The 72,089-nt window shown below is 34.8% G+C and overlaps 1 protein-coding gene across 2 annotated transcripts; it reads right to left on the bottom strand.

The window, feature by feature from the left end:
* Positions 1 to 21,972: 21,972 nt before the first annotated feature.
* On the bottom strand, positions 21,973 to 49,148 carry ARRDC4 (arrestin domain containing 4). Of its 2 annotated transcripts, XM_074234175.1 has the most exons (9): positions 49,072 to 49,148; positions 47,907 to 48,032; positions 33,149 to 33,215; positions 32,464 to 32,611; positions 29,705 to 29,807; positions 28,799 to 29,055; positions 28,526 to 28,688; positions 26,640 to 26,794; positions 21,974 to 26,361 (listed from the first exon to the last, which is right to left on the bottom strand). In XM_074234175.1, the coding sequence occupies exons 2-9, from the start codon at positions 47,983 to 47,985 to the stop codon at positions 26,305 to 26,307; spliced, it is 1,029 nt and encodes a 342-aa protein (XP_074090276.1). In that variant the 5' UTR covers positions 47,986 to 48,032; positions 49,072 to 49,148; the 3' UTR covers positions 21,974 to 26,304. The 2 variants fall into 2 exon arrangements, with proteins under 2 accessions (XP_074090275.1, XP_074090276.1); XM_074234174.1 differs by lacking the exons at positions 47,907 to 48,032; positions 49,072 to 49,148 and adding an exon at positions 38,500 to 38,812 and having other exon boundaries at positions 21,973 to 26,361.
* Positions 49,149 to 72,089: the final 22,941 nt, after the last annotated feature.

Here is a 72,089-nt window from a genome sequence, read left to right as displayed (position 1 = left end):
AGTGAATAACAGGCAGTAAATATAGAGTGGGAGTTGTTCTCTCCTGAAAACAACAAAGACAAAAATAAAATTCATCCCTACTCTCAAGGAGTTTACAGTAGAAGAAGGGAAGAGAGTACAATAATTATATATACATTAAGTAAATATAGATAATATATAGTTTAAGTAATTAAGTAATATAATTTCTTGTAGGAGAGATCACTTTGACTCAGGGAATGGGGAAAGCCATTGGAGTAGGTACCTGAATTAAGCCCTGAAGGAAGTTTAGGATTTCAAGTGGCAAAGAGGAGGAGTTACAAATGCCAAACAGATGATATTCTATGTAGAGATTGTATAGTTGGGCAATGATGTAAGAACACTGGGGAACAATGAGTGGGCCAGTTGACTGGAAGATAAAGTATGCAGAGAGTGATGTGTAATGTTTAGAAGGGCAGAGCTTGGAATGAGATTGTGAAGGGTTTTAGATTTTAGCATAAGTATTTTCCATTATCCTAAAGAAAATAGAAAACCAAGGAAAATTTTTGAGTAGGGGGAATGACATAGTCAAAGCCAACTTTGGGAAGTTTATATGTGTAGCTAGTGGAAGATGGATTGGCCATGGGATATGCTAGGTGTAGGGAAACCAAATGGGTACCTATGCAAATAGTACAAGTAAGAGATGAAAAAGGTCTGAATTATGGTGGTAGTAGGAATTATTTGGAAAAAGATCTGTGAAAATAGAATCTTCTTGTTGTTGTTCTTCATCATCAAAGAAAACCATGACATAAAATAAATGATACACATTATGTTGACTTAGTGGGGGGCAATGTTACGCAAAGACATCCTTTTTCACTGCCTTTTCCAGACATGGGGTGTCATCACCCCATGGCTTGATCTAGTAGGAAACAGGACCTTTGGCAATAGCCTAGATGCTGTGGCATTTCAGCAACCCCAGGCAGAACATTTGTTTTTGCCTGGTATGGTGATTTTTTTTACTATAACTCTGTGAGAATATATAATAGCTAACCTGTCTCTCCATAATTGTCAGTTTGGTTATTTAATTGCTCTACTTAGTTCTGCAACCATACTCCCCCAAAACCCAAAATTTTAGTTTCCTGAAAGCTGCCTGGAGGGCCATGGGAATAGCATAGAAGGATCTCTCATCTAGAAGAAAAAGAACATTTGGGTGGGGAGGACAATAGATGCAGACCCAGCAAATTATGATGAGAAAGCACTGTATTCCAGGTACATTGAGAACCAGAAAAAAAATGAATCAGGCCCCAAGAATGGACAAAGTTTCTGGGATTAGAGCTAGTGGTCAAAGTCAAGAAACCTCTTAAAATCTGAGAAAAGACCTGGGGAGATAGCCTTAGTTTTACTTAGGTGAGCAAGACATATAACCTTTGGGTCCTTTTAGGAAATGAGATAAACATTTTATATGGAAAAGGATGGGGGGAGTCATGTGTAAAGGGAATAAGCTTTTATTTGGACATATAGACAAGTCTAGCATGGTTTCTTGCCTAGAGTAGGCACTTAAAATATTCATTGAATCAACAACTGGCAGTAATAGGCTTCCCTCCCATCATTTCAGCTATAATATCTATATGCCTTATAACTTTTCCCTATCATACATTTCTGTAGCATTTTACATTTATTTAGCACTTAACATACATAATTTCATTTGATTCTATACTCCTAATGATAATGAGTCTAAAATATTCAGTTATCTTTACATTCTAGTTTCTCAAGATTTTTGTCCTCTGGCTACTCCAGCAAAAACAGTTATATTAAGGAAATCTTAAGGCAATAATTTCTACATAAAGAGGGGAAGTTGGATGAGTACAATTGGGGGCTTTAATCTAGGATGTTTTTGCTCTATAGGCAATGAGACAGAACTGAGAAAGTTTTTCCTTTATCAACTAAACAGCCAGCCAGGATTTATTAAGCACTTAATTCATTGCTAAGTATTGCTTTCTCTCTCTTTTCTTCTCCCCCCTCCCCTATGAAACCTTTTTCTTGCTCCCCAAAATCAAAGAAAAACATGTTCTGTAAAGTCATGAAAAAGTTCCAAGAAAGAAATACTAGAACAATCCTTTGGGCAGGGAGGCACCTTTTGCTTTTCAGAAAGACAAAAGTGAGGTCTATCAGATTTGACCAAAATATTCTGGGAACTCCAATGAGTTCCAGAGTAGAAACTTTCATGGCTAAGACAGCTGATTCAATTCTTGGAAGCTAGATCCTTAGTTATTTCTTACAATGAGCCTGGTACATCTGCTACTCTGCTTAGGAAAAGGGAAATTGGTTCTAGAAGCTGAATAGGGACGTACATTTTCGCCTTTTCTCTTACTGATTCCTCCAAACAGCTGACCTGTGTCACCTACAAAGGTAAGGATGGGGCCCTGTCTAGCTTTTCTTGGCTTTGCAGGATTCACTGAAATGTATACAAACTATATACATAAGGAAACACAGCAAAGGAGAAAGGAGAGCCCTATTGAGAGGATACCAAGGAGAGGCTAGAGTCAAATAGTTGTTCATCTATATAGACTTGGCAAATGTATCCAATATATTTTCTAACTTAAGAAATAGGAACTGGTTTTTATTTAAATTTATACTATCAAATTTTGTATTCATTGTTTTGTGTAACTTTTCCCCCCAAATCATCAGGATTACTGGACTTCTATTTACAGTTTTCTTCTTCTTGATTTTCCAGTTTTATAAATAGTGTTAACTCAAAAAGTTTCTTCAAACTTGTTCCTCTAAGGAGAAGAGAAGTATAGTGGGAAAGAGTTTTACTTTTAGAGACAGAAGATCTACATTCAAGTCCAGGCACTATCAATTACTAGCAAGTCAGTTGAACTCTCTCTCTAGCCTTGATTTCCTCATTATTGTTCCTTCTTTATTTTTGTAGAGGACACATGTCAACAGGGGGTGATTAAAGACTTGTGCCTGAATTGGATTTAAGTGAGGCAGAGGTATACAAAGACTCCTGTCCAGAGTCATCAAAGTTCAGTGGCAGGACAACTGGCAATGGCTCAGAATGCAGAGGAAGACTTTGACATCTTTGTTGTCTGAACAAGTTCTAAGCATTCCACAGCACCTGCTTCAGCCACCTTCATGGTCGTTGGAACATATTGTTCTCATTTGCCCATTCCACCAGAATGCAGAAAGCATTCATATGTTTGGGGACAGCATCCCCTCAAACCACCAATGAATTTGAAGTCTGTGGGTTACCTTCAACCTGGTTTAGCCTATCTAGCCACAGTTTCCTGAGGTGTGGCTATTGTTTATGTTACAGCTTCTTGGAGTCACTGGGGAGAATTGGGTGATGGGTGGATACAAAAAGAGGATGAGCAGTTCTGAAAAGGGCTTAGCAAACCATCATACTCATGTTGCTAATCCTCCCTGAATACTCCATATATCCTTCAATTTGCTTATCTGTAAAGTGAAGAAGGGGGCATTGCTGGCATAGAAGATAGAGTATATAGGTCCTAGAGTCAGAAGGACTTGAGTTCAGATTTGACCTCAGATAGCTGTGTGTGATTCCAGGCAAACTTAACCCTGTTTGCCTCAGTTTCCTCACCTATAAAATGAGCTGGAGAAGGAACTGACAAACCGATCCAGTATCTTGGCCAAGAAAATCTCAAATAGGATCATGAAGAGTCAGATAGGACTGAGAGGATTCAACAAGAGGCTTCTTTTAGCTCTAAATCTGATCATTAAAGTCCTTAACTTTTTGTATTTAACCTATTTCTCCCCTCTTGGATATTCAATGTGGAGGATAGATCAAACCAACGCTGACATAGTTGTTCAACCTGATGATCTGGAAGCCAGCAAACCTAAATGTTTCATCTACCTCTGTAATTCTGGATAAATTAGAATCCTGGGATCATAAGATTGTAGATTTAGAGTTGGAAGTGACTTAAGAGGTCATATAGTCCTACTCTTTCTCCCCCCTTCCTCACCTTCCCCCCCCCATTTATTCAATTTATTCTTGTGAAACCAAAGTATAGAGAAGTTAAATGACATAACCAGGGCCATTCAACTAATAAGTATCTGAAGTAGGTCAGAAATTCCTGACTCCAACTTTAGGTTTTCTTCACTAATTACTTAACTTCCTTGAACACCAGTCTAATGAGCTTAATTTTCCCTAGTGATTTAGCAAGCTATAAATTAGTTTTTCTGTATTTCCTTGTATGTCCCTAATGTGTACCATCCCATGACCATAGAATGTTACTTCACCCAATCATCTAACTTGTAGATGTATTCAATCATTCACAAAGGGGATATGTGGGACAATTCAGTGAACCCTTAATCCCTAATGATGACAGATCCAGTGCCATTTTGTGCAAAGAACATTTATAAGATCAATATTGTCCATCCTCTCCAGGGCATTATGGAATTTGATGAGCTTGTGTTTACAGAGAGCTTGGTATTATTAGAAAATACAGTATAGTTTAGAAATTCTTTATTATAATTAAAAGTACATTTCTTTGAGCTTCTTATTTCTAGTTGAACTAGATCATGAGAATAATCCATGTTCCAGAACTGTCAGACTCCAGTCAAAAACAGAAGCACAGAGTATTGGGAGTATGAAAGATAATGAAATCAAAACATAACTCCACAGAAATCTTGGCAGAGGACTTTTGTTTTAGGAGCTATTCTGGACATAGCTAAGGATTCACCAATGTTCTTATTTGTTCCAAACTCTTTTACCCATCTGTGACCAAAGCGGGCAGAGTTTTGCCAGCCCTATAGATCACAAGACATTCACTGGAACATCACCATAGAATCTGCAGTGATACCCGTTGGTAAATAGCTTTTGGGTTTTTTTTTTCTTTAAATGAATGATATGCAAGTAAATCACTGCCATCTTTTTTCCCTCATTCCATCCAGTTATCTGCCCTCCTCCCCCCAAAGACTCACCTTATATAACTAAAGGCTCACTTTACCAAGATTGGGAAAATGACCTAAGCTTAGTTAGCTGCCCCATTTAGAATGGGGTCCTGATTTTCTTTAGTGTGCCTGGAACCAAACTTCTTATTCTTGGCAAAAAAGTGATTTCCACTGGGTGGGTCAACTGAAATGCATATCCTGGGTGAGTTCCTTTCTAAGGCTGAGAGAAAACAAAGATTGAAAGAGCAAAGTCTGGGATTCCAAAGGCCAACTAGAGGGAACAAGTTCCGAGAGTAACTTGGCAGGCTATGCAAAACTCATTTATTGTGTCTATTCCTAGAAGTTATGGGGTAACCTGATACTGGGAGTGGCTTCCTTAAATACTATTTACTTGATTTTCAGGTGGAGATCTGCATAAGCCCAAGAGACAAACTGAAACTCCAGTTTGCTAAATACAATTGAGCCTCCCTTCCTTCTTCTCCAAGGAAGTGGGGGATGACGGAAGTGCCACATAACATATACTCTCATATGTTTAATAAATATGTTGGTTGGTTTTGTAGAACCACTTCTCTCTCTCTTTCTCTCTTCTCTCTCTCTCTCTCTCTCTCTCTCTCTCTCTCTCTCTCTCTCTCTGTTTCTCTGTCTATCTCTGTCTCTCTGTCTCTCTCTGTTATAAACGATGGGGTTAGAGGCAAGGAAAACGAAGGTTATCTAAAAACAAAAGCTGTTGATAAAAACTAAACAGATAAGTGAAACATCTTTTCTCCGGAATGGCTTTGGAAGAAGTAAATTCATCTCTTTTTTTATCTAGAGTAATTTGTATGTCTCCACATCCTTATTCTCCCCCAAATCCAGATATCTTGAGTTCATGATCTTTTCTTCTATCTTTCCATCTTCAAGATTCTCAGTCTATTTTTCCATTAACATCTTTCTCTAGACAGAGTTTTCTAACAATTGGTTTAGTGAAAAAAATCTCTCCAGAGTTGGATAATTAAGCAAGGACTTATAGAAGTACAGTAGAATAAAAGACCCTTGAAGGCATGGACAAAATTTTTAATTTGTCTTTTTATTTTCACACTTAGCACTGTGCTTAATAAAAACTTGTTGAGTTAAATAAAATTGGAACCTATTATAACTTTAAAAAAAGAATATATATTCAAAGTGTTCTATTCTGAACTCACACCCCTAACTTTCCCAATATCTTTGCCTACTCTTGAAATCCATGTATTAGAAGGTATAGAGTTGGAAGAGATCTTATAGGTCATCTGGACAAATATTTTCCTTTTAGTCAGTCTATATATGTATATGTATATTAAGTAGCTCCTATGTGTCAGATACTTTGCAAGCATAGAGAATACAAAAATCAGTCTCTGTCCTCACCGAATTTATCATCATAATGGCATAAAAACAAACTATCTACAAGAAACAGGAAAAAAATTTAAAAAAAGAGGAAGGCCCAAGAATTAAGAGGGACTGGGAAAAGCTTCCTATATTGAAAATGGAATTTTAATTGGTAATTAAAGGAAATCAAGGAAGTTAGTAGGTAGAGAGGAGGAAGGAGAACATTCCAGCCTTGGGGGAGGGCCAGAGAAAATTCCAGGAGCTGAGAGATGGAGCATCTGTGTCAAAGAATAGCAAGAAAGCTGGTGTTATAGGATCCAAGATTTGGTGGGTATAAGGTTGAGAGTAAAATGTAAGAAGATTGTAAAAGAAGGCAGTTAGATTATAAAGAGTTTTGAACACTAATCAGAAGATTTTGATCTTAGAGGCAATAGGGAGCCACTGAAGTTTTATTATTTAGGGGGTCTGATCTGTGTTTTAGTAAAATCAGTTTGACTGAATGGAGGATGGATTCAAGTTGGGAGAGATTTAAACCAGGCAGACTCAGCATCAGGCTGTTGTAATTTTCCAAGTGTGAATGATGAGGACCTGCACCAGAGAAGTGGCAGTTTCAGAAGAGGGAAAAAAAAAGAATATTTACGAGATAATGCAAGGTTGAAATCCATAACCTTTGACAACAGATTGGATATGAGGGATGAGAGATAGTGAGGAGTTAAGAATGACCTCCAAAATGTGAATTGGTGTACAGGAGGCTAATCTTTGACAATTGAGAAGGTAAGAGTGGGGAATGATTTGAGGAGGAAATTAGAGTCAAGTTTTGGACATATTAAGTTTAAGAAGTCTACTGGGCATCCAGTTTAAAATGTCTGAAAGGCGATTAGAGATACATGATTGGAGGTCAGTAGAGAGGTTAGGGCAGGATAGGTAGATTCAAGAGGATCATCAGCATATAGATAGCAATTAAATCCATGGAAACTGTGAAGTAATATAGAGGGAGAAGAGAAGAAGGCTAAGAATAGAACCTTTATGGGATACCTTTCATTAAAGGGCATGATCTGCCTGAGGATCCAGGAAAGGAGATTGAAAGGAGAGGTAAAAAGGAGAATTATATGAGAGTGGTGATCTAAAAAACTAGAGTGTCAGAGATACTTGACAGAAAAATGAAAAGTGTTAAAGGCTACAGAGATGTTGAGGTGAATGAAGATTGAAAAAAGGCCTTTGGATGAAGGCCATCTGAATCAAATGAAATATCATTGATAACTTTGGAGAGAACAGTTTTGGTGGAATAATGAAATTGGAAGCTAGATTGTAAGGATTAAGTAGAGAAGTGAAAAAAAGTAGGGTCACCTATTGTAGTCATCCTTTTCCTTACAGCCATCCTTTTACAAGTTGAAGAAACTGAGGTTACCTATGGTTATCCAAAATAGAAATCGTGATAACTATGACTTGAACTGAATGCTTTGACTTCACCTAGAAATTTCTACTACAAGCATAATAAATGGAAAAGATGGACCTGGAATCTAGAGGATCTGAGTTCAAATCTAAACTGCCTCTTATATTATTTGTGTAACCATGGACAAACCATTCAACTTCTTTTGGTCTCATTTGCCTTATCTATAAAACCAAGGGGATGGGACAAGATGATTTCTACAATTCCTTCTACATCTCAATCTGTAATCTTAGAAGAAGTGCTAAACCTGTCTTGAAATTTCAGTACTTAGTAATTCAAGTAAATATTCTAGAGTGATATATTCTTAGAAATATCTCTAGGACTCTTGAGCTTCCAAAACGAATCTGTAATTTATAGAACTGAGCTCTCTAGAAAATGGAAACACTCCTTCCTAACTTCTGAAAAGATTTTTTTCCCATAATTAAAGCATTCATAGCACCAGGTTGACTAAAATATTTTACAACTTTTTTTTAAAAGCAAATTAGTTCTAGGATCCACATCAGTTAAAGAGAGGGGAGAGAGGAAGAATTTAAAAAAAATAACTAGTTTACTGATTGAATGGATGAATTTTAAAAAAACCACTTATGTTAAGAACTGCAAAAGAGGGCATCACTGCCCTTAAGAAGATAACAGGGGGGGAGACAATAAATATATGTGGATGATGGCCCAGGGAAAAGATTGTTAGAGGAATCTCAGGGATGTTAAGAAGAAGATCCAAAGGACAGTCAATTGACATGCCCTTTCTCTCTTTCCAGGAAGTTTACTGGGCCCAGAGCAAGGAGGAGAAATGGGTTGGAGGTAGTATTCACTCAAAGGTAGCCCATATGACAAAATGGCTGTGATAAAAAACTGGATATGTAGCATAGTTTTGCACCATAGTTGGTGTTTTGGGATGAGCCAACTAGGTAAGATACAATAATTGAGTTTGTACTTAATTTACCAATCAAACTTTGCCTGAAGTTCTAAAGCTGGGAACTATGTAGGCTAATGTAGAGAGAACTGGACTTGGAATCAGGACTAAGTTCACATCCTTCCTCAGATGCTTATTAGCTATATGATCCAGTGCAAGTCACTTAAGTAATCTTAGCCTCAGTTTTTCTCCTCTGTTAAATGAGGATAATAATAACCACCTCCCCACATCACAAAACACTTTATAAAAATAGCTGATGAGTGAAATAGCCCTGCCCAGGGAACATCTCATCTAATATCTATTAATTACAATAAAATCTTTTTGGGCTTGAAATGAATATTGCTTCTGATAGTCATTAAACAGATTCTATTTAGACAATAAGAATAATAAATAATAATAATAAATCTTAAATTTCAAAACTTCAAGCATCTGTGATTTCCTTGAGATGGGTCTTTCCCCTAGTCAGATCAAAAGAGCTTTAGCTAACCAACTGTGGTTGAAACCATGTGTCACCTGGAAACTAGTTTTCTATTTTTATTTTTATTTTTTTTTAGATTTTTCAAGGCAATGGGGTTAAGTGCCTTGCCCAAGGCCACATGGCTAGGTAATTATTAAATGTCTGAGGTCGGATTTGAACCCAGGTACTCCTGACTCCAACGCCGGTGCTCTATTCACTGCGCCACCTAGGCACCCCAAAACTAGTCTTCTAAAGATGACTGATTTTAGACTTCAACTTCCTCATCTGGAAAAATGAGAGGTTTGAACTAGACTTCTACCTCTATATCTATAATGCAAGATAGTATCTGCCTCTATCAAAGAAAGGGATAGAAAGAAATAAACTCTAAAATCCTTTCCAGATATATGTATAAAAATAGAAAATACATATGCACTTGCATGATACACACATACATGAGTACACATGCATATACAAGTATTGTGTTTATGTTTGAGTGTGACTGAATGGTCCTATGATCTTTCTAGTTGCTCTATAGGGAATAAATGCTATGTTATGTATCAGCCAAGTTGACCAGGTGAGTTGGCAGTTCATGTGATGAAATCCATGTTTATGAATTTACAATATAATTAAAGATTATATTTTTTTTGAAAAGGAAGCATTGTAGAAAAGGACAAGGGGAAAAATCATAGTACTAAAGGTCTGGTGTTTTGGTGAAAAGAGGGCTGGGAAAATAAAGTTGTTAATAACTGACCTGAAAGTTAATAAAATTACTCTTCCTTGTTTCTAAATGAAACATGTTCCAATTTCAGAAATGACTTAGATTTGAAATAGCTTGAAAAATGTTTGAAGTGGGTTATGCTTTTCAAGGAATAATCGAGCTAATTATATATAATTAGCTTAATTATACATGCATATGTTTTTATATATATATGTATGTATGTATGTATATATCAAGTCCTTTATCCACTGATACCTCTTTCCAAAGGTGAGGTGGAGCAGGTGAAGGAAAAAGCTTGAGATGCACGTCTGAGAAAGCAATCCAAAGGAACTGGTTGCCAAACCCTGCCTAAACTTGATGCTTTAGGATTATTAACAAAGGCATTTATAAACACCTCCCAACCAAAATGGGTGTAAGAGCTTTATGAGAAGGCCTGGGTGTGAAATGATGTCTATGTATTTCTACTGCTGCTTTGAGTGGAATCGCTGGTTTGTCATAGAGCTGACTCAGTCAATAATGGCCAACTATTTTGGCTTAGCGATTTCTCCTAAATCCTGTTTAGCCAGAAATGAGATTGGTTTAGTTTGCTTTTAGAATCTTCAGTTATGCAACATAGACTATAATGTAGGTAAGACTATGGGGTAACATGAAATTTGTCCTCAGGAGTTTCCCTTCTCATTTTTCTACACTGTCTTTTTTTAAAAAAAACTATTCCTTCCTACTATTTAGCTTCATTTCCATATTGATTGATCACTCAGGGCTTCCTTCATTCCTTACTCAGTACTTCCTTGCTGCCCTCCTTATGTGGTCTATTCATCCCTCCCTCAACAAAACTTGAAATTCTAAGACCCTTCCTCTTTTTTTTTCAAAGAAGATCTACTAATCCACATCAAGATGTTCCCAGCTGAAAATGCTTTCCATAGACTTTTTTGGGGGTTTTACCTGGGGACTCCTAGAGATCCAAAATCTTAATCCATAGGAATTTCATAGAAGAATGATTACTAAAGATATGTGCAATTTATGCTTCTCTAAATGGTCACAAGGAGGTTGGGTCATTTTGAAGAAAACACAGTCATGTCCCTGCTTCCTTTTGCTGCTGTGCTAGTAGGACATTCCCAAAAACTACAACCACATTTACAGAATCACAGAATATCCAAGTTGCACAAGATATCATTGCTCATCCAATTTACAACATACTCCCAAGAGAATCTCTTCAGTTTCATCCCAAAATAGACATTCAATCTTTGCTTGCAGACCTCCTATAAGGGGAACCTATTATATTCAATGGTAACTCATTCTCTTTTTGATAATATTAAATGAGAAGCTTTTTCCTTATATCAAGTCTAAATTTATTTTTTTGCAAATTTGTCTTTGTTGATCCTAATACGTTTTTGAGGCCCAGGTCACTATCATGTTTTTCCCCCTGAAACTTCTCTTTTCTAGGCAAAACATCTTCAGGTAGCATGGATTCGAGATACATTACCATATTGGTTGCCACCTCTTGACACTTTCCCCACTTGCCAATATTTTTTCAACTGTACCCAGGATGGAATACAGTACTCCAGATGCAGTCTGGTCAAGGCACAGATGAACAGTGACCTCCTTATTTCTGGAAGCTATGCCTTTCAATGTAGCCAAGATCAGATAAGTTAGGCTGCTGTATCATACTTCTGATTCTTGTTGAGTTCACCAAACCAGACCATTTTCAGATAAATTGCTTTTTAACTAAGTCAGCCAAAACCTTGTTCTTAGGAAACAGAATCTGAAGGTCATTTAAAGGATTTTGAGTTCTCCCTTGGTTTTCAGTTTTTTTCACCTATGTAACTAGTATAGGCTTATGATATCACATTCATACTCTTATATTCCACCTGTGATACTCATCAAAATTTTTGTAATAAAAATTGTGTGATAATGGGCAATTCACTTAACATTTCTAAGTTTTAGGTACTAACTACTGATTGTGTGATATCATTCAATCAATCATTGAGCTTTTAGTTCTTATTGTGGTTTGGTCATTATAGCTACATATAACTCTTCATGATTTTATTCAAAGTTTTCTTGACAAAGATATTGGAATTTTTATTAGACATTCACTATATATATATATATATATATATATATATATTAAGCAATGGAGATATAAATCCATTAAATTAAACAATTCTTACTGGCAATAAGTTTACATTCTAATAGGAGATAACAAGGACATATACATATACACATATACAAATACAAATATACAAATATAGAGAGGGAGAGAGAGCGAGTGAGCATAAAGTATACAAATACATATCTTTATAGATTTTCTTTATATTCAATATGTATTTGAATACTTTATGATCTCCTAGATGATGCTTGAATTATATTTTGAAGGAAAAGATAAATTTAACAAGGTGAAAGTAAGGCAGTGATTAAATTAATAATAAGATCACATTTCAGATGTTTCTAAAGTGGCAATCCTTGACACTACAGCTACTATATTTTTATCTATTTCTAATCGTTCAACCATTTCTATTAGTATAAATCTACTTTGCCATGAAAGATTTGGTCATGAAAGAAACCCAGTGGGCTTATGGGAAAAGAGATGATAGACCTAAGTTCCTTATCTCTTCTAAGTATTACAGATCATTCTTAAAGGATCTGGTTTTCCAATCTGTCTCCTTTCTTTGACTAATGATATAATTGGGAAGAAGAAATTGTGAGGAAGGCAGTGATTAAAGTAAAGAAGGTCAGGGAGAAGTATTTTGGGTTCCCAATTTTTGAAAATCATATACAAAATACAGACAAGTAGGTAATACTGAACTTAGGAAAATCGAAATTCAAATTTGACCTAAGACACTTACTAATCAGGCAAATCATTTAGCCTGTCTACCTCAGTGTCATTTGTAAACTAAGTATAACAATGGGTTTGTTGTGAGGACAAAATTAAATAAAATTTGAAAAGTACACTGCAAACTTTAAAGTGCTATATAGGTGGGGGGAAAGCTATAAAGGTGGGGTGTCATAGTGGATAGAGCACCAGCCCTGGAATCAGAAGGATCTGAGTTCAAATCCAGATGCTTAATACATTATCAATAATTAATAACTATCAAGCTGTGTGACCTTGAGCAAGTCACTTAACCCCATTGCCTAAATAAAAAAAATTTCTAAAGTGCTATATAGGTACTGTTGTTTTTTTCTCTATAATCAGTCTATATGTCACTATAATCAGTTTCTCTGCAATCAGACTATATGTCAGTCCCTGGACAGGGTAGAAAGGCAATCTCTTTTTAGTTAGGAACCTAAATGACTTGTCCACGGTTAGAACAGATCAGGGAAGTGTCTAAAAATGCAGTTCTATCTCCTAACACCGAATTCAGTATTCTCATTATCATTCTCATATCCCATTGTCTCTGGTATTCTGAAAATCAAATTAGACACTTCAAAATTGTTCCCATTACATAGGGATAGTACACAGAATAAAAAATATCATCTATAGTAACAAGAAACATCAAATTTTATTATGCATCAGTTATATATTTTAGAGCTTTGCTTTAAAGAATAGAGCATCATTTAGAAAAATGAGATGGCTTTTTCTTGGCTTGGAAGTCAATATTATTGAAACATATTCCCAGGAATGTACAATCTATTATAAAATTTCAATGAACTGCAATTCAGTTCTATTTTGCCTTTATTTATAAAAAACAAATTAATAGCAAATGAATAAAGCAGTTAAGCTATTATCTGAGCAATAATACTAAACAAAACAACTAATAAAATAACAACATTCAAACAGCTGCTTAAGAAAATTCAAATTATATTTCATTTGATGTCAAACTGGGGAGTTTGGGCAGAATAAAAAGCAAAGTAAATATTGACTCGTTCGTGTGAGAATACAGCAAATTTCTCATTTATAAGTAGAATAAGCAAATAAACCATGATTTATAAAAACCCTGGCTACCTAAATCAGTTAATGGCTCTATTTTTAAAATTCTTATCATGTAAACTGTGAACTGACAATTATAATTGAAAATTACCCGTTTCTCTATGAATTTAATATACATATAGTTAACCACCTGCTTGACTGTTAGAGGGAGCCGTTTAAACGTGCAAATGGATGTACAAATGTTTAAAGGCTTTTGAACCAAACACATTAATTGTCAGTCTGTGTTAATGGAAACACACAGAATGGAATATCTCTTTCTGTTGTAATAAATATAAAAAGTTACTGTGTTTTAGATTCTCTATCCTAAGAACATGAAAATGTTTTATGAATGCCTATATTAAGAAACTATGTCCCAAAAAGGTTGAAAAGTAGGTTGTTAAAAAAGTTAACTGCAGGGTAGATTGCAAGTCCTGCCTTCCTGGAAAAGGTCTATTAATGAACTATTATTACAACAGAAGCAATGTGAGAGATAGTGAGTAGTTAGTTCAATGGATACGTAATCAAGAACCCACATTTGAATCCCACCCTAGAAATACATTGCCTGTGCAGTAAACTAATTTCTCTTAGCTTTCTTATAGAAAGTTATTGAGGATTAAATGAAATAATTTATATAAAGCACTTTGTAAAGCCTAAAGCAAAATATAAATATCAGCTATTCTTCATTGAACACCGTTTGTGACAAGAGACATATGAATGACTCTAAGTAACAATAATAAGTGAGTAAAGTTTGTCCCCAGATCCCCATCCTCCTTGTTTTTAAAAATTTAGGGGATTAAGTGACTTGCCAATGTCACACAGCTAGGCAATTGGTAAGTGTCTGAGGCTGGATTTAAACTCAGGTCCTCCTGACTCCAGGGTGGGTGCTCTACCGCACCACCTAGCTGCCCCACCATCCTCCTTTTGATACCTGAACCATGAGCACCTAAAGTCTAAATATTAACAGTCTATATTTCCCTGGGAAACCTCTTACACTGTAGTGACCCAGCTATTCCAAATTGTTATAAATGCCATGGCTTTATTTTTTTTCCTCTTTTTACCTTCATCAAATTTATCTGTTGTGTCTCCTCCCAGGAACAAAACAGTTTGAGACAACTGGATTGCTGAAGATCATCTGTTCAGTGCCTTCATTTTAATAATGAGATAAGTGAAGGCCAAGGGAAGGAATGTGAGGTCAGGGTGCTAACTAGAAATTTTTGTGCCTGGGTTAAGTTGGGGGAGTAAGTTTACCTGGGGTATAGTGACCACAGAGTATACCTCAGACAAGACAAAGTTTCTAAAATGCTGAAAGGGGAAGAAATACTCCTTATAAAAAAACTAACATTATCAATAGATCATATCTTGGGAAGGGGAATGGGCAGGGGAAATCAACTTGAAGTCAATTATCTGAGCCACAGGCTAATAATACTCTAAAACAGGGTAGCTTTACCCCAAAGCTATAATCTGCTTTTTGCTATTCTAAAAAATCAGTTACAATGTAATTTTCAACAAACATTTGTTAAAATGCATATTATGTTCAAAGTTCCAGGTTCAGAATATTATCCTTTATAAGTAATCATCTTAAAGTAACAAGGACTTTTAAAGAAATTTTCTCAATCCAAAGACACTGAGACAAACTGGGTCAAGTGACCTATAAAATACACCATGTATTCTACACAAGTATGTAGCCTGTCTAGCTAGCCATACACTGATCATTTTACACTGTTTTCAGAAAGTTTTTGAACTTCTCACAAAAATCAGTCATTCCTCTCCATTTGTACTTTGTTGCTAAATAATTTATTATTAAGCTTGTATTCACTACATTATTGAGTTGAATTGCCTCCCCAAAGCTATAATCTGCTTTTTGCTATTCTAAAAAATCAGTTACAATGTAATTTTCAACAAACATTTGTTAAAATGTATATTATGTTCAAAGTTCCAGGTTTAGAATATTATCCTTTATAAGTAATCATCTTAAAGTAACAAGGAATTTTAAAGAAATTTTCTCAATCCAAAGACACTGAGACAAACTGGGGCAAATGATCTATAAAATACACCATGTATTCTACACAAGTATGTAGCCTGTCTAGCTAGCCATACACTGATCATTTTACACTATTTTCAGAAAGTTTTTGAACTTCTCAAAAAAATCAGTCATTCCTCTCCATTTGTACTTTGTTGCTAAATAATTTATTAAGCTTGTATTCACTATATTATTGAGTTGAATTGCCTCCAAATGACTTTTTTTTAGTAGACAAGTTTATCCTTGAAGATTGATAGACAGCAAATAGATGAGATAAAGGGTAGACAGGTATAACAATTAAGCATTTACTACAAGGAAAGCACAATGCTAAGTATTGAGAATGCAAATACAAGCAAGTAAAATAGTCCCTGACCTCAAGTAGTTTACATTCTAATGGAAAAATATAATGCATAAGAGAGAGAGCTGGAAAAGGCATAAGAGACCAATATTCTGGAGACAGAGTTCAACCCTGGTGGGGCTGAGATGGGGATGATGATGAGAGTGGAGGCAGAATGGTTATGGAGATAGCAGGAAAGTGATCAGGGATAGTTTGGGGGTTGAGGATCTGCCACCAATGATATGCAAGAATATATGCTACAAATTCTTAAAATAATTCCAAAATAGAAACTCCAAAAAGAGCAATGGCAGTACTATTGGAGGAAAAGTACAACCTTCCAAGGAGACTATTTTGAAGGAAGGAAATATTCAAATGACACATTTGATTTTTTAAATATTTGTCTTTATTTTTCTCAATTACATGTAAACAAAAAAATTTTGACATTTTTTTAAATTTCAAATTTTCTCAACCCTTCTCTATCTCCTCTCTGAGAGTTAAGCAATTTGATATAGATTATACATGTGTAGTCATGTAAAACATTTCCATATTAGCCATGTTGGGGGAAGAAAAGCCTCAAGAATAACTAAGTATACTTCAGTTGGCATTCCGACTCTATCAGTTCTTTCTCCGGTGGTGGATAACAGTTTTCATCTTAAACCTTTTAGAATTTACTTAGATGCTGACATTGCTGAGAATAACTAATGTGTTCACATTTGATCATTATAGAATCTTGCTATTACTGTGTAAAATGTTCGTCAGGTTCTGCTCACTTCACTTTAAGTTCATGTAAGCTTTCTGAAAGTATCTTCCTTGTCCTTTCTCATAGCACAATAATATCCCATCACAATTCATGTACAATTTGTTCAACTAGTTCCCAATTGATGGGTATTACCTCAATGCTCAAGTCTTTGTGACTACAAAAAGTTGCTACTAATATTGTTGTCTATTTAAGTCTTTTTCCTTTTTCTTTGATCTCTCTTTGGGACATAGACCCAGCAGTGACATTGCTGGGTCAAAGGATATGCAAAATTTTATATCCTGTTGAGCACAGTTCCAATTTGCTTTCCAGAATGATTGATTCAGTTCACATCTCCACCAACAGTGCACTGGTGTCCAAATTTTTACACATCCCCAACAATATATTGTCATTTTCCTTTCCTGTATTAGCCAATCTGACAATTGTTTTAATTTGCTTTTATCAATAGTGATTTAGAGCATTTTTTATATGACTATAGTCAGCTTTTGCTTTTTTCTAAAAAAATTCCTATTCATATGTTTTGTCCATTTATCAACTGGGAAATGACTTATTCTTATTACTTTGATTTACCTCAATAAATATATTTTATAAATGATGCTTTTTCTGAGAAACTTGCTATAATTCTTGCTCTGATTGCATTGTTCGAACAAAATATTTTATTAAATATAATTAAAATTATATTTTATATTCTGAAATGCTATCTCTTGTTTATGAATCCTTCCTTTATTCATAGATCTGACTCAGTAAAATATTCTATTTTCCCCCAATTTGTGGTATCATCTTTTATGTCTAAATCATATGCCCATTTTGACCTTATCTTGGTATGGAATATATGATCAAAAAAAAAAAGTCACCACACAATTAAAGAGATCTAAACAACTGGAGGAACATTGCTCATTTGTAAACCAAACCAATACAATAAAAATGACAATACTATCTAAAGTGATTTACTTATTCAGTGCCATGCCAATCAAAATATCAAAGAAATATTTTATAGAGCCAGAAAAATAGCAACAGAATTCTGGAGGAACAAAAATTCATGAACATCATAGGAATCAATTAAAAAGTGAAGGAAGAAAGCCTAGTAGGACGAGATCTGGAACTATATTATAAAATTGGTAATCATCTCTGGTACTGGATAAGAACAAGAGTGTTGATCAATGGAATAGGATAGAAACACAATATACAGAAGCAAATACATAATAACCTGGTGCTTATTAAACCCAAAGAGTTCAGCTATTGGGACATGAACTCCCATTTTGGCAAAAAACTACTTGGAAAACTGGAAACTAGTTTGACAGAAAGTAGGCGTAGACTAAACATCTACACCAAGATAAGCTCAAAATGAGTATATTACTTAGATAAAAAGAATGACATAATTAGGGGAGCATGAAAAAAATCACAACACCTATATCAACAGGTAAAGACTTCATGACTAAACAAAAGAAAGTTCACAAGAAGGAAAATGAATAATTTTAATCATATTAATTTTAAAAGATGTTGTACAAGCAAAACCAATAAACCCAAAGGACAGAAGCTGGAGACTGAGAAAAATTTTTACAGCAAATTTCTCAGATAAAGATCCTCAACTGATAAATGACCAAAGAATATGAACAGGTAGTTTTCAGAGGAAGAATTCAAAACCATCAATAGTTACGTGAAAATTGCTCTAAGTCACTAATATACAGAGAAATGAAAGTTAAAGCAATTTTGCCATACTACCTTACCCATCAGATTGTCTAAGAAGACAAAAAAGAAAGTGACAAATGCTAGAGGGAATATGGGAAAGAAGGTGCATTAATGCACTGTTGGTGAATCAGTGAACTAGGTTCAAGCATATGGAGAACAATTTGGAACTATGCCCAAAGAGCTATAAAACCATTAATATCCTCTGACCCAGAAATACCACTACCAGATCTATACCCCAAAGAGATAAAAGGCAGGATAAAAAATTTAATTTATTTTTCAAACTATGTGCAAAGATAGTTTTCAAAAATCATTTTTGGTAAGGTTTTGAGTTTCACTTTTTTCTCTCTCCCTCCTTTCCTTCCCCCCTCCCCCTGACAGAGAGCAATCTAATATAGACTACACATATATAACCGTTAAACATATTTTCACATTAATCATGTCATGAAAGAAGAATCAGAACCAAAAAAGGGGAAAAAAACAAGGAGAGGGAAATATATAACATAAAACAAATTTTAAAAATTGAAAATAGTTTTGGTTTGCATTCAAACTCCATAGTTCTCTGGATATGGATGGTATTTTCCATCACCAAGTCTTTGGAATTGTCTTTGATCATGGTACTGCTGAGGTAAGCAATTCCACAGTGTTGTTGTTAATGTGTACAGAGTTCTTTTGGTTCTGCTCACTTTGCTAAGCATCAATTCATGCAGGTCTTTTTAGGCTTGTGAAAAAAAATAGCAGATGTTTTTGAGGTGGCACAAGTAAATTGAGGAATGTCTCTGTTGAAGAATGGCTGAATAAGTTATGATATATGAATGTGGTGCAATACTATTGTGTTGTAATAGATGATGAAGGGAAATGATTCAGAAAAACCTGGAAAGAATCATATGAATTGATGCAAAGTGAGTAGAATAAGGAAAACAATATTCATAGTAACAAAATAGTAAAGATAATCATCTGTGAAAGACTTAGGAACTCCAATCAATATTGTGATCCACTACAATCAAAAGGATTAAGAAAAATGCTATTTATCTCCAGATAGAGAATTGATGGGCATAGAGTACATGTAGAAGCTTTTTGTTTTTCTTAACTTTTTCCAGAACAAGGCTAATGTGGAAATGTTTTATATGACTTCATATGTGTAATAAGGATTCTGTCTTTCCTGGAGAGAATTTGAAAATAAAAATAAAAAAAAAACATTTTAAATCATTTTACCAATGATATAAATGAATAGATGGCATGAGTACTAAATGTGCAGATGATATTAAGCTGGGAGGAATAGCCAACATATGATGTGACAGAGTAAAGATCCAAAATGATCTTGACAAGCTAGAGCAAAGGCTGAATAACAAAATGAAATTTATTACAATAAATAATGTAAATAAAAACAATACATAAGTATCAGTCCACTATCATGATTTATTGTAGAATTCAATTTAACAAATATTCGTGAATTACCTACTTTATACAAGGCACTATACTAGGCACTGAATGATGAATATAAAGATATTGCAACAACACATGAGTAAGCTTATGCCACAAACCCTCTTAAAAGCATCTTTTGATATAGAACCCTAAACTTTAATTCTGAAGAACAGGAAACTAAAAGAATCCTACATATAGAAGATAAAAGGCAAGAAAAATAATATGAAAACAAGACTAAGGGGGGGGGCAGCTAGGTGGTATAGTGGATAGAGCACTGGTGCTGGAGTCAGGAGGCCCTGAATTCAAATCCAGCCTCAGACACTTATTAACCTAGCTGTGTGGCCTTGGGCAGGTCACTTAGCCCTACTGCTTTGCAAAAACAAAGAAAAGAAAAGAAAGGAAAAGGAAAAGGAAAAGGAAAGGGAAAGGGAAAGGGAAAGGGAAAGGGAAAGGGAAAGGGAAGGGAAGGGAAGGGAAGGGAAGGGAAGAAAAAGGAAGGAAGAAAAAGAAAATAAGACTAAGATGGCAAACCTAGTCTGCCTTAGTATAAGAGTTACAAACTTACTATAACCAAGTCATCTTTTATTATTGTTCACCAGCTTAACCTGTGGAAAACAAGGTTAAAATAAAAGTTGGTTCATTTTCACATTATTTCTCCTGAAGCAGCTGAAGTAACATAGTGAGTAAATTTCACTAGACAGCTTTCCCTTATAAGTGGTTGGAGGGGAAGGGAAAAGAGCAAAAGTCAAATTTCTATTGAAGACCCTGGGGAATAGTTTTATGGGAGCATGACACATTGGCATATTTTTTGATCTTGGAATGTCCTGTTTCTTTTTGTTGTTGAATAAACTGTTAGCTAGTATTCTGTGTTCATTTTTCTTTTCAATACTATTAACTTGTATTCTTTGTTCATTTTCCTTTTCAGTTTTCTAGTTATCAGAGAATTTTAAGATGTCAGATGAATGCAAGAGATCGTCGGGGTTGTGAGGTCCAATGCTGTACTTGAATAATGAATCCCTTACACAATCTAACTGGCAAAAATTGTCATTTAGCCTTTATTTGAAGATTCTGGTCTTCCAAAGAGGAAATACACTGGGACTCCTTACCAGAATTTTTCTATACCAATGAAATTATAGATCAGTTCTCTCTCCCCAAATTATTATAAAACCTTCATATTTTTCCAGATAGTACTTACATACTCATGCAAATAATTCCTTCAAGTTTATTAATTCAGACAAAACATTCTGTTCAATTACCTGTTTTGTGGATTTTTTTTTTGTTTTATTATTTGACATATAGTCTTCTCTATTAACACTTACTTCAAAAATAGCCTGTATCTTTTTTGGGCGGGGGATTTTTGAAATCCAAAGTAATTGGGAAGAAAGATGGGTGCAGTAGCAGGGCAGATTTGGGATCAGAGGATCTGATTCAACTAAAGGTTTTCTGGCTCTTATATATTATGATCTCAGAAAATAGTCATTAAAATTTTCTAGGTTTTTTCATCCTTACAAATGAAAGAGTTGGACCATTTAACCTTTATGATCTGACAAGAATTTTGTAAATTCTTAATGTTTATGGAGTATTCTTTATCATAAATCCTTTCAGAGTTCTCTTGGGTCATAGCTGAGAAAATTTAGGCCAACACACAGCTGATCATCTTGCACAATTGCTGTTACTTTGTATACAATTTATCTCTCATTTCATCAGCTCATATATTTTACTAAGAGCAACCTTTTCATCATTTCCCATAAAAGAATAATGCTTATTATTTATGAGGGAGACCAGACTCAGGAACTTTTAGCTTGAACAAGGTTACCACTACCAACTAAAAATATCTCAAAATGTAGTAATGTTGGGTCAATAACATTTTCATTTGAGAAAGAGTATTGTCAGGAGTTAAAACTGTATTGATGATACATTTGAGTCATTATAGTTATAGAAAAATTTGGATCATAAATTTGAGGAAATTATTACATAGTTTTTAAACTTTTATGCACATGAGAGAGAAAAAAATAAAACAGCCTAAGCCAGTAAGAAGATAAAATAAAAACCTCATTAAATAAAACCTCATTAAATAATTTCATTTATGGAGGGAAAAAAGTAAATATCCTTAAATCAACTATCTGGTCCTTTTACGTAAATACAAAACCCTTAATTAAGGTAAACTCATAGCTAGTTGATACCTAATTTTACCAGAAAAATTTAAAATATTGATAGACCGACCCATTTACTGAGATTATTTTTAAATCATGTCATATAAATGTACTCCTGCTTTGCAAATTCACTTTTTCCAAAAGATTATTTCCTTTGCGGAAACTGTCATTGAAAGTGATCTAAAAATTATCAGCCTGAACCTCACCTTTACTGCTGCCAAGCCTCAGAAGTCTGTTCAAAAGCTTAGGTTGATGAAATAAAATAAAATCCCTATTGGTGGAAGAAATTATTTCAGAAATGATCAAAAAATTTTCTTTTCTATGGAATATATCTCAATAAAATAATGATACACTAGCATTTATGTGATTACTTAGGTTGCAAGCAAGGTGCCTTACAAAAATCTCATTATAGCCTTACATATGAGGGTAGGTTGCTATTACTGTTCCCATTCTACCCATGGGAAAATTGAAGTCAAGAGGATCACACAATAAGTGATATAGAACCTCAGTCTGGTTCCAGCAGGTCTAGAGCTTTATATTTGAATATAACTGATTTCCTGGGAACTTATTTCAAATGATATGGATCTTTTTTAAGTCTCTTAACTATGGCGATTTTGAGGCAAAATGACAAAATGTTGAAGGCACGCACAGAATATTGGAGAAGCAACAACTCTGAATTGGTGTCTCAGATCTGACTTTGAATGCCAACTCTGTTTTCTACCTTTAGAAAATGTCAGCATTTTCAGATATAGAGGAAACTAGAGGGATAAGGATAAGCATTCATGTTATTCCTAAGACACTGCCTTGGGTATTTCAGTCCCTTTAAATCTTAGGAAGAAATAAGGATGAAAAGATTCAGTTGTGGGGAGAAATGAAGTAGAACAGAATTTATCACAGAATCATGTCAATGATTATTTTTTTCTTTATCATAAATAATATCAAATGTTGGTACATTTTGGCAGTCTGTTGGAGCCCAGATCTTTTCTGAGAATATTTTTAAATGGAATATATTGAATCATAAAAGAAATCATTTTCTTATGATAAAATTTTTAAATTAAGAATACCTTATTTAAAGGGAGACTATTTGGAAAACAAACCTTGAATAATTTGTACCTAAAGCACCATTGTAAAAATATAAACTACTATATAGTGATTAACCTCTCATCATATTCCAAAAGGCAGTATTACAGGGATTTTTTTTTAGGTTTGGGTTAAGTGGCTTGCCCAAGGCCACACAGCTGGTAATTGTCTGAGGCCAATCTGAACTCAGGTCCTCCTGACTCCAGGGTCGGTACTCTATCCACTGCACCATCTAGCCGCCCTATACAGGGACATTTTAAAGGCAAAATAATGCATTGAAAGTAGAGATGAACTTTCATTTCAAAGCAAAACCAGTTTTACTCAATTGGAGATGTTAGTTCCTATTCAAAATTCGAACTCTAAAGATGAATTAACTGCTTTAAGGAATTACAGGCTAATCATGAACTAGTGAGTAACATTTCAATTTCAATAAAATACTTATGGTCACTTGTGATGTTTTTTAATATGCTAAAGTAAGATTATATGTGATTCAGAATTTACAAGTTGTATGATGTCAATTAGCAAGACTCTGGATTAGCCCTCATAGCTATGTATGCATAATCCAAGGTGTTTTAAGACTTCCAATTTTCATATTTCAGTAATCAATCATGGAGTGATTTTAGTGTGAATATTCCTTTTCCTTTTGTCTTAAATAATAAATACAACTTTGTACTGATCGATTTAAAGTTTTCTTGAGAAAATAAGTCAACAAGCAGAGTACATGAAACCATTTTTTTATTAACAAAAAGAACCCATAGGGTTCATATATATGAATACAAAATACAATCTTTTTTTTATTGTGGGTTAATATATTGTAACAGCTTTTCTTTTGGAATTGAAAAACTTTCACAGCTCACTTGTGAAAACAAACAAACAACAAAAAAACAACCCTTGCTTTTTGTGCAAAACAGGAAAGCATTAAAATTTTTGCCCTGTAAAGGTTGTGTGCCAAAATACACCGTTTTTTACTTTGTTTTTTAAGCAAGCAATTTTAAGGCCACATTTCCTCTGCAAAACAAAATAAAAGCCACAAAGAGGTGAAAACCAAGCACATTCCAGCAGCATATTTACTCTTCAATGAATATTCTTGGTACCACAGTGATATTGAGGTAAATGTCCAAAGTCAATGACAAATATTATGATTTTCTAAATTAAGACAAATATTTTTTAACCCATGTTATTTTAAACAGCCCTTTACATGACTTTTTCTTGTGCTTCAGACTGTTTACTGATGATGTGTACCTTACATTATTTTATTCTTTTAGGGTATCAAAAACAGTAAATTTAAGTGCTTAATTTTGTCAAATGAATCTAAGGACTCAAATTAACTATATTTGAGTTGATTTGGAATAGATTTCTCAAGTAAACTAATTTTTTGGCATTATAGAATATCTTTTTTTTTAACCAGCAAATTACCGATTTTCAAAACAAGGACTATTTGAAGATGTCATTTTCCTAAAATAAAACAACTAAATAAAGCTGTATAAGTTCTACCACTGACATACTTAGCTATGTGACCATGGGCAAATCATTTAACTTCTCAGTACCCATGGTAGCTTCCTAAGATTTACAAATGAGTTTCCAGTTTGCTTTGATAGAGGCATTTTTAACACCAAGATTTCCTAATATGAAAAAAAGTCAGACCTTTTAAAAAAAACTTATCATTTCTTTTCATTTGGATATACATATGTATAATGTGTGTATATACAGATATATGTGCCTAAGCAATTACATGAGTTTAATGAAGAATAGATATTTCAAGTAGGCTTGAAAACAATATCTATTCTCAGTGAACAAATACCAAACTTTTAAAGAGGGAATCATACTGATAACAAATTTTTGGCATCCTTCTAGATACACCAATTTTGTCCCAGTGGATTTTCTCAGGTGAATTTTATGAATTAAATGTGTGAAAATTTAAAAAAAAAAAGCTGTATAATTTAAAGTCAACAGTTCAAGTAAGTCTTTACAAAACTCAAAAGATTGAGAGGTATGTCTTAAGAATACAAAGAAAACATTTTTATGAGTAGAAAAATCCCTGCTGTTATGATTATGACTTTTACTCAGAAAATCCTCTAAATTTATTAAGTTTTTGTTTTAATCATAGTTAATGATTATGGAAAGCACCAAGGTCTGGAGTCAAAACCCTTATGACATAGAATAGATATCACTTGACATACTATCAGAAAAATAAATGCTAGGAATCCTACACCTTTCTAAATTTTAGTATTAGTTTATCAGTTTGCCATACAAAGTATAATTAAACAACAAAGAACAATAATAAGGGTAATGGAGGAAACTACTTTTAGCAGCAACACAATGATAATCTCAATGTCCTGAGGTTAAGTGACATAGTTAAATATTGCACCAAAACAAAAAAACAGCTTAGATAGAATTATTGAAGAATGAGAACAGTGTAATTATGTAGCCACTGCTACTCTGATATGGAGGTTTAAGCTAATTATTTTTTCAGAGAAGAATTCAAGCCATTTACTATTACTTTCTTGCTTATCTCTAATATAACTGTGTGTGTGTGTGTGTGTAGTCTTAATAGAGTTCTGATACTACTCAATTACACCTTTTGGTCTCAGGTCAATAACCTAGAAGAACTCTTAAATATTTTTGCTGGGCTTAAAGAAAAATCTTAAACTAAATTAGTTTAAGAAAACTGTTCATTTGGTCCAATTAACAATGTGTTTTTGAAAGTTTTATAAAACATGAAAGGCTTCAATTGGTGGAAAGGGTTCTTTTAAATTTTATATTATGTCATTTTTTACTTGTACAACCTTTCTACAAGACAGCTGCATCATATGTATAGAAACCCAAAATTTATAGGATGTCCCTTATGTGTGTGTGTGTGTATATATATATATATATATATATATATATAGCTAGTACTTACTTCGTGGGTCACTCAAAATGTTCTTTCCTTTCACTTACTCCACCTTCATCTGTATATCCAGTTCCCATTCAAGATACTCATAAGTTCAATTCCATTACTTAAATGGCCATCATGCAAATATGTCCATATCAAAAGCCCACACTTTGTTCCATCTTCTACATTCTTTAGCTTTTAAGTTCAAAACTGACACTGAAAGTTAAGTTCCCCTATTTCTAAAGCCCCTTCCCAACAAAGGCCGCAGGAAAGACTTCATGACCTAATCTAATCATGATTGCAGCAGTTTCTGAAACAGTCATAGCATGAACGAAACAGTTTGAGTATCTTCTCTATCACCAGGATGTGGGTCAATCTGAAGAGAAATTTAATAAGATTTTTAACATTTGATATTAGGACAAATTTGTAGTTAAATGTAGTATATGATATCTGTGGCTTGTTATCAGGAGTTTTAAATTTGGTACTAGAGTAAGACCAAAGTCCTGAATTCAATCTCCCCCCCACCCCCATGTGGAGCACTTAAATTTTTTTGTTCAATGGCTGATGTCATGATAGGGTCTGAGATATAAATATGAAGAATAATTTGTTTATTATTTGAGAATAGTGGAATTGATTGAAGCATGGATACATTACCTCTGAATATAGAGGTGGAGGCTGAAATCGGAATTCCTGTATATAAGCAAACAGAGGACAGCATATTTCTTCCTGACAATCAGTGAGCTGAGGGTAAGGAGGAATGTGCCTAGAAAATTCTTCTTCAGATACCACATCTGCATAATTTGGTGGTGCTGCAACAGAAAAAGCAATCAAATCTAAAAACTATAAAAGCAGGATACAGCTTCATTTGTTAACTGCTAAAAGAAATATCCTAAATCTACCAAGTTATTTTGAGGAAACCATTAACAAAGTTAAACCTCTAGGAAAACAAAGTTCACTGAAGTTATCCAGAATGTGATTTAAGAATTTTATGAGTCTTTTCTGGAAGCAATTTTTAGTTTCACAATACTGTACAAATAACTCTATGAACTCAATTTTTGAATAAGAAAATTTTGGGCAAAACGTTGTTCTTTAATCAGTAAGATCTTAGTACCTATTTTTTAACCCAATTAGATATATTACTTTAAACATTTCTAAACTGATACCACATATCTATTTGCTTTTGATGCTAAACAAGAATTCCTTATGTAAACAGATATCATGTCATTTCCCTGGCCCCTTCCTCAAATATGTCAATTACAATTGAATACATTAATCCAGATATGATCTGATTAGGATTCTCATGATTCAATCAATACTCTCATTATCTGAGATGTTTTCTAATTATTCCTCTCAAATCCTAAAGAACTTAAATTTTTTCAATCCAACCTATGTGACTGGCAAGGCAAAAAGAAAACTTCCCCAGGAATCAAAAACAATTTCCCATATATGGCACGTAAGCTACAACACTCCAACTGGAGACTACTGGAATGATATGGTATCTAAGATAAAAGTTGTAAGAAGTTATAGAGCTATACAATTCCCAAGTTGTGAACTCTGGTAACTAAAAAATTGGATGGAGGGAAGGGCTTTGAAGAAGACAAATTGTTAAGTTTAGGAAATGTATTTGAAATGCCTTTCAGATATAGAACACGTACTTATTGATGAAAGATGGAGATCATGAGGCAGTTTCTGACTAGTTAGAACTGGAAGTCATCTTCATTGAGATAACTGGAGGATGAGATCAAGACAGGAAATGGAAAAGAAGAGAGCCTGGGACAGAACTCTGAAGGATACCTAGAATCTTGAGTAAGATGATAATACAAAAATGGAGAAGACAGAAAGAGCCAGGAAATGGGGTTGGTTGTTAACAATATCAAATATTGCAGAAGTCAAGATGACAAGTACTATTAGGCCAAAGTAGTAGAACTTGTTTGGGCATAGTAAGGAGACTCCATTTTAATGGATTCAGCACACCATCAATTACTTCTCTTTAGTATGATCATTCAACTATCAGTATAATCCACCTATCATTTACAGACCAAATCTCTCAGACTCATAAGAGTTAAAAGCTAAAATTAAAAGAGGAACTTCCTTAGAGGTAATCAAGTTCACAGCAATCCCTTCTTCCCACTTAAAAAAAAATGAGATAGCTAATCTAAAGTTAGGTTTAAACCCAGGTCTTCCAGGCCCATCACATTATACTACAATCTTGTTCACATACTGTGGAAGATGTGCAAAGGTTTTGATGAATATACTACAACTATCTAAGACGTTTCAACAGCTTTGGAATAGGAGGATCTGGATGGATTTGAAATCTAGTTTCACCGCTTTGCACCTATATAATCATTTTGCAAGTTGAGGGGGTTGAATTGGAGGACCTCTAAGGGTCTCTGATCTATGAACCTCTGAATTCTAATAACCCTGTCAAGAAATAAGGATCATCTGTTATAATCTGTTCTTAGAGCACTTCTGATGTCCCTGCCCATCTATGAAACTTTGCTTCTAATATTTTTTTTAAGTATAGAGAATAAAATAATTACCTTCAGGATGTTCCGGCAGTGTCAGTGTCAACCAACTCATATCCACACCAAATTGGCTAACAACACTGGAGTTTCTGCTCCCAAAACCATTGTATGGAATTGTGCCAATCACCAATGGCAGCTCTAACATCAATTTTTTAGCACCAGGAATATGAATATATACCTATTCAGCAGAAATCCAAAACAAAAAATGCACGGGTCAGAAACTATTATTAATATAAAAATGATGATGATGATGATTATTAATTTTAATTCTCATTAAAAATTACTCACAGCTAAGGAATAATCTACTCTAATAATACAGCAATCAAGGATGGATGGTATAACAGGTGGAATTTTCAAAGTCTTGCCATTCCATGTATCTGTACTTCCAGAAGCAATATGGTTTCCTCGAACATTGGCAACCATTTGACGAAAAGTCTTGGTCTTCCCACTAGCCAAATAAGTCTGTGTTTGGAAAATGGCAGCTTTGGGAACAATAAGTCGAGATGAACAATTTTCAATTTCTGCATATATTGGTATGGCTTCACCTAATGAAAGGAAATAATAAAATGCAAAATATTGATTGTGGTTTCTCAGAAATGACCCAGCATAATACTGTGATGAGTACCTGACTGTCAATTTATTACCGGTGATGACTCTGAATTAAACATTGGCATTAAATATTCAGTAATAGATATTAAGAAAATAAGATGGTAAAATTGCAAATCTAGGTCAGTTGGAAGCTCACTGTTCTTATTTTACACTTTATTGTATAGTTACGTTTTCTAATTATTAACATCCTTGCTACAATTACACAATTCATAATATTTATAGATTATAAAACATCACCAATATATTCAATAATGTTTAAGAAATAAAAATGTTGTTAAAATAGAAGAATTCTTGTCCTAAGTATAATAAATAAATATGTGGTAGAAGTGGAAGTTTAGGCTTAATACTACAGAAAAAAAAATGAAGTTATCACTGGATAAAGGAAAAAGGGGTATTGTCAAAAGGTATGATTAATGAAGTTTCCACTACAGACATTAAAGGATACACAAATAGTACTGCTGCCAGCATTTATTAGACTATTTCTTAAGTTCCTTAATAGTGGAATGTTATTCTTTCTTTTTAAAAAACTATAAAAATATTCATTGGTTTTCTATATGGACATTTGACAAAAATAACCCTTCTTACCATTGCAATATCCCTTTCGCTCAATTTTGGCACTCAATGAGACTGGACCAGAAGTGAAAAACCAACAGCCAACCATTTTCTCATGACTTCTCAATACAGGTGTCTTAAAAAAAAAGGCAATACAAGAATTTTCATTAAAAATGAGTTTTCCTAAGGAATGAAAACACTAAAATTATCTCATTTTCATAATCAATGCAATAGGACTAAGGTAAGCATCAAATAAGACTTGGGATCTATTTAATAAGTGTCAATCCTGGCTTCTTAAAGATCATGGTAGCTGAGCATAAATCCTGGCAATTCCTACCAAGATGGAAAGATCAGTGACAGCAAATGTAATTGTGTTCTAGGATATCACCAGAAGAATAGCCATAGCAATCCTGGAAGAACAATTATAAATTGTGAAGAGGCTGCAATCTGCTTTGGTAAAAGGAGAACCCAAATCAATTAAATCATGTTTCTTCTGAAAAATTGAAAAGATAGTTAACTAGGTAACTAGTTAGTTTACCACAAATTCTCCTTTTGTCTTGTTTCCTTCATATTTTATGCTATAAACCTGCTTATAATAATATGAAGTAGTAATATATGATAACATGTACTCTACATCTTGTTTCGTCTTTTGAAAAATAAGATGAGATTCTAGCCTAGTTCCTCAAATTAATAAACTGGTATTTAGAATAAATTTATTCTACGGAAATATTTTTCCTGTAAGCATAGTTTTCAGTCACTTAAAATACTAGATAATCAGTATATCAAACTTAAAGACAAGTTAATTTTAAAAAATATTCAAATAACTTTAGAGAAAGATTGATAGTAAGACTTAACAATATGCAAAAAGAATCTCAGCTTAAGATATTTTGACAGAATCAATTTTCAACTGAAAATAAGCTTATCTTTTGTTATTAAAAAAAAATCCAGATAGTTTAGCTATCCTGCCTCAATGTGAATTTTTAAAAAAGTGCTTATCAATTAAATAGTATAAGCGCACCACAGTATTTTCTGCAACATAAAGAAGCTATGGCAATGGACATTGCCAACAATTTACAAAGCTCCTACAATTAAATTTTATCATTAAAGCGAGGTTTTTAAAGATGTTTTAAGTCAGTTTGACCAAGTTAAGACTGTCACCTACATTTTACAATACATCAAATGATCTTTAAAGCATCAGTTTTTAATCTTTTTTGGGGTTTTGGGATACCTCCCCCAACTGCCTTTAGTAGTCTTATGAAGTTTGCATCTCTTCTCAAGAATATTTTTAAATATATAAAATACAAAGTATTACAAAACAAAGCATAGAGAAATATATAAGATTTATATACACATATATGCTTATTTCCCTTCCCTCTCCTTCCTCAACCAATGTGCAGCCAGATTAAGATCATTCAGATTAAGAATTCTTTCTTGAAACCATTTAATTAAAATCACCACTAAGGTATTATTTAAAGTTAATAAAATATATTTCTCACATAATAAACAAATATGTTAATATATACTGAGGCTTTAAAGACTGGACTATATCCCATTTCAAGTCTACCACTTTTGATTATTTTATTACCTAAGCCTGCAGTATGATCCAGGGCAATCAGTATCTTTTTTTTTAGGTTTTTGCAAGGCAAACAGGGTTAAGTGGCTTGCCCAAGGCTACACAGCTAGGTAATTATTTAGTGTCTGAGACCGGATTTGAACCCAGGTACTCCTGACTCCAGGGCCAGTGCTTTATCCACTATGCCACCTAGCCGCCCCTGGCAATCAATATCTTTAGAGAAGCATCTTATCATAGAGATTGATTGGCTCTAATTATCTAGTTCCTCATACACAAAAGATATAGACTTACAACTATCTAAAAATTATTAAAAACAAGTTGTTTATTTACTTTTATAGGGCCTATATAATCAAAACTTAACTTCTTTTCTTCATGTTTAAAATAGTAGAACCCCCTAATATTAGTAGGAAAATAATCCCCAGATACTAAAAATATATCAGTCACACTATGATAGAAAGTTTAAATTATCCAACATTTTCTATGAAGTAAAAATCATTCATTCATATTTAAATGTAGAACCATTAGGTCCTACTAGCTATCATGAAAGTGCAAGGTATAATTTTATATTATTTTGATAATATGGGTTTAGATAAAAGAATCTAGCTCATTAGCTCTCATCTTGCCTATTCTGTTGTTACTTATAGTCTGATCTTATCATTCTACAGTATTTCTAGTGATTATTAGAAGTTCAATGCTTTAATGTGGCCAAATCTGTCATAAGAAAATGATAACTGAAAGGCTCTCTGCAGCAGCTGCATGCACTTACTTAATGTTAGAAAATGACATGCAAAATGGAAGGATACACAGCATAATGGCCAGAGCTTAAATAACAGGCTAAGCATGATTAATACTCTACTATAATTACTGTTTCTCAACCTACTATTATTGAAGAGCTTAGGACACTACAGCCCTATGAATATAGTTGCTCTGGTAAAAGTAACTACTTTATGCTTGTGCATTATTATTATTAAGCTTTATTAATGCATTTCAAGCTTGCATAACTTTTTGGCAAAAGAAATTCTGAACAGCAAGGATATAATCAATAGTATTAACACATTCACACAAATTGTAATTTGTCCAACCTAAGATCATCTATTTATGGTGAATACTTATGGGTTGCAAAATTATACTCTTTAAGTAGTCACAAAGTGACAGGTCATAGCGTCATCAAATTGGCTAAATCTTAATATTTTGTGTAATTATAATTAAAAAAACTTACTAATAAAGCTGGAGTGTTGACATCAATATGACTAACAACCTGAAGTTCTCTTTTTATACTTTGATCAGGTACCACAGGCCGTTCCAAGATTGCTCTCACAGAATACTGAATACTGCCATACTTTCCAGTGAATGATGTTACCAAAGGCCTGAAATAAACACCATATAATAATTAGAGAAAAATTTTTTAAAGTCATTGGAAAGTGACATAATTCTAAAAAACTGGCAGACTAAAGAACCAACTATAGAAATAGAAAATTTTACAAATAAAAGGACAATGAGACAATATATCGAAATTCACAGCTAAAATAGTTCTGAAGAGAAATTTATACCTCTAAACAATTTCATAAACAAAAGTTAAAACTAATAAATGAACTGGGCATATAATTAATTTACAAGTTTGTTTTACAAGGGGCAATGGGGGGGGCAAAATATGCCATTTACACATACTAGTCTTAAGACGATTGGCTGCACAAATGAGAAGTTGTTATTGGCTCCTCAGTCAGTATGTGTCAAAAGAAGAATTAAAGTTTTCCAGACTCCAAGGCCAAATCTCTGTATACTACATATTAAGGCAATTTTTGTATCTTACATTACTTCTGATAAGCAGTAAATAGAAAATGTTTATCTGATAGATATGTAAATCTAAGAAACAAAGAAAACATGCAAAATTTAGTTTCACTTACTCAGATGGAAGCTGAAAGCTGAATGGAAATTCATGTTTTCCTGGTTGTAATAAAATGATGTCTTCACCTATTAAAGACAGATTAATGTTTTAAATGAGTAGAGTGTAAAATAAAAAAAAATTATAACACAAACTAGTTTCTATTTCCTTTAAAGTTTCTTTTGCTACTATAGTTACCCATATAAAGTTTATTAACATGAGAAGCAAAATTTTTATCTTTATGTGGGGTGCAAAATGCACAGAACAAAAAGAAAAAGGCCCAAGAGAACACGTGAGCAGTTGGTACTTCCCTTTGAAATTTGACATATAAATATACTTCAAAAAACACAAACTTCACATAAAAAAATTATATTTCTAAAATAGCTTCTTTTAAAACACTAAATATTTGTTAATATTATATTCTGCATTCGAAAATTGAAGGTAGGAAATACAAAAATGTACATATGTAACAATTTTAATTTCAAATCATTAGGTTAATTACAATAATACTCTAATTTTTACTTTTATTCAGTGAATTTTTTGGAAAAGTTGGAGAGTAAAGAATCAGTCTTACATGGTAATCATTCCCAAAAACAGATTTATAGAAAATAATTTTAGAAGTAGAAATCACCTAGTCCAATTCCCCTATTTAAGGAAACTGAGACCCAGAAATGTTACTCAATATTTTCATAGTTGGTCCATGGTAGAATTCAGCTGAACTTCACTTTCAGGTATATTATATGCTTTTCAAATGGTAGCCAGGCTATTTTATTTTTTGTTTTCTTTTCTTTTGCAAGGCAATAGGGTTAAGTAATTTGGCCAAGGTCACACAGCTAAGTAATTATTAAGTATGTGAGACTGAATTTGAACTCAGGTCCTCCTGACTCCAAGGGTTGGTGCTCAATCCACTGTGCCACCTACCTGCCCCACCCCCCATTCCAGGCTATTTTAAAACCATATGTGGATGTTTTATCTTAATTGCTAAAAGAGGAGATCTGGTAGCTATAATTTCAAATTAATTTTGTAGGTAAAGAAATTTATCCAAAATTTACATACTCCCTTGTAGACTTTGCATGAACAAGAGCAAACCTTTTTTACTCAAGGCAACTGTCTCAAATATATTTTATTCTCTAAAAGGAAAACCAGACTAGATCAAAAAGTGAATGGCTTAAGTAACAATTCTACCACAAATGCAAAACATTAAATATACATTTCAATGCTTACTATGTGTCCAATACTATGATTATGTGCTGAGGGCTATAGATTTAAAAGCAACATAGTACTTTCCTAATTAAGAACTTACATAAACGTAATGAAGAAAATATGAACACAAAAAAAAGAGATAATACTAAATAAGTTTGGGGACCCCAAAAGTCCTTTTTTTAGGTTTTTTTAACCAGGCAAATGGGGTTAAATGGATTGCCCAAAGCCACATAGCTAGGTAATTATTAAGTGTCTGAGGTCACATTTGAACTCAGATACTCCTGACTCCAGGGCTGGTGCTCTATCCACTGCGCCATCTAGCAGCCCCCCAAAAGTCCTTTTGAAAAAGTTAGTACTCAGGCATAATCTCAGAAAACCAGATTCCTGGAAGTAGAAGGAGTGTGTACCATCTAGACATGGGGGGGGGGGGATAGAATATAGTTGTGAGGATTAAAAGAAGATCAATTAGCTGAATTATAGAGTACATGGAAGGGTATATAATCAGGTTTGAAATTGCATGACAAAGGATTATATTTCATCTTAAGAGAAATGATTAGAGCTCTTCTGGGTCCCACTGCCCAATGAAAAACGCTCAAGGGCTATTTACAGAATTCAATACTCATTTATGAATACAAAGCAAGGCACACCACCAAGGAGCACCAAGAGTCAGAACTAGAATAGTAAGAAAGTAGGGAGAAGGGATCATGAGAAATATTGTAGAAGAGAGTAATAATGACACTCCTATTGTGAACATGGGTACCTGGAAAGATACATGGTAACCAAACTAAGGGTTTCAAAAGAGGGCGTAGGCTTTTGGGGAAAAAGTTCCGTTCATATGGAGCTGAAGGAATCTATAAGAAATTCAGCTTAAAATTTCCAAGTAGTCAGAGATAATAGGAATAAACTTTAAAAAAGGGATGGATATAAAGATGTAGGAGTCAATTTTAAAAGATTTAAACCCATGAGAACTGATAAGGTCACCAAACAAAATTTAGAGAATAAAAGAGAAAAGGGTCCACAGCAAAGGTTTATATTTTATTATTCAATTCAACTAAACTAGCATTTCTTAAGTCCCTGTCATGTGCCAAGCATTGTGTTAAAACTAGTACACAATAAAAGCAAAATCCTTGTTCTCAGGGAGCTTAAATTCTTCTGGAAAGAAGCAATAGAAATAAAGTAAATGCAAAATCATTTCTGTGAGAGGTAGGGACAGCCTAACTAACAATTGTTGGGATCAGAAAGCCTCTTGAAGTGGCAATTGAATCGTCTCCTTGATTACGAGACAAAGTGATGCAGAAAAGGTCATGTGATGATGCAAGAGTCCATGTGAAGGCAGAAAGGTAAGAGATGGAAAGCCATGAACCAGATGTGGAATCCAAAGGGTATGGTACCTGACTTAATCGAGGGTAGGGAGAAAGAGAGAGAGAAGGAAACAGGAAATATGAAGAGTTGGTTAAGACTGAGGAATTGAGGAATGGTGGAATTCTCCTTGGAAAAATAGGTAAATTAAAATAGACTGTTGAGTTTTATGGGACGGGTTAGTATAAACTTGAGGTATGTCCAAGTACTAAACACCAATCCATGAATGAGAATGGGTATTCCAAGGAAGATGTTCAAAAAGCAGTTGGTAATATGAAACAAGCTCTGGAGATAAGAAATAAATGTATTAATAGATGATCCCTATTGTTTATCCCTATAATTATTTATAATTGGTTAAACAGGCATTCTTCACTTGGTTTCTTTAGTGTAGATAGGCTGAAAAATTTTGAGAAATTATGGTTCTCAAACAGGAGGCACTGAATATCTAGGGCCTTGAAGAAATCAAATGTTAATTTTCAAACACTATCATCTGGGAGACCTCATCCTCCATAGGAATAGCCTTAATGCATTGGGCTTTGGGATAAATTTCCATGACAAAGATGAATGCCTTCAATAAAGCACACTGAATACTTTTAACATGTCATCCCACTGTATGCCAATGTAACTGAACTGCAAGCCAGGAAGCAATTCACTTCAATGGGAATTAAAATAAACTAAAATCTGAGTAATTCAAAAGTCAAGTTAAATAATGACAGATAAGGACTCTAAGAATTAGTTGAATCTGCTACTCATACTTGTTGATAAATATTTTAGGGATTACTACCTTAAAGAGTATAGATACTCAAAAGTTGAATGGGAATATATTCAGAGAATATTCTGATTATTATACAATTAAAAAAACCATCTTTCAATGCAAAAAGTGTTTTCATATATAGAAAAGTGAATTCAACAAGGTGACAAAGTCTCACAGTATCAAAACAAAAATCCTGACTCACATCCTATTGAACTATATTGCATAATATATAGTTGATTTTAATGACACCTTTACATTGAAAACTGAAGTTATGCCCATATACATTTTGAAACAATATTCAAATATTTTAAAGTTAGGAAAAACAATGAAAAAGGAAATATAAAATGGGTGCAATAATTTTACTTAAACTACTTTCTATCTTTTAAATATCTAGTTTAACATCTTCAACAATCAATTTGTGAATTGTGTTTATTGCTTATCTAATTCAAGTCTTCTTCTACCTTGATCAAAGGCATTTACACAATAGGCTGCACACAAATGTTTGCCAAGCCTGATGCCCTAGTATAAAATGTAACAGTGAATGAAATTATATTTCTATTTCCCTGAGGTTAAATAAAACTGAAGCTCTCTTTGCAACAACTTGGTTAGTTGTTTGCTTTTATTTAACTTTTCATCTTCCCCCAGTGTTTTATCCATAATTAATTACATATTTATTGAACTGAATCATGTAACATGACTGTTAAGAGCTTTCTTACCTAGAAATTAAGTAAAAGTTGGGATATTATTTCAGCCTTCTAGTTTGCTGTACAAATTACTTGAAAATATTTTATCAAAGCAGAATAGAGGGGTGGAGCAGTGGATAAGAGCACCGGCTCTGGAGTCAGGAGTACCTGGGTTCAAATCCGGTCTCAGACACTTAATAATTACCTAGCTGTGTGGCCTTGGGCAAGCCACTTAACCCCAATGCCTTAAAAAAACCAAAAACAGACAAGTTTCTTTTCAATAAGGAAAATGTTCTAACAATTGTAATAATCTTAAAATGGAATAAACATATCCCTTGGGAAGAGGCTTTCTCCATCTTGAGATAACTTGAAGAAGCAGAGTAATCATTTGCAGAGTAAATATATTTGGGTAGAGCTTTAACTAGATGATCTCTGAGCTCTCATTCCAGCTCTTAAATCATATGGTACCCAGGCAATGAGATCATGAATCCAAAGTAATAGTCATTACCCACATTTCTATGGCTTTCAAGTTCAGTTGAATTTTCAGATAAACCAATGCCCATGTATTATGTGAGCACTGATTATAAATTACATTCTAAAAACTCAATAAAATTCAGTAAAGATAATTTCAAGACATTTATGTGCAGTAAACAAACACTCATGATTTGAGCCCACAGACCCGTCTTTTTTTTTATTTTTGCAAGGCCATTAATGGGGTTAAGTGGCTTGCCCAAGGCCACACAGCTAGGTAATTATTAAGTGTCTGAGGGCAGATTTGAACCCAGGTATTCCTGACTCCAGGGCCGGTGCTCTATCTATCCACTGTGCCTATGATGAACATCAAATGACTGCTTTAGAATCAAAGGTCCTCAATTTAATTGCTAACTTCATCCGATACCATATAAATGTGATGTTGGAGAAAAACCCTTTATTGCTTTCCTGGTCTATTTTTTTTTTTCACGTAAAAGACAGAAGTCTCAATGACCAATGGGCTCCAAATAGGGTTCTCGGTCTTTTTAGTTCAAAGTTAGAGAAAACCAGGCTCGCAGGACCCAGGCTTTTCCGTTTCATGCCCATCACGAATACCTGGGTGGGTATTTTCTCTCTGCCCGCACGAGGATTAAGCTGGCACCTGGCTGCCCCTCGTGGGTGGCTCTCCTCCTCGGGCAGCCCCCCGGCCGGGCAGCCCCCCCCCCGCCGGGCAGCCCCCCCCCCCCGCCGGGCAGCCCCCCCCCCCGCCGGGCAGCCCCGCCCCATGCAGGGTTTCCGGCGTGGCTGGCCCCCAGCCCCCCCAGCCGCCTCCCAGCTCGGGCGCAGCCGCCCGCCGCCCCCTCTCAGGCGCCCCCGCGCCGCCCCCGGCCCGCGGCCTCCTACCCGCGGCGGGCTCCCGCAGGCTCTGGCGGATGTTGAGGTACTCCACCTCGGCCGTCGGGGCCTGGGCGGCGCGCGGCCCGGGGGCGCGGGCGCCGCGGCTCCAGCCCGCCCGGGCGCGGCCCCGGGCCTCCAGGCGCAGGGCGCGCAGCGCCAGCCGCTCGCCCGCCTCCAGCAGCACGTGGCCGGCCACGGTCTCGCCGCTCGAGTAGCTGCTCTTCCGCTCGTCCCGGAACACGAGCCCCAGGCTCTTGACGCGGCCCGAGGGCCCGGGGCCCCCCGCGCCGCCGGCCCCCGCGGGCGCTTCGCCCCCCATCCCCGCCCCCCGCCCCCCGCCCTCCGGCCGCCGTCGCGCGGGGACTCGCAGACGCGGCTGCTTCGGCCGGGCTCGGGGTCCGGGTGCCCGCTCCCACCCCGCGTCGCGGCGGCCGCACGAGTCCCGGCGGCCGGAGGCGCCTGTCGCTTTAACAAACCTTCTGGAAGCCCGGCGGGGCCTGGAAGGTGTGGAGAGCGCCGGCCCACGCGCCTTCCTACTGGCCGGCCCGGAGGCCTGCTCCGCGCTGATTGGCTCCCGGCTTCTCCTGAGTCACGGCTTCGTGACGGCCCCTCCCTGCGTGGCGAGCCGAGGGCAGAGCGTGATCGGAAAGGCCGGGCCAATGGAGAGTCGCGAGGGGACGCCTGGGCGCACGTGCTTACGCATCTGATTGGACGAACGAAAGCACCGGCGCGGTAAAGGACCAATGGCAGGATGGTGCGCCCATGTGGACAGGCTTTGGGGAAACAACATCGTAAGGCTGTGGAGCAAGTGACAGCCCTTATGGCTGAGTCACGAGTCTCCATGGCAACTCCTGGGGGGGGGGGCTGGGCTTCAAGAAGTACCATGAAGAGGAGCTACCCTGAGACATGACCGAGACCTTGGGGGTCTGCCCAAGCCTCTCCTGTTTAATTTTTACAAAAGTGTTTAAAATTGTCCTTACCAACATGACTTGATTACAGAATCTAATGAACCGGGGCCAGACAGGCTAGCCAGGTTTATTAGATGGATTTAGGGGCGGGGTTCATGAGAACTTAAAATCCCTAGATTAAAATCTATTGAATTCCAAAAACCCTTTTTCTTTTCTGACCTGGGTTTAAGAAAAACGTTGAGTTCAAATCCAGCTTCATACACTTAGCAGCTAGGGGAGCCTGGCAAATCATTGAACCTGGGGATGTTTGTTTCCTCATCTGTAAAATGGGAATAATAATCACACCCACCCCACAGGGTCATTGTGAGGATAAAATGAGCTCATAATTTTAAGGTACTTTGGACACTGTAAGCACTACATAAATGGTAACTATCATTATTATTATTATTATTATTATTATTATTATTACTGTTGTTGTTCCTTGCAAACATCTATGAATGATATTACTATTGCCCAAGATTACAGAAGTAACCAAGTGTTCACACGCAGGGTTTGAATACAGAACCAGTGATAATTCCACACTTCACCTATCCTATTACCTGTGTAGTCGTGGACATGTTGCTCTTCACTTTCCTGGATCACAGTTTCCTCTTCTGTAAAATGAAGGGGTAGGGAAGCAATGATCCCTTCCAGCTCTAAATCTCTGCTTTATTCATTCCTGTTCTGTCTCAGGATCGATGAGGACAATTTTCAAAACTGAAAACAAGTAGAATCTCAATAGTTTCTAAGGCTAAAGAGAATCATAGATTCTATAATGATCATAGACTATCAAAGTTGCAAGAGATGTCAGACATTATCTTCCCTATCACTACCCCACCCCCATTCCTAATCTAGGAGTCTTTTCCATGACACAGATAAGTGTTTGTTTCTCTTTTAAAGATTTTTAGATACAGGGGAACTTATTACTCCACAGGGCAGACTGTTCTAGTATCAGATAGCTATGACTAAGGAAATTCTTCTTTATCCTTAATGGGACATGTTCCTTCCTGGAATCTGTGTCTCTTCTCCTCAACATCCTAGCACAAGATCTGCCCATTACTCCTAGTTCTGTTCCCTGGAGCCAACCAAGACAAATGATGTTCTTACCATCCACTGGACATAACCCCAATTTAATAAACATTTCATTTTAAAACAAAAGTAAGGAAGTAAATAATAGAGGGCATTAACTATGTTCCATTTTATTTGAATTCATCCCTATCTAGAGTCCTAGAAACAGTTTTATGATTTTTCTTTTTTAAGGTTTTTGAAAGGCAATGGGGTTAAGTGGCTTGCCCAAGGTCACACAGCTAAATAATTATTAAATGTCTGAGGTCAGATTTGAACTCAGGTATTCCTGACTCCAGGGCCAGTGCTCTCACCACTGCATCACCTAGCTGCCCCTCTAGAAACACTTTTAAAAGAACATAACAGTTATTTGAAGATTGTAACTTAAAGTACTACAGAAATTTGAGGAATTATTCCACCATTTGCCATCCTCAACCACCATAGTCTATAATAAATTTCATTTGCCCCAATAGCATTTACTTCCCACATTCAGCTCTCACCTATAATTGTTAGCTTCAAATGACATTCTTCACACTTTTAGCCTCTTTTAACTCTCTACTGATCTGATATCCTCATGGAAATGCCTAGATTAGGAATGGGGGAGGGGTGATGGGGAAGATAATGTCTGAGATCTCTTGCAACTTTGATAATCTATGATCATTATAGAATCTATGATTCTATTTAGCCTTAGGAACTATTGAGATTCTATTTATGCTTTCAGTTTTAAAAATTGTCCTCATTTATCCTGAGACAGAATACGAATGAATAAAGCAGAGATTTAGAGCTAGAAGGGATCACTGCTTCCTACCCCTTCATTTTACACAAGAGGAAACTGGGAAATACAGGAAAGTGAAGAGCAAGATGTCCAAGACTACATAGGTAATAGGATAAGTGAAGTGTGGAATTATTTGGTTACTTCTGTGACCTTGGGCAATAGTAATAGCATTAATAGATGTTTTCAAGGAACTTTAATTTCCAGATTATATTTGTTAATTGTCGGTCTATAGTAACAACAATACCAGATGATTCTTTTACCTGGATTCCAAATTGATGATGTTATCATGGATTGACATAAACAGTTCTGGGTGAAAGTTTTCTCATCCTATTCTAATTTAAAGGAAGGTCTTCTATTATGTTTTTCAAATGAAAACACTTGTTTGATATATAAATATATACATATACATATATATATATATATATATAATACACACATGCATGCACACACACACATATATATATATGTTATCCACTTGTAACCTCCCCAATGAGGTTACCCCAAAGGCTTAATATGGACATATGTATCAACACTCAAATCTCCTATTATCCTGTAACATTCAATGTTTATGTTACATTCTACTTCCATGTAACTCTATATGATATTCTAATAGTTCCATTGTTTAAATAATTATTTATAGATATAAGTTCTATACTTACATACCTAAGAAGGGTCAGCTTTGGATTACCAGCAGCTTTAGCTGCACCAAAGAACTAAAGGAGTATCTTAAAAAAAAATATGAAATACAGGGGCAGCCAGGAGGCAAAGTGGATAGAGCGCTGATCCTGGAGTACTTGAGTTCAAATTCAGTCTTAGACACTTAATAACTGCCTACCTGTGTGACCTTGGGCAAGTCACTTAACCCCATTGCCGAGAGAGAGAGAGAGAGAGAGAGAGAGAGAGAGAGAGAGAGAGAGAGAGAAAGAAATACCCAAACTATCAAACATTCAATCAAAGTCTTAAACAGTAAATTCTCAGGAAAGAAAGAAACCACAAAAGAAATAACTTCTGGTCCTATGATTCACAAGAGAATTCTATCAAACATTTACAGAGCAATCTGTAGCATTTACACAAATTATTCAAAAAATCAGAAAGAAAACATGCTACTACACACACTTTTTTGAGATTAAATATTGTCCTAATAAGTAAAGTCAGAAAAGATAAAGTAAAGAAGAACTATAGAACAATATCATTAATTAAAAGTGATTAAAAAATTTTGAATAAAATTCTATCAAGCAGACTATGGCTGTTTATCTAAGGAATCATTCATTATGACTCAGATAAATTTATATCAAGTATGCAAGGATGCTTCAATATTAAGGAAGCATCATAATAAATCATATTAGGAACAAAAATATTCTAAACCACTTAATTGTTTTAATAAATGCAGAAAAATCCTTTGACAAAGAACAATACTCATGCTTAAAAAAAATCTACAAAATATTTATCTAGCATCAAAAGAGGAAGAGATAGGCATAAGCATTTAAAAAACTCTATGTTCGAGGCACAGTGCTAAGCCCTGTGTTGATCCTCACAACAATCCTGAAAAGTAGGTACTTTTATTATATATTTGAGGAAAGTGATGTAGAAGTTAAATGACTTGGGGTAGCTAGGTGGCACAGTGGTTGGAGCACCAGTCCTGAAGTCAGAAGGGTCTGAGTTCAAATCTTACCTCAGAAACTGAATAATTGCCTAGCTGTGTGACCTTGGGCAAGTCACTCTTAACCTCATTGCCTTAAATAAAATTACAAAAAAAATAGTGACTTGTATGTGCCTGATACCATTTTTGAACTCAAGTCTTCCCAACTGAATCCAGGTCTAGTGCTCTAAAAAAAGAGAAACATACACTAAAACCATTTTCAATAAAAACAAGAATGAATAAAGATGACAACTCTCCTTAGTGGTATTATATAACAGTTCTTTAAAAAGCAGTAAGACAAGAAAAAGGAATTCAAAGGTGAAACAATATATTAAGGAGATAAAACTATATCTGTTGATGACTTGGTTTACTTAGAAAATTCTAAGGGAATAGCAAAGAAACTAAGATAATAGACTGTAAAATTAATTCACAAAAAATCCCTAACATTTCTATAAAATCTAAAAGGCAATAATAGAAAAGGAAATCCCATTCAAAATATATTAAGTGCTCATATTTGAGTCATGCCAATATAAATGCCCTGAGAAGATAATACTACCAAGTTAATTAACGACTTTAGTTCTGTACCATTCAAATTAACAAAAAAGGTAATTTACAAAACTTGATAAAATAATGACAATCTGGACGAAAAAAAGATCTATAATATAGCAAGGTAAATAATAAAAAAGGAAAGTAATGAAGGGAGAAATAATACTTCTAGATTTCAAATTACATTATAAAATAGCAGCCATCAAAACCATTTGTTATTCTTCAAGAAATAGGGGGAGAAATGGAAGGGAATAAACTGTTATAAAGTTCCTACTATATGCTAAGTGCTGTGCTCAGTTATTTTTACAAATACATTGATCTTCACAACCCTAGAAGATAGATCCTATTATTATTTACATTTTACCAATGAGGAAACTGAGGCAAACAAGTATTTTTCCAAGTGACTTATTCAGCATCACATAGCTAGTAACTATCTGAGGACAAAATTGAACTGTTATTTTCCTGACTCCAAGCCCAGAATTTTATCTACTACACCACAGAGAAATAAAACAGTGAAAAAAAGTAACAAAGGGGATTCAAGAACAAAGAAACTCAATAATTCAATGTTCCATTAATACTCGAATATTAATTACTTACAAAGAACTCCCTATTTGACAAAAATTGTTGGAAAAAAACTGGAAAACTGGCTTGGTTAGACTTAAATTAAAAACTTATACCATAGTCTATAATAAGTTAAAAATAGTTATGTGACCTGAATATTAATTATCATACCATTACAAAGCAGAAAAGAAGCATATCACACACTTCACAGTTATGGATAGGAAATGAATTCAAAACTAAAAGAAAATAAAGCAATTAATAAAAGATAAAATAGATATTTTCATTACATGTAAATTGAGAAATTTTTACACAACCAAAATTTATGTATCTAAGGTAAGGGAAGTGGAAAAAGGGAACAAGGAAAAAAATCTTTGTATCAGATGACAATAGAGTTATGTGTGTACCTATATATTATATGTATGTATAGACAGTATATAAAGAAAGTCAATAGAAATATATGATCAAAACCTATTCCCCCAAAGAAAAGTAATCAATAGATATGAACAAATAGTTCTCAAAAGAAATTAATATCCTATGTTTGTGATACCTATGTGAAACAATGACCCACATCTTTAATAGGAATAGAGGGGTGGCTAGGTTGCACAGTGGATAGAGCACCAGCCCTGGAGTCAGGAGGACCTGAGTTGGAATCCAGCCTCAGACACTTATTAATTACCCAGCTGTGTGGCCTTGCAAAAAAATTTTTTTAAATAATAATAATAGAAAAAACACCAATAAAATCTATACTAGGTTGCACCTCACACCTTGCAAATTGGCAAAGAAGATAAAACATGGAAATAACCAATAATGAAAGGCTTGTGGAATGCCAGGTGCACTAATACTTTTTTCCATAGAGAGGTAAACTAATAACACCATTGTGGCAAACCATTTGGAATGCAAATAAAGGAGCTAAAATATCCATACCTTTATCCTGGATATTCAACTACTAAGCATAGTCCCCAAGGAGGACACTGATAACTAAGGAAGTCTCAAATGATTATTGTAGTACTTTTTTTGTAATAGCAAAGACCTGGAAACAAAGTAGATGCCCATTTATTGAACATGTCTTAATAAATGTGGCCCATGAACATGATGGAATATTATTATTTTAAGAAAGTATAAATGTGATCAATTATCATATTAAGAAGAAGTATGGGTTTATATGAACTGACACAAAGTGAAGTAAGCTGATCCAAGAAAACAATATATATAATAACTACAACAATATAAATAGAAGAGCAGCCACCAAAATGTTAAAAATGAGTGGTGCGGAATTACAAAGAATAAGATTGACCCAAAAGAGATATAAGAAGACATTTCCCACATTCCTTTGTAGAAGAGTCTCATAATTTGCCTCTCCCCCTTACTTATCTCACTATTATAGTTCATCCAACAGACTGCTAACAACATGATCTCTCATAAGGAGACCATTTGTCTTCTTTACTCAGTCAATTTCATTAGCTTCCTATTTTCTATAGGGGGAAAAAATAAATTCTGTTTTTGTTAGCTTTTAAAGTTCTGCTCAACTTGGCCCCAAACTATTTTTCCAGTTTAATTTTAACTTTCCTTTCTACACTCTTTGATCTAGTCAAATCAGACTCATTCACATTTCTGAACTATATTTTCCTGTACCTTCTAGAATCCCTTTAAGATGCAGCTCAAGCACCTTTTCTTGAAGTGTTTCCTGGTTCCCCTCCTACAAATAAGCTCCATTCCAAAATACTTTGAATATATTTATCTACTTTATAATAGGAATGAGTGGCCTTGAGAAGTGGTAAGTTCCCTCTCTTTGGAGGTCTTTTAAGTAAAGATTGGAACACCATTTGTCTCTTATGTTGTAATGAGAATACCTGTGGTAAATGGGTTGAACTATATGGTCACTAAGCTTCCTCTCAAATCATAAATGCTGTCACTCTGTGATTAATCAGGATGCCTTTATATGTATCCATTTATTTTATTTTTTATTGCTTGGTTTGTGTCTATAAAGAATGTAAATACTATTTCTATCTTTAACTTTTATTTATTATTTTTCTATGCCCTAGCCATTGGTCCATTTTTGTAAACCTACTCTCTGGTAGCTATGTGGCTTAGTGGATCGAATACTGGACATGGAAGTCAGAAAAATCCTGAGTTCAAATCTGACCTTAGACACTTATTAATTATCTGGGTGACCCTAGCTAAGTCTTTAGGTCTCTGCTTGCCTTAATCTACTGGAGAAGAAAATAACAAACTACTATAATAGCTTTGCCAAGAAAACCCCATGAAGCTAGACACAGCTAAATGACTGCAACAACTGAATTGTCACAATAGCAGCATATGAAACCATATCAGCTTATTGTAATAAACTCAAAATAGCTATATGAACTAAATATTAGAAATCACCATAAAATATTGAAAAAGATATAAATTATATATGAAGTAAATACAAGATCCTGAATTCTGTGGGGAGGAGGTGGCTGTTATCATTGCTGTGTTTTCCTTCATTCTAGAAGAAGAGCCTGCTGTCTGGGAGGTGATGCCATGACATGCAAGTGAATTGGATTTCAGTGAGGAGTGCTGTGCAAGGTTGTAAGCTTCATTTCAACTTTGGAGTTGATTCCAGTGGCCAGATGTGGATCAGGATGACTAGGGATGGCCCTTGGATGCAGTGTGAGACCTTGACTTTTTAAAGCTAGGTCTTTCCCAGGTCACAGTTGACTAAGAGAAGCCCATTCAATTTTAGAGTTAGTTAAGAGAGAGAGATATGAGGCAAAGAGGTCAAGAATGACCATTTCCAAAAAAGAAGGAAAAAAATGTTGGGAGGGTAAGATCCTCAGAGTATCTGATCAAGGCAATCCAGAGAGAAAGAAAACAACAATGCCTTTTGCATAGTAAAGGAAAAAAATCAATTTGAGAGGGGAAGTCCCTCAGGGTGTAACAGCATCAGTAGCTGGAGGGATCTGGGGAAGGACCTCAAGGAAATACTTGAGCTGAGTTTTATAGGAAGCTAAGGATTCTAAGATGCAGGGAGACCAGAAGGGAACACTTTCTAGAAATAGGGGAAAGTCTGTGCAAAGTTATCACAATGAGAAATGGAATTGTATATGTTGAAAAACAGTAAGAAAACTAATTTGGTTGAAAGGTATTCTGAGAAAAGAAGTAATATGCAATAAATGTGGAAAGGTGGATCCAGGTTTTAGAGGACTTAAAAGGTCAGAGTGGAGTTTGTATTTGATTACAGAGACAATTGGGAGCTACCAGAAATTACTCAGCAGTGACATGGTCAAACAAACCTGTGCTTTAGGAATACCACTTCAAGAATTTCCTTTCAAAAATACCCCCAAAACCCAAACAATGCCCCCCATATTATCCCTTTTGACCAAGGTAGATATAAACTAAGGAAGGAAAGGTGGTTCAATATTAGGCAAACTTTTAACATTATCAACCATATTAAAACATAAATATACAAAACCATATGATTGTGGTAACAGAGTTAGAAAAATCCTGACAAATTACAACAATCATTTATAAAAAAATTCCTAAGACACACAGGCAGGCAAGAACCTTATAAAAATATGATAGTTTTAATATCTAAAACTAAAAGTTAGCATTATTTGTGATGGGAGAACACTGGAAACTTAATAAAAGGAAGACTGTTCCTTCTATTGTTTGATAGTTTAGAAATATTAATGAATGTAATAAAAAAAACCAAAAGGACAACTGGCAACCAGGTTATGCAATTATGCCTATTTGCAGATGATATGATTATTTACTTGGAAAATCCTAGAGAATCACCAAAGAAAGTAGTTGAGGCAAAATATATGCCTTGTCAATTAGTAAAGAGTTAAATAATGAACATTTATATTTAATGATTTATTTAGTAGGGAAAGGTGGTACTTACAGAAGTGGGATTGAACTGAATCTTGAAGGAAATGAAGATATCCAATGTGTAGGCATAGAATCCAGAGTGGGAGTGTCATACATGAGGAACAACAAGGAGGCCAGTGTTGTTGGATTAAAGAGCATGCTGTAGGGAATAAGTTTAAGATGACTGGAATGGTACAAAGGGGTCAGGTCATGAGGGAATTTAAATTCCATAGAATCATCAATTAGATAAACAAACATCAAATGAGTCTAACAGTATATAGTATTCTAACACACATTTCCCCATTTCTGTAAAACAGGGAACTACAATATTCCATCATATACACATATCATAATTTGTTTAACCATTCTTCAAATGATGAGGATCTGCTTAAAATATCAAAATTGAGAATAGAAAACTGTGCCTCATTATTTAATGGTTTTTACTTCTCTATATTCCCAGGCAACAGAATTGACCTTAAAAATAGAAAGTATATGGGACAGAACCAAGATAACTGAGTAAAGGCAGGGACTCCCCGAAGCTCTCCTCCAAACCCCTCCAAAAATCTTTAGATAATGACTCTAAACAAAGGCTAGAGCAGAAGAACCCACAAGAAAATGGAATTAGACAATTTTCCAGCTCAAGGCAATTTAGAAGGATGGCAAAGGAAACTAACAGAACTGGCAGGTGGCACCAGGAGCAGACCTCTGGTGGACTGAATTAGTGGCAGCAGTGATGGTTTCCAGACCTCTCAGACCAAAGATGCCAAAGACAAAGTCAGCAAGAAAGACTTGCCATAACTACAAGGGAGTGAAGTACAATCCAGAGCTGGTCACAGATCTGATCACAGCAAACCAGGAGCCAGACTTGGGAGTCTCTTAATCAGCAGTGACAGTAGTTGTTTCTGGACCTCTCAGCCCATAGATGGCATTAAACAGTTGGTCAGAAGGAGATTACACTGAGGCAGGACTCTGTTGCTTAGTTCATACTTGGATCCCAGTCACAGTCTGAGTAGTAGGTACAGGGTGAGAAGGAGTCCTAAGACACCAGAGCTTATAGTATCAGGGAGCAGGTATACTCCTCACAGTTCCAGAGCAGAAAACAGTGTTTGTATTCACTCATAGATCAGAACACAGGCCAGGGAGAATACTAAATAAACCCTTCATTAGATCATACCATCTTGGAAAAACTGAAAACTTACAGGTTCCTAGAAGTCTCTCTGGAAACACCTGCACAAAACCCCAGAAGCATGGGACAGTAAACCCTCCACCCTGGAAGCAGAGCCCTACTTAACAAAAAGGTAAAAAGTCAAGAAATAGACTGGGAAAATGAGCAAACAATAGGGAAAAAATACTGACCATAGAAAGTTGCTATGGTGACAAGGAAGATCAAAACAAACACTCAGAAAAAAACAAAATCAAAACTTCTATGTCCAAAGTTTTCAAGAAAAATATGAACCATGAAAGAGTTCAAAAAAGATTTTGAAAATTAGGTAAGAGAGATAGAGGGAAAAATGGGAAGAGAAATGAGAGTGATACAAGAAAATCATGAAAAAAGAGTTAACAACTTGGTACAAAAAGTTTTTTGATAACACAGGTTGTTTGAGTGTTGTGAATCTAGAGCCTAAAAAAATTCTCACCTTCTACCTGATTATTGATGCTCTATAATTCTTTGCTTGGGTATAGAGCAACTCATTATACAATTAAAACTCAAAAAGCAAGTTTTTAATTGGGAGAGAAGAGAATAAAAGGAAAGTTTATACAACAGAAGGGTAGTTAGGTAGCACAGTGGATAGAGCACTGGAATCAGGAGGACCGGAGTTCAAATTTGACCTCAGACACTTATTACTTACTTAGCAGTGTGACCTTGGACAAGTCATTTAACCCCATTGCCTTGCAAAATCCAAGAGTATACTACAGAAACACAAAATGGTCACAGAAAGAGGAAGTTGGGTGTATATACTAATGATAAACTTTGTTTATTTCACAATCTTTCCTATGGCTGATACAGTTTTAGAAATTATCTTAAGCATACTAAAAAAAGGTGGAATAGAAGATTGATAAGTATTCCACTATTTATAGTCTTTATAGTCTTAAAGAATTGTTTGAAAGATTACATGGTTTGCTCAGGATCATACAGCCAGTAGCTATAAAAAGGCAGGATTTGAATCCAGATCTTTCTGATTATAAGGGTAGTTCTCTAGCTACTATGTCATTCTAACTCTCCATGCATATATGAACCCAGAACACAATATAAATGGATGCATATTTACATACAAATAAATATACACATGAATATATACATATATGGTTGCATAAATGCACTGATCAACCATTGAGGTGGCAGTGAATCTCTGTCCTTCAAAATTTTTTCATTACTCATGTATAGTGTATAATTATTTTAAGATAACAATAGAATGGGCAGATCAAGGAAAACTTTTTAAACAATGAACATGAAATTACATTGCTGTTACTACAAATGAATAATCAGACTTGAAGTAAAGATACGTCACAATTAAATCTCTTAAATATAACTAAATGTATATAGGAACCAGAATCAAGGAAAAAGACTCATCTGTGACCAAACAATATTTGGTTCTAGATGATTGTCCTTTAGTATCTTTTTTCCTCTCTAAAAAAGATCTAATTGAAATTACCACATGATAAATAGCTCTATTATAAGCTTCACAAAAATCCCAAACCAACCAAAACAAAAAACCTCAATGTTCTTCTTTCAAATATATGTTGCTCACAAAGAATTCTAATGGGGAAAAAAAAACATGCTGAGATAACAGGAGAGTTGGAAATTATAACAATTTTTTGAAAAATTGTTTACTTCAACTGAGATGATCTAAATTTCAGCTGAAATGACCTATTGGTTATACCCAGAATCTTTTGCCCCACACTGGGTCTTTGTTACAGGAACCATCCCTTCTGCTCCTCATCCTGTTAAAAACTCTAATTTCCTTCAATATGCAGCTTACCTGCCATTTCTTATGGAGGCTTTTCCTGACCCTTCTCTGGTTAGTATATTAATAAAATTATCATTAATATTTTACATAGAAAATCACCATAGTAGAATATAAACTGAGGATGAGATTTTTTTTGTTCTTTCATTTATCTGCAATACTTCATATAATTCCTTGCAGAGGGGAGGGCACTTAATAAATTCTTGCTGTAGCTTGGGGCCCAGACAGTTTAGAGAACCTTGGGTTCTAGTCCCAATTTTACCAAGGACTAATTGATTGACCTACTCTCTTTTTTTTTTAGGTTTTTGCAAGGCAAATGGGGTTAAGTGGCTTGCCCAAGGCCACACAGCTAGGTAATTATTAAGTGTCTGAGACCGGATTTGAACCCAGGTACTCCTGACTGCAAGGCCAGTGCTTTATCCACTATGCCACCTAGCTGCCCCAAATTGACCTACTCTCAATAATTGTTTATTACTCCAACAGTAGCAGATGTGTGTATATATATATATATATATATATATATATATATATATATATATATACATATATATATATATATATATGTATGTATGTATGTATATCTCCAGTGACTTTGATTCTTATGGAAGCAGATCTGGAGAGGCAAATGCTAGGTAGAAACTGGTTTAAGTTTGAGCCAAATCTCCCCTGAGACTGGGAAGAATGGGTTTCCAGGTTGTGAAGTTTATCTATACCTTCTCAGTACACATCTTTTTGTAAAAATTAAATTTGGTTAATTTGTTTAATAAAACTGGGGCACTCATCATTGGTGATTACCACTGGGGAAACAGACCAGAATGGGAACTTGAGCTGATGGTATAAAGAGAAAGACATTCCTGACCTCCCAGAGGTACACCCAGAATAATTCTGGGTGGTGGTGGTGGTGGTAAAATATTTTAGGGGAACTAATTTTTCTGTAAGCTTGGAGATTGGGATAAGGACAAAGATATATATATATATATATTATATATATATATATATATATATATATATATATATACTCATCTCTGTGTGTGTGTGTGTGTGTGTGTGTGTGTGTGTGTGTGTAAACATATAAAAATGTGATTTCCTTTGTTGACTATAAGCTCCTTGAAGGTAGGGTTTCTTTTGCTTTTGTATTTGACTGGTGCTTAATAAATGATTATTTATTAACAGATAGATTATCCCTAAGGTCATTTTCAATCTAAAATGCTGTGATTTTGCTTTCAAGAACTTCACATCTAATCTTTAATTAAGATTTACAAGCATAAAAAGGTAGTACTCTTTTCTGTGTCATGGCCTCTTGAACTGATAAATTGATCAAATGGGGCAATATGCTAGTCTTTCCAGATAATTGCTTTTGAAAACTTAAAACCAGTGTAGTGGCTAAACTAACTGGTGGGTGAAATATTTTTCAGAACCTGGTAAATTCTGCTTTTTAAATATGGGAGGCATTTTCCCTCAACCACTGATCACTCAAAAGGAACATTCTTCTGCTAGATTTTTGACATTTTACTCTAATTTAACAACATGTTAGAGATAGTACTAATTGAGAACAGTGTCCAGAGAGAGAATAGATAATAAAATTATTCAGCATCAGGTTTTGTAAACAGATTAAACAAAATCTCGTGAATTAATTCAAATATTTGAGCCAAAAGATTAGTAGATGACAAGTAAAGGTCTTTCTCAGATAGCTATTTATCTACAAAGATCTGAAAAAAGCAGCTTCAAAGATGGGAAGTATAATTTCTCATCATCTTTTCCCTAATCAGCTAGCGTAACCAGAAAATATGTTCATTAATTAAGAAATTTTAAATGTGTAAACCTAGTGTCTGACAAATAGCAAATAGTGTTTAATAAATTCTTATGAACTGACTAAATAAGATGAGCTTATATTCTGTGATCTCTTTATGAAGAGGGAACTTTGTTGACTGGGTGAAGATTGTAAGAGCGGGATTGATTGACCCACCAAGTGAACCATATCCCTGGAGCATTTTAACAGGCTGAAGGAATTTCAGAATCAAGTCAGTCAGTGGTGGAAAAGTACTAATTCAGTTTGTCAGTTCCAGAGTTAAAGTCAGAAGCTGAAGAGATTCCCTAAGAATCACTCTTGGAGGGGAGGAAGAGTCTTTCAGACTTTTTCTCTTCCTGCCCTCCATGCCTCCCAAATGGTCATTTTTTAGATCCAAGAGACAAGTCTAGTATACAACAACATGAAAAGAAAGAAAAGTTAGGAAGGAAGCTGCTTCAGGGAACGTGACCTCTTTAATCAGAGAAGATTGCTGGCTAACAACCCTCCAAAAGGACATCTAGTAATAGGAATTGTGACTTACTTCTTTGCCATACATAATGTTACTATTATATTCTAAGTTTGAACCTTTCTTCCCTTGGATCTGTTTTTATTTGTAGGAGAGTGTGCCCTAGACTTTTTTTTTCGGAGGGGGGGGGTAATGTTTGTACTAACTTAACATACTTTTCATCCTATCTTAGTAAATACCTTTGTTGAAAACCAATTAAGTCTTCTAGTTTTATTTTTTTTTTATGAGAAAAATCACTGACGGAGGCTTGTAGGTAAATCTTAGAAGATTAGCTTCTTAGTAGCTAGGTGATGCAGTGGATAGAGTACCAGGCCCTGAAGTCAGGAAGACTTAAGTTCAAATCCCACCTCATATACTTAATGCTTACTTAGCTGTGTGACCTTGGGCAAGTCACTTAATCCCACTGCTTTGCAAAAATTTAAAAAAATAAAAAGTTATCCCCTCAGATTTACTCCTAGAACCAAAAGGAGCAGCCATATTCAAAGGATACAACTTGTGAGTGTCAGTACATGTTGGGAGAGTCCCCTAGAGGAGGCATGTTATGCACATATATTAGTTTCCTAAATAAAATTATAGGCTTAATTTATCTTATAAAATTAGCAACAAAATATCCTTATTTTGGGAAACTATGAAATTAATATCCCAACTGGCACATAGTAAGCACTTAAAAATGTTTGTTTATTGTTCACACCACAATAACATTGCCTCAAAATTTTTGAAGAAACTTCAAAATATCTGTCCAATAATTCTTAACATGTGACATGTCAGAGTAAAAATAGACTTTGTGATTAAATCTTTGAATTTAGGCTTAGACATATACTTTTAAATTATCTTTAAAAAATAGAAATAACTGATTACTGATTTTGAGCTTTAGGTTCTATGAATCTGGGGCATAATGCTTCTGCCACACTATTTATCATCTACTATGGCCACATTTTTAAAAAACTCTGTTTTTTCAAAGTATTATGGTCAGAATAACACAGAAAAGAGCAGTGATCCAAAAGTTTCTGATTCCTTCATACCATCCAAAATGATACTCTTGAATCTCACTTGTCAGAGAGTCATTATGGCTATTCCATATACATGGAAAAATTTTGAAGGAGAGATTGTTAATAATAGGACATTAGAGATGATAAATGTTCAAAAATAACTATTTTGATATTAACCCAATTAAGGAATTCATATTTTCTACTAACATTAATTGACTTTGAATCTGTTCTCAGAAATATATGAAACAATGACTTTATGCTGTTTACTAACAAAACATGAATTTTCCTTTCTAAAATGTACCTATAAAATTCTTAGTTCTGACTTGTAGTACTGGTGGATTTTGCTAATCTTTTGAGACATACTTCATCAGTTCCTAAAGAATAGTGATTTTTCCTGAATTAAACATGTAATAATTTTCCCATTACAACTTGCTATGAAAGACTAATTTAAGTCAGGTTTTAGGATTCTTTGTGAGAGAGAACTAGAAAAAGGGGAAAAGACAGTTATCATTTGTTGATAATTGAAATTTATGGTTAATATTTAATATTTTTCCTTTAATAATTCATATTTAAAATTTAAATTTCACTGATACAAGGAAATGAAGAACCAGATATTAACTTAGCATTTACTGTCTTTGCACAAGGTGGAAATGTATTGCAAAAGGTTTGACAGTCTTGTCCCTCTAGCCCAGAGAAGATAAAAAGAAGGTTGGGATACAGACAAAAAGAAACATAGGAGAAGAAGGCATGTTGGTGTGGGATGACAGTTGGGTAAATTAGAGCAGTCAAAAGCTAGTAGAGCCCTAGTAGATATATACTACTCCATTCATATTAACTTATTTCTTACCTTCCCAGTTTTCTTCTCTAAAACTAATCTACTCATCCCCCTCTCAAAAGAAAGAACCAAACTCACCTTTATTTAATTCCTCATACATTCAGGCAAAAAATCCATTCAGGTCCTAACAGTACCCTATTATGCAAGGTAAACATTTATGTTGATTTCTTTTTCTAAATTGAGGGAATGAAAACTGAATAAACATGGTGTTCAGTACATTATGTTTCATGACATAACACTAAACATCTTATTGAAAAGATATTATGTAGTTTCTGTTTTCTAGGAAAATAGAATAAATCAATAAATCAACTGCTTGTGTACGTTGGACTTAGAATAATGATTAACTGAAAAGCAGATTTTTGTTTTATTTATTACTATATTCCTTGTAGTAAGATAATATGAGTTATGGTTGTTTTCTTTTCCATAGGACCCAAGTTTCATGGGTTTCCATGTAACTGTCAAAACGTGGAGAACAAAATAACCTAGAAAGGGCAGCCTTAAAAACATGGTCTCTTTGCCACGTGAAAGACAATCAAGGTCAACATATAGTTAAAATATAAACAAGTTGGTAAAATTTTTATGGGGAAGGGTGGGGTAAGATTATGAATAGTATCACCACATAGGATAGTGAAAGATAGAGGAAAAAAACATCAATTTAAGAAAACTTAGTTAAAAGACTTAACTAGGTGAGGGCATGCATATAAGAACAAAACTAGGAAGAAAGAAAACAATTAAAAAGAAATTATTTTGGTAATGTTTTTCACCAGCAAAGACAGTGCATTCCATATTTGGGATCTCAGTTCCAGAATTTCTCAAAGAGGAAGTAGAAATATCTGAAGAAAACAAGGATGGGGAGAAGCATTTGTACTAGACTATGCATACATGCATAGACCAGATAAAGTTTATGTTTGCTAGAAGTGACACAATTTGTGTTAAGGAACTGATTCTCAAATATTAGGAAGAGGTGAAGAAAACAAAGGCATGGAAAACAGACCTTTTTGCCTCCCTGAAATGATCATCCAAAAGAATATCAATAATGATTAGTCTGATACAGTTGCTTTCCCCATCCTTATTCTCAACAGAGATTATTTATACTTTTTCCATGAGAAAATCTGGGATTGTGACCCCAGATATGTATTTTACTGTCTTTGTAACCTATATTGTAACCATTTCTATTTTTTATCAAGAATTAGAATAGATCACAACCACATGTAATATCTTAGTTGACCTATTTGAATTGTCTCTGAAGAACACCAAGTTTGGGAGGAACAGTTGAACTAAACCAAACATATGTAACTATATCAAAAGTTTAATAGGTTACTTTCCTTGCTGTGAATTTATGGGAAGCCTCATAGTTCACGTTTCCACTTCCCCTATTTTAAGTCAGAAGGGTTTTTTTTTGGCAAGGTCATTATCAGGATAAATGTTAGCACCTGCCTGGTGCCAGCTAGCCAATCTGAGATAACAACTATCTTTCAAGGTTATTGAATGGTTGTCTTTTGGGGCATAATTATTAGAAACTGCGCAGTAACAGCCTTCCATTCAGGTAATAATAGTCTCTTCTGTCTAAGGCTGTTGAACATATTGAATATATGCCCATGTGAACTTCCTAAAAGATCAATCATGAGTTCAGCCACATGTATTCTGGTTAAATTGGTCCTTCCCAAGTGATTAAAAGCAGAGAATGGTATTTAAGTGAGGATTGTTTTTCTCTAAGCAAGAACAATGATAAAATTTCACTCCGCTAGAGATTCACTGTTGCCAAAATCTACTACTTACCATCCACAGACAGTGGCATGGATAGTGACAAAACATAGGAATCCATCACAGACCTAGGAAGATTATTGGTGGTGGCTGGATTCAAGATCTTTTTGGAGCCCAGCTCACTCTACTGTATCTTTCAAAAAATCCCATTTGAATATGTAGTAATATAGAAAAAATGGTCTCAATTTTACTTTTACTTTTTAATGCCATGATGCTACTCTCTACCAAAATCATCCATTTCATAAGTATATGCCAATAAATGTTAGGGGAAAGGTCAGAGAGGTTGAGTATTTTTCTGACCTCTGAAAATCCCCCTCAAACCTAGGCCAAAGGCACAGAGAATGTCAGATTCCACTATTACTATTTTTTAAGCACAAAAATTATCTTGGGTAGAGAAAATTAAAACTTAAGTTTTTATGCCTTCATTAAGATGTCTTCTCTGCTCATGCACATGGATTCATTAAAAGATGTGTGACCTTGGCTCATGTCCATAAGGAAAATTTATGCAACACTGCCCAAATTTGTAGTGATTTAGTGTAATTAAGTATATGCTTATGCCCCTACTTAGAGAGCAGAACTCTGTAACAATTGTCTGGGGTTTAGCTTCTAACTCTGTGCTAACAAAGGACTTTTTCTTGATTGGCTCCCAATGATCTACCATACTTTTATGTTACAAAGAACCCTAAGGAACTTAAAGATAACATTTTCTGACATTCATAAAATTTATATAGTAATCTGATAAATATAATCTTCTGATAAAATTTTTGAAAAAGCACAAAATTAGGTGGGAGCAAGAGACTCCCTTTTTCCTCCTTTTAGCATTCCTGCTACTGGAATGAGTACCCAATTAACACCCACACTGTTTGCTTATTTTTACAGAGGTTATCTCTCAAATCTCTGAAAAAAGAAACTGGAGGTTTCCTCATCATGGCCTTCCATGTTTGTACTGCTGCCATAAAATGACAGTTACCTCTCTGTCCTTCTCTCTTCCTCTGTCCTCATGTTTCTGTGAGCATTTATGTATAAAAAAATCTGACTCCTCCCTCTTCCCCAACTCTGTTTGAGTACTACTATCACATTAATTTCCTTTTTTTTCCCAAGGAAAAAACTACAACTCCCAAAGTGTTTATGACCAGTCCACTCCTTGCCCTGGGTAACTACAGATATAATAGCCATAACTTTGATAATTCTGATAATTAGCATCATATGAGGTATACAATGAAAGGACATGTATGAGTCACTATCACGGAGGATGTACATATATAGGACAAATAGAAAAGGAAATTCTGATAGATGTCAATATTCTCCAGATATTCCTGTTTGAGGAAAACAGTATGCTGATTGTATGTATTAAACCCTTGAATACTGGGGATGAAGAGGGTAGACAAGATTGCCTTTGATCAACTGCACAATTCTTTAAACAAAGGCTTATTATTATTTTTTTTGCAAGGCAAATGGAGTAAAGTGGCTTGCCCAAGGCCACACAGCTAGGTAATTATTAAGTGTCTGAGGTCACATTTTAACTCAGGTCCTCCTCACTCCAGGACTGGTGCTTTATCCACTGCACCACCTAGCTACCCAAAGGCTTATTTTTTTTTACACCAACAGTTTTCTAGTGATGAAAGATAGTTTTAAGTCTTAATACTACAGCCTTTAAAAAATTAAAGCTGAGAATCACCTGAAAAGTAGTGGAGAGGAATGTGATTGGCATGACTAGGTTTACACATATTACAAGCAACACATTTCATTCATAAAGAATGTCATGAAAATATTGCAAGACTGAAAAAGAAGAAGGGGTAAGTTGGGTTTGAATATAAATGAGATGGATAACTTATGAATTGTTTACATGCTCCACTGATGACCATACAATATAACAATATCAGAAAGTCTCCTGAATGTTGGGTGAGTGTTCTACAGAGGAAATGAACAAAATCCACATAGAATGAGAGGACATGAATGGATCATAATCTGTCTCATTGAAGGGGACACATACTGATGAGATCAAAGCCATAGGTCTCTTGGAATGTTGTCATATTGGAATACCTAAATGAAATACTAATTATATATAGCTTGTCCTGAGTAAAAAAAAAACATGTATATATGAATGTTTGTATATATATATATATATATGTATATATATATATATATATATATATGTTCATATTATGATATATGAATTGGTTGATAAATAGCAGAAAGTTTTAGTATTTTGGTTATAAATTTGTGACCAACAATTAAGTAACAGGTATTTTACTGGAGTTGTAGGTTAATAAACCAATAATGAATTTTTTTTTTAGGAATAACCCAAGAATGACTAAAGTGAACACCTTTGGGCAACATATGGTTCTTTGTCACTTAGGCCATCTGTACAATTACCATACTTCAAACATTCAGTGGACTCTTTAATGTGCTTTGCTGGCTCACAGTCTAACAGTGATTTCACAGTTTGAACAACTGAAGATGCAATTGCCTTCCTCTGTTACCTCTGATTGTTGTAGTGGATTATTAAGGAAACGTGACTGGCAGAAAGTAGAAATAATTAAGTATCTAATGCCAAGACTGACTATAAAATTCTCCTGAAATAGATAGGAAAGCAGAGTCAGCAGCCTGAAGTTGCCATATGTCAATAGGAAGCAGCAGGCCTGAGACAGTTATGGAAACCTAGCCTGAATTTGAATATTTAGTCCATCTGCCAAAAACTTTGGCCTATTCTGGCATATAAGATGATTGCCAAATGGAAGTGTTACCAGACAATGAGTCCATCAGAGAAAATTGCTTTTCTGTATTATTTTTGAGGTGCTATACTACTTTGTATTCATGTAGCACCTTTCCTTAAGAGTGATTAATATTTTGTAAAAGATATTCTTTAATTGCCATTAATGTTCTTAATAGCTCAGGGCTGATTCCTCATCTGCCCCACTCTATTTTAGAAGGCATGGAACTTGGAATGATCATTATATAATTAAGGGGGAAAAATGCTTTAGAACTATAGAATTAGGGACAGCTAGGTGGTGCAGTGGTTAGAACACTGGCCCTGAAGTCAGGAGGTCTTGAGTTCATATTCAGCCTCAGCCATTTAATAATTATCTAGCTGTGTGACCTTGGGCAAGTCACTTAACCCCACTGCCTTGCAAAAACCTAAATAAAAGTTATAGAATTAATCAATCTTCTAAAGTCAGAAAAAATTTCCTGACTGGCATATTTTTAGTCACAAATTGCAGATGAATAATATGGGAAAACATTCAAATTATTATGGCGAGATATTTATATATTTATTTTGGAGCTGTTTTTAATTCTGCTTTCCTTGAGTTTATTTTAAAATTTGATGTACTAAGCTGTTAATAAATGTTTTGGGGCAGGATATGATATAAAATTTCAGGTTATGATTCAGGCTTCTTTGGCAATATCATTGTCAGAAGAAAAACCTACCTGCTTTTTCTCCATCCAGGGTGCAGTCTTGGAAAGAACTTCATTTATTTTTTTTTAACAACTCATGATGCCATTTTTTTCTGTGAATATATTTGCAAAATAAGACATCATTAATTGATGTTTTGAATACAAATGTTATTTTGCACTTTGCTTTGTACCATAGATGTCGTGCATATTTTTCATTAAAAATAAATACACTCTTCTTTTGTTTACAAATCCATATCTTAAGAATTTGGATAAAGGGATACACTAATGTATTTTAATAAAATCTAAGAGATCAGCTGGCAAACTATCTTAGTATCTGTCAAGAAAACCCAGATACAGTTGTGAAGAGTCAGACACTGACTGAAACAACTCAATACCAACAACAAAAAGAAACTGCAAGATAAGTGTAAGAGGAAGCAATAAACCAAATTCTCTTTCATGACTACTCTAAAAAAAATTGAGAAAAGTCATGGGATGACAAAGAAATGCAAGGAGAAATTGCAGGATGTTACATAACCAACAAGATGGAAGATTAGTCATTTCATATAGTCTTTTGAACTCTTAAAACTTACCCTCCAAAAGAATTAATAGATAGGGTAACTACAGAACTTTCAAAACTCATTCCCAAAAGAATAACCATATTTCCCCATGTATAGGATGCACCCTTTTTCGAAAACTGGGATCTAAAAACTGGGAGTGTCTTCTACAGTGTAGAATTTTTTATTTGCATTTCCTGTTTTTTTCAAGCTTGTCTTTGTGCTCATTGTTTTGCATTTGTTCCTGGTATATCAGGTTACATTTTGCCACATTCTGCCAAGAAATGGTTCAGAAAAGAATTCAAGTTCAAAGTGAACCAGTTTGCAAAAGTGAAAGGAAAGTCAGTTTTGTCCTCCTCCAACTGAGAAAACAATCCAAGACTGGCTACTGCAAGAAGAAATCCTACTGAGAATTCCATGGCAGGAGAAGACCATGAGAGGTGAGTCAGCCAAATGTCCTGAGTTAGAGAGTCATGGATGGAAGAGCAAAGGGCCATTGGAATTCCTGTGTCCACAGAGCTGGTTCAGCAGGAGGGCAGAAGAATTGCTTATGAAAAAGAAATGACTGATTTCGAAGGAGGACACAATGGGTGCTTCAGGTTCATGAAACAGAGTGAATTAAGCATGTGTCCATGCACCAGACTTGCCCAGGAAATGCTTGTGGTCACCCCCAGACCAGAGCCTAGGTAGGAGAGCAGGCAAATCCTCTCCTAAGAAAGTGATTCTTCATTGAATAGATAAGGATGGGAGTTTTGACAGTGATGAGTTGTGTGAATTTTATGATGAATAAAACTTGAATTCAATATCTTTATGTAATACTTTTTTTTTCAAATTTTGGGCTGTATGTCTAATACATGGGGAAATATGGTAATAAATAAGGTAATTACAGCTGTCTCCATAGGCCAGGACAACAAGAAATTAAGAAAAACTAATCTAACCTGATGGATTAACAAAGCACACAATGTTAACCCCCAAATTGCAAAGATCATCAACACTCTCTACCCCACAAGTCTTCATATTCTGTCCCAATTTGTTCCATAGGCTCCTGCTCTGGGATCTACTGCTGTTGCAGTCTGGCAGTAAAATCTGCCCCTGCCCTCAACTCACCATTCTCTAAAACAAACTTCGGACTTCAACTCTGTCCATTCCCTTGGTATAGTGAGTACTAAACAATGAGGACTAAGAACCAAGAGGAACTAGGGCAGGGAGTCTTTGGGCCTTTGTGGCTGCACAGGCCTGAAGGAGAGATTAGCATCTGGGGTCACTTGTGTCTCCTAGAAGTCATCTAAAGAAGGGCCTGAGACCATTGAAAAGTTATTTCCCCAACATGGGAAGAGGCTAAGACAGCTTTGAGATCAAGCCTTCAGTAATCCACTATCAAAGTGAAAGGAGTCCAAAAGGGATTGGAAGGGGAATATAAGAAAAACAACAGTAACAACTGAAAGTACAAAGATCTCAGTATGAAAAAAAAAATTGAAATTTTGGAGCAAATACAGATACAGCAATACAAAGGATATTAAAACAAAAGGGAAGATGGCTATAATGACATCTAAATTAGTCCAAATATCTCTAAGTAAATATTGCAAGACAAAGGAAATTGAATTAACTTATAAGGCAGAAGACTCTCTGGATTCCCAAGTGAATATGAAACTACATGTAAAAGTAGAATATATGTCAAGACTATCAGAAATAATTGACAGAATAGAAAAAATTTGAATATAAGGTCACAAGTCTCCAAAGAATCAAAAAAGAAAACTGATTTTATTTGTTTATTTTCATCCATTTGCACATGCATAGTTTCAAGTGACAAAATTTCCTTCCACCCTCCCTTCCCACCCCACCCTCCCCTCAGTGGTGAACAGTCAGGTTAGCATTGTACATACATATTTTAATGAGCACGCTTGCAGATTAGTATTAGTTATTTTTGATATGAGGAATTCAGATTAAAGGAAAACTGATTACGGATATAAATACATATACAAAAATGGTGGACAATCTGGAAAAAAGAGAAACAAAAAGGCAATAACATTAAAAGAAAACATGATCTCTATAAAAGTAAAACACTTTGATCTCAAAGACAACATATAGAGGCAATTTTATAGGTGATAGTAAGACAAGTATCCCAGAAGAATACAAGCCAATGTGAACACAATTCAACAAATAATATAAGAAACCACTTAGAATTTCTGAACATAGGAGGAAAAATGCCAATCAAAAGAATCTGCAGGAGAACTCCAGAAAAAGTCTTTTATTGTAAATTCCTGGACACAAATGGTCAAATTGAACAACATTAATGACAAACAAATTCTGCAAATGACTAGGAGAAAGACCTTCAAATAAAATAGTAAAGAAAATTTGGATAAAATAAAACTATTTGAATTCACCGGAAATCATAGGAGGAAATGGAAAGTGTCCCAAGATCTGAGGAGTCCAAGATACAATACAAGGTGACATCCGCTGTAAACTTGTGTCTAGTCAATAAAAAAAGAAGGCTTTTCAATAAAAGACTGAGAAGATTATTTCCCACATAACATCATCCTATATAACAAAAAAATGAAATAAATTACTCCAATTCTAGATACTGTTAAGGGGGGGTGGGAAATGAACCAAAAAAAATCCTTTGCAAGTGAAAGAAAACTATAGGATTAAAACACAAGAGCAATAACCATTACAACAAAAGAGGACAGTTCATTAAGAGATTTTTTTTTTTGTAAAAGTATGCATAGAGTTAAAGATGAAAGCAGAACTTAAACAGAAGCTATGATGGAGGAATAAACCTGAAACATCACAGACTAAGCCCCATCCATTGCCTTGCTACAAGTGAATCAGTTTGTTGTTATAATTTTGTAGCAAGATATATAGATTGTGAAGATATATAAAATGAAAGAGAAGAGATAGAAGATAGAAAGGAATGTGTGATAAACTTTAATCAAATGAATGGCAAATAATAAAGGAAATATAACTTCTATAGTCTCCTTAATTTAAAAAAAGTAATATAATGGGTGGGGGCAAAGGAGAGAGGGATTGAGAGAGAGAGAGAGAGAGAGAGAGAGAGAGAGAGAGAGAGAGATTCTGTAATGGAAGATGTGGAGTTTACAATGCACATAATCTATAGGGATTTTGGTGGTCAGAATGACCCTCTGGAAAAGCGTCACTAGAATTCCTAGAGGTTCATATCATCCAGGAATTTGCAGAGAGATTTCATGGCAAATGGGAAAGAATAGTACTATGGACACACAGTCAGGGTCATTGGAAAGTTCTTAACATGAAGCAATAATTTTATTGGAACTGATTTTTTATGTATATGTATTTATATATAGATATAAGTCTATATCTATATAAACTGTATTTATGAGAATAAGGAAAGCTATAAGGTAATAATATAGAAATTTTTTTGAAACATAACAAAATATGTGCTTTAGAATCTTTAATTCCAAAACAAATATTAAAGGTGACAAACTGTTAATAGCACTTATATTATGAACTACTTATACCTCTTAGACATTAAGACATTGTAAAAATTCCTGTAATGTCCTTACATTCATTCTTACATTAAGATAATGAGATTTATTTGGGCAGAGCCACAACCTAGGTCTCCCCACCCGGCAAAATTACCTTGTAGGAAGCCCAGTTCAAGTTGGATCATACCTTTTAGAGTTCTTGCTACCTTCCATTAGGCTCCACTCACTAGGATAGCATGAAGGTCAAAACATTCAGAATGAAATGACTTTCCTTGTCTGTTTTGCCAAGGGCCACTGGGTTTTCATGACCAGGTCTTGTTACCTCATACTGTCTCTCCTCCCTCTCCTCCTAAAAGAATGAAAACTTCCTTTTTCCCAAGATAGTGTTGAAGGCAAAGAAGTAAGCAGTTATCTCCCCCAAAACAGAAGCCAAGTCCAAGGTAGCTGTGTAGAACAGTGTCCATAGCCACAAAAAGAAGATTGGAACCTCCCCCACCTTCCCTTGACCCAAGACTTAGAAGGCAGCTCAAATACCCTTGGAAAAGTCTCCCTCCCCACCCCCACCCCCAAACACATTTGATCACTCTGCTATTATTGTTTCCTTTTACCACTGAGTCTGCTATGAAAAAGATTGAGGATTGTTATAGATAACTCATGAATACTTAGTCCAGGGTGATTAAAATTTTTTTTATTAAGACATCTTAATAAATGGTACACCTCTCAAGGGGAGGGGATGAGGAATCTTGGAAATTTGGGGTTTTATAGGCAGTTTTTCATTGACTGGGATCACAAATCTAATTGTTACATTCCTCTCATACATTTTTCCCTCCCTTCACATTATAGAACAGCTACCTCTTTTTGGACAAAGACCCCTAGGTTAATTTAGAACCCTGCAGAGCAGTCCTAATCACAGGTTTTGATCAGAGTGAGGCTGTGTTTTGTCTTAACTCATAGGCAATAATACAGGCAGGCCCCAGTCTTTGTAATGTAAACTAACAATTCTCCCTTCACATTCTTGTTTTTTGTTTTTTTTTTTAGGTTTTTGTAAGGTGAAATATAGCTAGATAATTATTGTCTGAGGCCAGATTTGAACTCAGGTACTCTGGACTTCAGGCCTAGTGCTCTATCCACTGTACCACCTAACCAACCCTCCCTTCACATTCTTGTGGAACCCAAACAACACCTTTGTCTTCCTAGTGGATGTCAAGATCAACAAGCAGGCTATCAAGCAGATCAAGTTGTATGGCATTTATGTGGCTGATTCAGCCTAATGGAGAGAAGAAGGCCTATGTCTAGCTTGCTCCAGATTATGATGCTTTAGATGTTACCAACAAGATTGGAATCATCTCAACTTGTTTCACCCACAATAAAAAGTTTTCCAGTAACAAAAAAAAAAGTATAAAAATTTGTTCAAAGCTTCTTTGGGAAAATCCAGTGTATATCTTCAGGGCTGAAGGTTTGCTACCCTGATATCTCTATTTCTCATCTCATGGTTTTGATTTATTTTAGGACTTGGTAAAGGATGAAGTAAGTATAAGGAAGATGAATAAGACAGTAAATATTTGAATAGAATCAAAGGGAATTTTTTGAGAAATAGAGGAAAAATCCTTTCCAGAAAAAGGTGCACAAAACAAAACAAAACATCCTAACTGAAGAAGTTGAAGGGGAGGAGAGAAAAGGAATTTTAGCTAACTTCTTAATTGAGCAAAAAAAGAGGGGAATGGAGAATTATATAACAAAAAAAAAGGAAGAAAGTAAAAGAATCAATAAATTAAGTAGATGGGTGCTCGCTTTTACCTTCCAGCTTCCTGATGAACCCTGGTGAGTTGGCCAGGCCAATTCATTCAGCAATCCATGTGGTCCTTTCTCATTAAACTCTTTAACTTTTCTATTACAATTTCTTAATATTCTGTAACTTTCTTTAATACATCTCGATTTTCTTTCCAAAAACCTGCATTCCTGAATTTGAGCTGTGATTCATCACGGGGCAGAACTGAACCCAAGAAACAAATCAACAGTGACAGCAATATTAAAAAAGAGTCAGGAAAAAAAATGAGAAATAATGAAGTAAAATAGTAATCCAACTATTACAACTTCAAATTTGAATGGATTAAAAAAGATCCAATAAGGTCAATTGCTTAAGAAAAGACAGATTGCTTAAGAAAACAAAATCTCACAATTTGTTGCTTAAAAGAAACATACCTTAAAAAATGCAATAGAATAAAAATGAAAGGTTGGAACAAAATTTACTACATATTAGGTGAATCCAAAAAAAGCAGGAGTTGCAGGCATACTATCATAATGAAAAAACAAAAAATTCAAAACATAATAAACAAGGAAACTACATCATCTAAAAGGAACCACTGATAAAAAAAAACCCAATATCAATATTAGACTTATTTACTCCATATGGCTTAATAGCAAAATTCATAAAAAAGAAAACTGAATTTCAACAAAACAAAAGCATAGAACAATTGTAGTAGATGCTAATTCCTTTTAGTTTGGAGCAAATCTAAATAAAAGGTAAACAAAAGCAAAAAAATATAATATTCCAATTGCTGGAGAAACCAGAGCTAAAAAGACTTTATTCTTGTTTGGTTCTGTCCAGTTTACTTCAATTGCATCAACTTTGTACAAATACTTTTCAATTTTGCATAATTAAAATTGTTTATCTTCATAAAAACCTCTAACTCTTATCAACAAGGTTATTTGGTTATTTTCTTCTTTTCATTTCAAATTGGTCTAAAATATGACTTTTTTGTATTTAAGATATATTTTCTTTTGCACTTTCTTCAATATATGGTATGATCTACTCATCTAATTCTCACTTCTGCCTAGCTTGCATTGTAGTTTTTCTGAACACTTAGACCCTACCTCTTTATTTACATTAAAGGATTATGTTTATTCCCTTTGTGTTGTGTTTCTAATCTAAGTGATCATCCATTTTGTTGTTTAATTGGGTTTTGGTGGTTACAGTTTTGCAGTACCATCTAAGATTAATACTGTAAGGTCTTTGGTATTTTGATTAGTATAGCATTGAATATATAATTTAAATGTCATTTTTATTATATTGGCATAGCTTGACCATGAATAATATCTCCACTTATTTAGGCCTCTCTTTGTCCTTAAAGTCTTCTGTAATTGTATTAGTAATACAATTACAGTCTTTGTATGTGTCTTAGTGAAAAAATTGCCAAATATTTTTTACCTTCTATGGTTATTTTGAATAGAATTTCTCATCCTATATCATTCTGCTTTTTTAAAAAATAGAGAGATAAAGAAAGATTATTTCTGTGGGTCCCTGTTACATTTGCTGAAGTCCTTTTGCTGTTGTTGATAATTTTCTAATATTTTCTGTATTTTATAATTATCTTCAAAAAGGCAATTCTTTTACTTCTTCTTTGTCAGTATTTATTCCCTCTATTTCTTTTTCTTTTCTTATTGCAATAAGTAATATTTCTAGTACTCTTACAAATAATATTGGTGACAATGAAATTCTTGTTTTACATTTAATCTTATTTGAGAGCCCTCTATTTTATTTTCATTATGTAGAATTATAGTTCTTGGTATTAGGTTTTTAATATTTACACTGCATTGATTGATATTAGCATATGTAATTTGTTTTGTTACTAAAAACGATGCTGGAGAAATTTGTGTAGCCACTTAAGATTGATAATTGTTGAAAGTGAAAGAATTTACCTCCAATCCTGGAGTTGAAATAGCTCAGACTGCAAAGTTTACAGATTATGCTAGTAAATGTTTGTTCTTCATTTTTGAAGAAGACTCTGGTGAGCATGTGAATTGGATTTGAGTGAGGTGGGGCTGTGCTAAGTTGCCAGCCTCACTTTCTCCTCCAGAGCCATTTGGGTCCAGTGGCCAGATAAGGATCAGGATGACTGGAGATGCCTGGATGTGGAACAATCAGAGTCTTCTCCTCCTGAATCCAAGACCAGTGCTCTATCTCCTGTGTCACTTAGCTGCCCTTAGTAAGAGACCTGAGGAAAGGGCCAATAATAACATTTTAGGAGAGGCTGCCTGAGAGTAAGGGAGGAAGGAAAGAAGGCTATAGTCCTCTAAGGCCCTAGACAGGGAGCACATGGTTCTTAGCTTAGAGAGAGAAAGAGAGTATGTTGGAAGGGGAAGGAAGGGGGGGAAAAAAGCTTCTCTTCCTGGGCCCCTGCATTTAAATGTATTTCTAGTTCCAAGTGGCTTGGGGAGTGGTCTAGCACCTGGTTCTAGGTACTCACCAATACCCGCCACAGGGGCAGTCCTCCAAGGAGGGGCAAGGGCCATGTAAGGAATTACCAGTCCTTGTCCCAAAGTGTCTGACCTTTATGTCTAACATGTCATTTCTTATGGAAGCTGGGTGTGACCCCTACAACATTTGATCAATGTCAAAGGGGAGAGGGGGAGAGTCAAGAGGAAATATTTCCCTATGCCCATAATTCCCTGCATCAATATGATTTATTTATTAATATATCTATTATGTTTATAGTTTTTTTCCATTTTTAGTGAACCTTGAAATCCTAAATGGTCACAATATATATGATTTTTTGTAAGTTGATATAGTCTTTGCTAATACTCTATTTGAAAATGTCGCATCTATATGAATTAGGGATTTTTATGGTTTTCTTTCGCTAATTTCTCTCTCAGGTTTAGTAATTAGGACTATATTTGGATCATGAAAAGACTTTTAGAATCCCTTCTCATGCTAATTTTGCAAACAGTTTCTGTGATATTGAAATAATTGTTCTTTGCATACTTGATAGGATATTTTTATAAATCCATATGATCTTGAGTTTTTTCCACTTTCTTTCACAGTTCATTCATGGCTTTTAAAATTTCTTTAGGACACACTGTGTATATAACTATGGAAAATTGATCCCCAAATATTTTGTGCATTTTTGGTAGCTATTTTAAATATGACTTAAATATTATTGACTTAATTTTTTATTTCATAGAAATACATTTCATTTGCATTGTTGTATGGTTGTTTGTAGACTATTATGTTGATAAGATATTGTTTCAATTAGTATTTTTGCTGATTTCCTAGAATTTTCTAAGTATACCATTTTGTCATAAGCTTAGAGCTAGAGGTTTACACCTTTATTTCTCTTGCTTTATTGCTATTGCTAGAATTTTTAGAAATAATAATTGGGAGAATAGTTATGCTTTTTTAAGTTTTATATTTATTTGGTATTTTTTAAAATTTTATTTAAGGCAATGATGTTAAGTGGCTTGTCCAAGGCCACACAGCTAGGCAATTCAGTGTCTGAGGCAGGATTTGAACTCAGGTAGTCCTGACTCCAGGGCCTAGTGCTCTATCTATCCATTGTGCCACCTAGCTGTCCCCATGTTCTGTATTTATTTAGAAAGCTTCTAGTGTATTATTATTATAAATAATGCTGGCTTGTGGTTTTATAGAGATGCTTTTATCATATTGAAAAAGTTGCCTTTATGTTTATACTTTGTAGAGTTTTTAGTGTAAAAGAATCTTATTAGTTTGTCAAAGGTATTTTATAAATTTATTGATAAATCTTGTGGTTTGGAATATTTTTTAAAATATGATTATGTTGATTTGAGTTGAACCATACTTCTGTCCCTAGCCTGAATTCAATTTGTTCATAGTAGATGATTTCTTCATTGAATTAATGGAATTTTGTTTTAAAATTTTGAAGCAATATTCATTAATTTCATCAGGTTACATAGTCTTCCTTTGCTTTTTCCTTTCTTCATGTCAATATTAGGACTCTATCTGCATTATAAAAGGAGCCTGATCAGAACGCTTTTTTTCCTGATTTTTAATAATACAGAGACTGGATTATTAACTCTCAAGTTAGTCTTCTGTTGGTCCTCAGTTTTGCTAGCTTTTAATTATCCTTGGCATATTCTGATAATTTTTTTTCCTGGTTTTATTATGATTTTACCTTGTTCATTTACTATTTTGTAGTAAATTTCATTTTCTGTCCTCTTTTTTTTTTTAATTCAGGTTGTGAAAGGGTAGCAGCTGGCTACCTGAGTTCAGTTCTGCCCTTGAGGAATCATTATTCAGATTTGGGAAAGAAAGGGTGGAAAGAAAATAAAAATTTATTAAAAGAAGTTACAACATGTAAGAAAATGATACATAAAGTGAGACAGAGACAAAAGAGCAGTCAAGCAGAGCTGACTGGGCCAGCAAATCAAAGAAGACTAGCATAGAGTGGAGGTCCCACCAAGATTTTTATAGTCTTGTCCTTATCTAGAGGGCAAAAGGTGAATCCCTCCCCCCTTATAGACCCAGAATTAGGTAGAGAGTGAAGCCCAAGGAGATCAGGATACAAATTTTACATTAAACAATGAAATATTGGTAGTTACTTTACATCTCAAGAATGAGATCTCCACCCAATTTGATAAGATTTAACAGTCTTTAAGATTACAAATTTTCTTTCTGTTACAATCACAATTCTCTATATCTTTTACCTGCATCACCCCCTCCCCCCAAAAAAAATTATTTGGGACCAGATTCTTCTGGGTCTTTCAGAGTCCATTTGGAGATGAATGCATTACAGCAAGGACTTCATTGAGGCAGGGTCCAGAGAATAACTGGCTGGCATCCTGAAGAGGCTAGTCTTGGAGCTATACAGCTAAGAGAAACAAAACTCAAGGAAAAGAAATTGTGGAAGCAAAAACACCAGAGATATTGAAACAGGGAAAGCTATTTAACAGAGATACAATAATTAGGAAAAACTAGGTGTCTAAAGAGCAAGAATTATACTTTGTGATCCTAAGTTAGTTATCAAAATACCTTTTTATAAGAACATGGGTTCCAATATAACACAGATTCATTAATTAGTGATATTAAATTGTAACCAAAAGCTCAAAAACAGTATAAACAAATATACTGAATAAGCCTGTTAAAAATTGCACGGTGTCCGGGCAGCTAGGTGGCGCAGTGGATAGAGCAACAGCCCTGCAATCAGGAGTACCTGAGTTCAAATCCGACCTCAGACACTTAATAATTACCTATGTGTGGCCTTGGACAAGCCACTTTAACCCCATTGCCTTGCAAAACCTAAAAAAAAATTGCATGTGTCCAAAAGGTAATTTGCAACAAAATTTTCTATTTTGCTTTGGCCATGTTTAGGATGAGCAAAAATTTCAGTTGAAGAATGGATCTCTCTTTTAAAGCAGTTAAAAAATAGACCAATAGGCTTTATTCTAATATAAGCAACCATATTGATATTTATTTTTCTTAAGGGAACTTTTAGTAAAAAAGTCACATGCTATATTAAAAAGTCAAAACAAAATACTTGCCAATTATTTAAAATTTAGAAGATAGAGTTCCAATGGCCCACTCTCATACTTAATGATGATGCACCTGGAATGATCATGGCAATTTGCTATTACAGAGCAGAGAGGGATATGAGTACATGTTCCCTCATGAAGTCATACAGACAATCATTTTCAGTGAGCCAGATGAATGATTCCTTTAAGAGAATCCTACCCCAGTTGAGGCTAGGGCTGCTCTTTCAAAGGTCACTTACTCCATTGGCAGCATTTAACATCAAACCCCATAGGGCTCATGGGTTCATTGGCATATATTTTAACATACCTGAGTCAGGAAGCTCAAGATCAATTATCAATACATTGTAATATAGCAATTACCTATAACCAAAGCTTCAGGTGACTTGAGTACGAAGGAGAACTAAGACCTTGTGAGATAGTTGACAGTGTATTAACAATATCGATTTAACATGAAAACAAATCAGATTACAAAATTTAGTAAAAGAGAAATACAATAGAAAGTCTACATCTTTTTAAGTGATTAAATTCAAAACCCAATTCAAAACCCAAACTAAAAGAAGTAACATTTAACTCAGGTAATTAAGTATTTCAGGTCTGAATTACACACACACACACACACACACACACACACAGGAGTTTGGACATGACAACAC

The sequence above is a fragment of the Macrotis lagotis genome, chromosome 4, assembly GCF_037893015.1.
Source record: "Macrotis lagotis isolate mMagLag1 chromosome 4, bilby.v1.9.chrom.fasta, whole genome shotgun sequence".
Lineage (NCBI taxonomy): Eukaryota > Metazoa > Chordata > Mammalia > Peramelemorphia > Peramelidae > Macrotis > Macrotis lagotis.
This window is presented reverse-complemented; position numbering and strand designations above follow the sequence as displayed.

Coding starts and splice junctions, on each gene's coding strand:
- ARRDC4 (XM_074234174.1), bottom strand. CDS start 38,812: ATGGGGGGCGAAGCGCCCGCGGGGGCCGGCGGCGCGGGGGGCCCCGGG. Junction 33,216..38,499: donor CCTGCGGGAGCCCGCCGCGG/GTAGGAGGCCGC, acceptor TGTCTTTAATAG/GTGAAGACATCATTTTATTA. Junction 32,612..33,148: donor AGCTTTCAGCTTCCATCTGA/GTAAGTGAAACT, acceptor TGTTTATTTCAG/GCCTTTGGTAACATCATTCA.